The 72089-nt window shown below is 35.8% G+C and overlaps 1 pseudogene; it reads right to left on the reverse strand.

Annotated features, from left to right (window-relative positions):
- Positions 1 to 25424: 25424 nt before the first annotated feature.
- LOC149236985 (expansin-like A3) lies at positions 25425 to 56922 on the reverse strand (annotated as a pseudogene).
- Positions 56923 to 72089: the final 15167 nt, after the last annotated feature.

Consider the following 72089-nt stretch of genomic DNA (forward strand, 5'->3'; position numbering starts at 1 on the left):
GAAATCATGGAAAGCTTCCCACAAAGTTGGGTGATCACATTGGGCCAACTGGTCAGAGAGGGAAAAGCATGTAACTAGTCCAGCATATTGGGTCATCAAATGAAGGAGCAGGTAACAAGGGCTCGAAAGTCGCCCAAAGGTATGAAAGCAGAGATATACATGTCCCCCTACATCTTGGGTTTGAAGTGGGCGTGGACACTTGCGGAGATTACTGTGAACACTTATTGTAAGATGTTGTCCGAATGCAGCTTCATAGGATTTATCATACGATTGTCCGATCATTTTTTCACCCTGATTTACAAGATGATATTCGAACAGGATCCACCTTGCATGTAGAAGGTAGCAATGTAGGCATTGATAGACATTTCTAATTGGTATGCCTCATTGTTTGGCTCCTTCATATGGATGTACAGCGTGGAGAAGCCTCCGCATGTTCTACTGAAGTTTTCTTTGGACATTCTTGTCATGTAGGAAGTAGCATATCACATCTCGGTAGGATTGACAACCATGCTCCACCGAAAGTAGAAGACAACTTGGCTTGCTCTTTCACTGCACATGGGGTTATACGAGATCCAGAGTTTCAAGCATGTGGATGTCGAAGCAGAGTAGATGAAGAAGTATCCATTTGACCTCCGTAGTTACAATCCGTATGAACCGCATTGCCTTGTGAAAGATCACTATGCATGGGTACAGTTCAACTAGATCCACGGGGCATGTCATTGGGCAGAGGAGGATCCATGGAGATATTGTTACAAATCCTCCAGACTCAATGAACCGGTCGGCTTCATTGTGTAATAGTTAGTGAAGCAACGTGAAGTAGCATCCCATAGAGCACCAGAAGCAGTAACAACAACAGAGGTGAACATACCAGTGCGCGATAAGGGTAAGAGGAAGATTGTCGATCGCATGGAGGAAGAGAAAAGTTGCAAGTTCCGAGTAGATCCACTTGTGGAGAAAACAGATATGGCTATAGAGGCGAAGAGTCAACAACGTGGTAAGTAAAATTCGCAAAGGAAGAGAGAGAAATGGAGAATGGAGGAAATAGAGAAGGAGTTGCATGAGTTGAAGGAGCAATGCTGGAAGGGAAAGGAGTTGTGTAGACAAGAGAAGGAAGTGCAACAAGAACAGGTTCAACATGGGGCACATATTTTGCAGAAAGATGAAACAATGCCCATACAGGTAGTGGACTCATCATAACAGTTGGCATTAGGCAAACAGGGTGAGCCATCGCAAGAGCAGGACTTCGCTCAGGAGATAGAATGAGTAGTTGAACAAATGGATATGGATATGGAGGGACATGAATTAGAGAAAGACACTGACCTCATGCCTCACCACCACGAGGTCGACCCACTAGCTTCCTCGCATCCGGAAGATGAGCAAGTCGTAAGTGACGAAGGAGACACTAAGATCCTTGGAGATCAACCAGAAGGAGAGGTGCACAACATCTCATTCGACGAGTCTCAACATAGCGTTATGCAATCTCACAAAGTGTAAACTCTGGAAGATCACACAACTCCTGTGAAGTATGAGGAATGAGTGATCGTGTCCGATGCGCGAAAACATCCAATAGCATTGACTGATGCTACCAGAGCTTATGCCAAAGCCACTAGCTCGAGTGTTCTCTTTCTGATAGCTGAGAATGACTGAATGGTGAAGAAACTACAAACAACCAAGAAAGGAGGAGATTTGTTTACAACATCCTCCTGAGCAGAATTGAAGAAGGAAATAATAGATAAAGTTTTGTCCCTTGACACAGTCATGTGAGCATTGTATTCCAAGTTTGGTACCGTGCATAAGGCAGTCATCCATCTCAATGGATGGCAGCAGTGATGTGCTAGAAGAGAATGTATCTTGTTGAATGTGCATGCTGTTGTTTATTACATGCAAACATGGATGATGAGATACAAGGGAGCCCCGCTTCACTTGCCTAAGATGATGAAGCCCAGAGCGGTCGAGCTAAAGGCACACATCTCGAGTCAGATTTGAAACTATGAAGAGGTCCCACAGCTCATCACTAGTCAACAGGCTTCCCATGCATTTGTATTCACGAATATGGATGTTGTGGTGCATCCACATGTGTCCCCATCTATTGGCACCCAAGTGAAGGCAAAGGCATAGGTCTGAATAGAGCTTGACTCGTACTTTGACGAGTTGATGCGCATAGCCACCAACCTAGACTTTCCAATGAATGCAGACATAATGTACAAGTATGTTGTCGGTCCAGCCGCGCTGAAGACAATGATGCACATGCTTTCAGTTGTGTTGGACAGAGGAGCCCGAGCAATGTACCTGAATGTTATGGAGGCAAGATTTAGGTTCGAGAAAGATGTCACCTTGGAGTACATGGACAACATTGCGGACTATAAATCTTGGCATCATTTCACTACTGTCGATCATCGAGAGGATTTCAAAGAGTTATACTTCCCATGGTCATCCGAGTCGTAGTGATGTTTTGCATGGCTTTCTCAAGCCATGTTGTCTCACATGGGTACATGTGCATTGTAAGTAACGTATTCTCAAGTGTAAGTTCAAGTGTCGATAGTTGGATGTAACAGTTATAAAGTAGATGAAGAGTCATGAGGGTAGATGAACTGCCACAAAAGGGAATGTCAAGGGTCACCCCACCCTTTGGTATAAATAGTCCCTCATAACTCATTGTAAAGGCTTTTGGTCATCCAAGCTTCGATAGGAGTATCTTAGAGAAAGCTTGAACAATATTAACCTGCCTTGGCTTCTCCACTATGCAGAGCTAGTATATCTCTTTGGAGGAGCAGGCGGTTGTGTCTGTAACGTTCCACTATTGGAACTAGTGGGCGTACATGGATGTATTGTATGACTAGAACTTACACTTCTTAAGATAATAGAGCCAACACTTTTGCATACATATGTTGTTATTATAGTTGGACTATTCTAGTTATTGTAGCAATTTATGATATTTAACTTACACATTTGTGTCTGAATTTTTTTTTATAAAAGTGTACGAATCTTGTTGCAGATGTGCTATTGGTATGAACATAACTTTGGATTGCTCGCTATCTTGCTTTCCAACCGGTGATGCATCTTTGCTCATGTGTTCCCTTCTAAGCCGAGTACTATTACATGTTTCCAAGGGGCGCACTCACCTCACTCCCCATGTGTGAAAACCTCTCATGCACCTTCCTTGGCTCGCCGCATTTGTCACACCCTTGCTACCAACAAGGACATCTTACTTGCCTCTGAGCGAAATTGTGGTCAAGGCATTACGATACGACCTACTACTAGGACTCCTACACCAAATGATCTAAGGTCTAATTGGGACTTCTTACTGAGGATATCCCCTGTCATGTTGGCGGGTCCAACACCATCAACAGGTACTCCTTGGGTGAGGAATTAAATTTTTCATCCAACGAGTACTCCCACTCGAAATTTGAGTAAACACTTTGGGAGATAAGTTGAAAATACTTGTTCAAAAAGTAGTTTTATTAATTTATTATTTTTTAATCTTTTTACATTTTTACTCCAAAAATGGTGAATCATCCCCAATGGTTGCCATCATCATCTGGAATCCTATTGGTTGGCATAAAGTTTATTTTGGTTGTACATTTTTCTTAGGAGGCCCATTTTAGACCTCAAAATTTCCCCTAATGGATATTTTTTATTTCTCTAGCTTCTCGAAGAGAGACTTGGTAGAATGGCATAATGTCATCAACAATTTGTTGATGGGTTAGAGGAATATCATGGAACACCTTACTTCACCATCTACCTAAGTAATTTTCCAACTGGGGTAAACATGTGAGGATAAGTTACAATAATATGATTCAACCTCCTAAGTCACCTTGAGGAAGTGGAACCGACAGAAACACACCATAAAGACCTTCCACGTCAATAAATGGACTCTTAGGAACCATCCCCACCTCTCAAGTAACCAACCCTTGGGTCCCTCTGAGTTTTGAAACCATTAAAATCTAAAACTCTCCCTTGATATGGTTAAGGGTGGGTTTGAGGACCTCTGGATGCATGCACAACATGGGTATGCTAACATCCAGGGACTTTGCTGCTCAAACCAGTGCCTACGTCCCCAAGATTTGTGCCACCTTTTCAGGCCCAGAGCTGGTGTCACTAACTATAACTCAATGACAGTTTAAGAATCCATAAATTATATGATGAAGATACTTACAAATGAAAAGATGACTCTAGAACTAGGCCTGACCATCCCCAACCAAGATGGACATTCTGTCAAACACTTGGCATCAAATAAATCTATAGGAAATCAATATAAGACAGAGCATAAATGATTGATAAGTCATATGATACTTGAGAATAAAGATCACCATCCTTTTCCTTTAACTATTTTGACATCAATTAGGACTTTCATCCATTATCCTTTCAGTTACAAGTAAATACATGAAATAACCATGCCAATAGCTAGTCATATAACGATGCTTATAAAAAAAATTAAACCATGTAAATAACAATGAGAGACCAACCATTACAACCACATATTAAAAGGTACAAAAGAAATAGAACTTAGCTTTTATTAAACATAGACAAAGTCGACTAGGTTTGGGACTTCCACGTACCACTCGACCATAGACATGGTTGAACCAAAAATTTCTTTAAGCCAGTCATCCCTGTGCAATATTCCAAGCATGAATTTGGAATATCATGGATAAACCAATCCAAAAACAATCAAGGGAATCCAAAGGTTAAACCACCTCCATCCTCACCAAACCACGATCTTACAAAAACCAACACAGAGATCACAAAACCAAACTAAGCTAGGAATTCCTCTGAACTCCATCACTATCCTCGAGGAATTTTCCGTTTCCTTGTCTCTCAGGTTTTATCGCAATCCACATCGGATCAGTGGGCCCTAAACCGAGACACCAGTATCTCAGGCTTTACTACAATCCACATCAGATCACTAGGCCCTAAATCAAGACTCCACCCTCAGGATTTACCATGTATCCTACCAAAACCGGTTAAGGGATTCCTAGGCCTTTGGGAATTTTCCTGACACCACCTCTGCCCTAGATTGTGAAACCATCTAGGAAATCTAAAGCTCAAACTAGAGAAAACAATCCCATCGCACCATGGCTATCCGCAAAAGGTAAGGCTAGCCTAAAAACCATTGTCATAACCTACCAAAACCATTCCATCAATAGCAAGAGAACTGTATACCAACCTGCAAAGCCATGCATGTCAAAACTAGCTAGGAAATCACACATGAAATATGTTACCTGTAAGTATTCATGCTGAAGTTGCTTGATACAACTCCTCCTTGCTTGATCTTTTCTTTCCCTTACTTTCCTTATGCTTCCTTTGCCTTATTTTCCCTTCCTTGCTCCAAAGCTAAGCAAAAGCTTAACAATGAAAAAATATTCTCCACTGATCCTAAGAGGCCTTTTTATCAATGGGGCCTCTATTTTCTTCATTTTCCATAAAATCTTTCAATTTATTTCTCACATGCAACATGTGGCCTTTCACCTTCCTTTTCTCCTATTTTCCTTTATTTTCATAAATAAATTTATCAAAAATTACATTTTGACTTTCCAAAGTTTCTTCCTTTTCCAATTTCATTAACCAAATGAACATCCACCAGGATGTTTTTCCCAACATTCATCTTGGAATATGTGTCCCTTAAATGTGGTCTTATTTTGTATTTATTAACTTTTATTACATTAACTTTTAACCAGTGGCTATTACAAATTCCTCCCTCTCGGGGAACATTATCCCCGGTGTTAAACCACACTAGGACGTCAACAAAACCACTGAAAAGCAAACATACTTCCCATGCATCTTTATGAACACAACTTGTTGGAGTATTTACAATGACCATTATTGAAACATGAAAGACATACCATTTACTATAGCTTTATAACACAACTCATTACAATATTTACAATAATAACCACATATACACACATACACATTTGCTTCACCTGACCAATCATCATATTGTGTATGGAGCTTTATAAACCATCTCGATACAATATTTACTATAATACACACATATACACATATGCACATTTTCTCAACCAACAGATAAAAGGGTATGATGCCTGCATCTGAAACAAGGGAATCCATAGGCTCACATCTCCACCCTCAAAAGTAATACCAAGATTCACCTCCTTCCCAGGAAGTCCAAAATCCACTGCCATAGTCAAAACTGCATCCACTCTCCAATGCTACAATCATGCACAACTTATCCTCTCAATGAATAGTTATCGAATCATTGTTCCAAGGTGCACTCTCAATGTGCATTTGATTCCATCTGGAAATTCTCATGACCAAAATAAATATATCCTCGAACTTCCCTTCTCTGCTACACAGTCCCTCGGGCAATCAAGTCACCCCCTTCCGAGCAGTCACTCACCTTCCAAGTTCCCCGACATCCCCTATCTGAGGTGCTCCATCTCTTGGCAAGGCTTCCTCACAATGGAAGGTCAACAACCAAGGCATATACCTGACTCAAAACCATCACACCAGTCATAGCATGGTCATGGAAATCAATGGACATGTTAGGTCCCTATAATACTAGTTTATTCACTCATTGTTATTGTCAGTGTAGCCCACTTATTGTTATTATTTTACCCATGTAGTCTCCATATTGTTATTATTGTGCCCCATAGAATCCCACTATTCTTATTGTTGTCCCCTTACATTATTATTTTTATGTCGACTCTGATTATATTGTGACCCCTTAGAATCCTATATATAGAAAGGAGGTTGTGTTATTTGAATCATCCAAGAATTGTTCATTTGTGTAATGTAAAGGAGTTTTCCCCCTCAAAGAGGCTAATTTTGATGTCGTTTATCTATCTCTTCTTCTATTTTGTGATATGGTTGCATAACATTTGGTATCAGAGCTTTGGATTCTAGGGTTTCGTTGCTTCAAACAGGTCATCGTGGAATTTTCACTATAATTTTTTTTATACAAATCTTAATAACATAAAATTTCAACCACGTGAAGCCAAAATCGTGGTGAACCTTTTTTTATGAATTTCGGATCTTGTCTCGCTATATTTTTGGAGATATGATCCTAGGAAGTTAGGGTTTTTGCAGGCTCCAGAATTCCATCGCAAAAAAATGACCTTGGAAAAATAGTCATAACTTTCCCTCTAAGCATCAGATTTAAATTTCATAAAACATGAAAAGAAGAGGAAATACTTTAGTTTGTTTTCTATCATGATCAGGGCCGAAGATTGAAAACGTGACATGTGGCACTCTGTACAAGTTCTCTCTATAGAACTAGTCTATAATCATGTCAACGTGGGATATTGGGCATAAATCTTTCTTGAAGAATACAATCTCGATTAGACTTATGTGGTTGGAAATAGAACTCATAGGGCTACTACAAGACACAATTTCAAACCCTGGAGATCCGATATTGGAGAGATACAATAGATTCAATATCAAACACCTATTAAGTGGAAAAAAAAATGTTGTGTAGTTTTTAAAAATTTGCATAAGTTTTGTTTGAAAAAATAGTTTGAAGTGATTCAAGGGGCATAGTGAGGCATAATTATCATTAATTGATGCCCCAAATAAATAAAATGGAAACATATAGTAAGCAACCAAAAATATCTACCATGACACATGAAGAAGAGGAAGAAATGCAACATGATATATCTAAATTATGAGACCAAGTGCAACAAAGTTCGCTCTCACAAAAAGTAACAGAAGCTAAGATGGATGGCTTGAAGAATTGAATTGAAGCTAAGATAAATGGTTTTAAGAATGGCGTAGAAGAAAAATTGAAAGGAAACATGGAAGGTTTAAAGAAAGACATGGAAGGTTTGACAAAGTTGCTACAAGAAAGGATTCCCAATTTTGAAAAGGTAGTAGAGGAAACTCAATGTGAGAACAAAAGAAATGTTGATCATGATTTCATAGAATCTAACATTTGATTGAAGATCCACCATATTCCAAATATCGATATGAGGAAGCTTGATGGAAAGGATCATGTAAAATGGATACTACATATGGAGCAATATTTTGATCTCCATAATGTGCAAAACACATAAAAGGTATGTATTGCAACTTTATATTTAGAACCCAATCAGTTTGTATGGTATCGATGGCTTTTCTCTTGTAAAAAAATTGTCACTTGATCAATTTTTACGAAGGGAATGATAGCGCATTATGAGGATACAAAGAGCAACACCTTATTTATCCAATTGATAAATCACAAACAAAAAGGTTCAAAGGCAGAGCACATTGGGGACTTACAAGAATTGAATATAAGGGTAAGTGATATTCCAAAGGAGCACAAGATTGATGTATTCATAGGGACTTTAAAGGACAACATCCAACATGAGGTTTGTCTTTGGCAACCTAATTCATTGGAGAAGGCATTCAGGTTGGCAAGAAACATTGAAAGCAAAATTATGGAAACAAGGATGCCTACCACTCAAACTATAAAGATGGAAGTGTTGCTACTCCTATACTTCCACAACCTACAAGGTTGACACCACAAAATTTGGAAGAAAAGATAACAAAAGGGCTTTGTTACAATTGTGATAGAAAATACAATAAAGGTCATAAGAGTATTGAGAATAAATTAATTTACATAGATTGGGAAGAAGAGGAAGAAAAGGAACAAGAAATGCCAAAAGAAGAGGATATACATCATGAACCAACCCTAGAGAAACAATAAATGAATCTAACCATATCTTGTAATGCATTGATAGGAATTACCACTCCTCAAACTCTTAATATAGAAGGACATATCAAGAAGAAAAAGGTAATAGTGTTGATTGATTCAGGTAGTACCCATAATTTTATTCATTGTAAGATAGCCAAGGAATTGAATTGCTTTCTATATCTAGCACTGGATTCAAGTAATGGTTGCAAATGGAGGAACAATAAATTGCTCTAGAAAGTACCATAATATCAAGCTATCCATGGGAGAATATGTATTGAATAGTCCAATGATTTCCATTCCAATGGGTGGTGTTGATGTTTTACTAGTAGTCCAATGGTTACAATATTTGGTTACGATAACTTTTAATTTTCAAGAACTTTTCTTGATTTTTTTTTGGAAGGAAAGGAATTTTAATTAAGGGGTATCACAGGGAAACTAGGAAAGATAGTAAGCTCTAATGCAATGAAAAAGATTCTAAAGAAAGAATAACAGGCGAAATTGCATAATTATTTTCAATAGCAGTTCAAACATCAAAATCATCTATTTCTTCAGATCTCTAAAAAGTGTTGGACAATCATTCTAAGGTTCAAGCAGTGGAAGATCACATCGAGCATCAACAACAAGTTCTCCAAATCTTAAAGGATAACCTTACTTTGGTGCATAATAGAATGAAACAACAGGAAGCTCACCATCACAACGAAATAAGTTTTGATGTAGGTGACTGGGTATTTTTATGGCTACAATCATACAAATAAATGTCCCTCAAGCAAGCTAAGAAGGATAATAAATTATCACTAAAGTATTATGGTCCTTACAAGGTGTTGAAAAATATTGGTACTATGAAATACAAATTGGAGCTTCTTGCATGTTCCCGAGTGCACCCATTTCTCCGTGTTTCATTCTTGAAGAAGGTTATAGGTGATAAGCTCCTAGCTCAAACAATATTGCCAGGACTTGATGAAGAAGAAAAAATCATATTGGAACTTGAGGTAGTCACTGAAACAAGAACTCGACAGCTGGGAAATCAATCAATTTCATAGTATCTCATCAAGTGGAAGGACTTATCCATGGAGGATTACACGTGGGAGGATGAGAATTTTATACAGAATCATCCAAAATTACTCAAGCATTGAGGACAACAATTTTTTGAAGGAGAGTGGAATGTTAGGTCCTTATAATACTAGTGTATTCCCTCATTGTTATTGTCAGTGTAGCCCCCTTATTGTTATTTTTCTGCCCATGTAGTCCCCATATTGTTATTATTGTGACCGATAGAAGCCCACTATTGTTATTGTTGTGCCCTTACATTATTATTGTTATGATGGATCTGATTATATTATGACCCCTTAGACTCCTATATATAGAAAGGAGGTTTCACCCTTGAAGAGGCTAATTTTGAAGTCGTTGATCTATCTCTTCTTCTATTTTGTGAGATAGTATAGACTCCTATATATGAAAAGGAGATTTTGTCATTTGAATGATCCAAGAATTTTCATTTGTGTAATGTAAATGAGGTTTCCCCCTCGAAGAGGCTAATTTTGAAGTCGTTGATCTATCTCTTCTTCTATTTTGTTAGCTTGTTGCATAACATGACACTATTGGGTACTAGTGTCCAACAATGGTCCTACTCTCGAAGTGATTTACCAACAGACTATTGCCTGTTTTAATTTCTTTTGTTGTTGCTGCTAATGCTTGCAATCGATTTAAACCACCCAATAAGGAATTTCATGCTTTCCTGTAGCAAGCACATAAATTCCATTAGATTCAAAATAAATTGAAATATCTTCAAATCATACCTCATTGGTGGCCCGTCAAAAAGGTACACTTGAAAGCTTCTTTACTTCCTGTCAGAACAAGTCAAACTAGCATCTTTGATCAAATCATTATGTATAAACATATCACATCAGGCTAGCTCAAAATATAACCATCATAGATCAAAATCATAAATCACATGTAACCATCATAAACCAAAATCATAGATCTCATGTGATCATCATAAACTAGAACTATAAATCATATGCATAATAAAACTGAAATAGAATACTGATACTTATCCTGTAATCAATCCTTAGCTTCTACGTTTTTCCTTATTCCATACCTACACCACATTCATTTCCACACTCGACAAACACCCAGTTCCTTCTTCTCAACCATGTACACATACACATAGTGTAAATCATACACATATAACCATACATGACATACAATGCCATGCAATACTTTCACCTACACTTGACATATGACACATGCACATACACCCATTGTACAACACAACACAATACATACGCTTACATCTAGTGTACACCAAAACACAATTCATACACCTACACCTGATGTACAACACAATACATATACATACACATAGTACAACACAAAGAATCCACATGTCACAATACCATGACTGCACAATGCACATACATAGTACTGCATACCTGCAACACAGCATATACAACATGCACATAATATCATATGTACACCACTACCATATGTACAACATGGACACAGTACCACCTATACACCACGCCACCTACACAATGTGTGCACATCATCACATGTACATGACACCACCTGCACAACGTGTACACAATGCCATATGTACACCATGCAACCTGTACAACGTGTCCATAGTACCACATGTACACCACACCACATGCACAACATGTACATCACACCACATGTACAAAGCACCACATGCACAAAATGAACAACACACCACATGCACAACATGTACACGACACCACATGTACAAAGTGCCACATGCACGACATGCACAATAGACCACCTACACATAACACCACTTGTACAATCATCCACACGACACCATATGTACAACATGCACATAACACGATGTGTCCATAACACTGCATATACATCACGTACATAGTTTCATATGTACATAACATCGCATATCGAACATGAACACAACACCATATGCACACAACACTGTATATCCAACATGCCCACATTATGGAATGTACATAACACCACATATCCAATATGTACATAACACCATCTATACCCAACACTGCATATGAAATATTCACATAACACTCTCTGTACCACCTTGTACATAACATTGCGTAAACAACATGTACACACACTATATACACATCACCACATACACACAACATGACAGATGCAACATGTACAACATATACACAACAATAGTACCACACATCCAAAACCACAATGTCTCTACCAAGAAACCTTGCTTCCAATGTCTTATCCATACTTGTCCCAACATGATGTAGACAACACTACTCTCATTTCGCTGATGTACCCCTTGGTATAGCCTATCCATAACATAGACATAATATAATCACATAATATCAACTCATAACCACATGATATTGACCTCGTAGATTTTTTAAGATTATGCTTTCCACTTGATTCCTCATAAACTAGGAACCTCTTCATGCCATTCACCTACATAAGCAATCATTCCTCTAGAAGAATGATACCTAGTGACCCTATCAGACAACGACATACATACGTACATGTATATATATCAACATCAACATAAGACAATCATGATCCTTGATGGTCCTGTCAGATAACAATGCACATACATACATATATGCATATAAACATTAGCATAAAGCAATCATGATCATGACATAATTACTAGATATCATAAGGCCAAGGTTAAGAGAATTTCCCTTATTCATGCACAATATTGAGAACAATAGTTCCTAACATAACAAAGGCATCTAAAACCTCAAATCCATTTACTTTACCCTTTATGTTACCTTTCTCACGATTTTCTTATCGCCATCAATTTATCTCAATGGACCAACCCAATCCAACTAGCTATCATATGCTTGACTTTAGTTGCCCTTATACATGCACTAAGCTTCATCGAGGACTTACATCACCTGTTGGGTACCGCACAACTCTCCTCAAACTCCATTAACTTTCTTATTTCCCAAACCAATTCCCAAGGATCAAAACATAAAAGGCAAGCCACGAAACAAATGAGAAGAAAATCACGAAAACCAATAGAAATATGAAATCACAAACAAAGTGGCATAGCTATGCACCAGACATAAACAAGTCGCAGTCAAACAAAACAAATCACAAAATACCAAAGCACAAGACTAGAAACAAACACCATGACTCAATTCCCACGGTTCCCAATACCTCCAAGTGAAATCTCAACCCGAGCCTTCTTTAATATTTCATGGGAATCTCTTTTTCCATGCAATTCCTTGCATCATACTGTCATAAACACATAACTGTCAGTGCATAAGTAAACATAACAGCATACTAGTTATCTTACCTTGTCATAATAATGCCAAGCATGTTACCTTGCAACTGGTCACATATGTCAACCATGTTCCAAATATAAAGGCAATCATATCTATCAATTTTAAATCAATCTTTACCAAGACTAAGAATCATGTCATAATCCATAGTCAACTCATAGTCATTAAACATAATGCTACAAGTATCACCCATTGCACTCATGTACATTTAAGTTATCTCAACATATATGTGTGAGTAAAACCATCTTAAAACAAGATCATTTCTTGTTGCAATCTTATAGACACATACTCATATCATGCGATTAATTAAACATTCAACAAAATGTAGACGACATAATAGACACCAACATTGAAACACCAAATAGATGACATAATCAAACATTCAAACACAAAGTAGATGACATAAGCAAGGTCATACCTTCATTTATATCAGGGGAGGGTATCTTGTTTTCATAATTAATCTAGTTAGCATGATATAACTTCACAACACATCAGCTCAAACAAAAATAAGATCATGATATCCATAACATTAACTAACTAACATGTTCACATCATAAACTCATAAACATTTGTCATTCATGCATAAAAATCGCTTATGTATGATTAGTCTAGATTAGTACAACATAATATCACAATTATATTAACTCATACCTGAATGTCATAACCCTAACCATTTGCATAGACCAATCCAAATTAGTATGATAAATATAACATCAAGATCTTAATGTAATAACCCTAATCATTAAGTTACTACCATATAACAAGAACAAGTTATCCTATAACATACTCATCAACAACATATAACATAATCATCAAGTTAACTAACATAAAACAACAACAACAATGCATTTAATAATAAGTTACTGCTATTTATGACTATCTGACACATGTTCATATGACTACACTAATCAAATATCATTTATCATATATGTAACCATAATAACAATAAATTACAAATATGTATATAACCATAATGTATATAAAAATCCATTCACTAACATGCCTGCATGCCAAACGTACAATACCTGTATGACGTTCTTCTCTTACCCCAAGGTCTAATGCTGCAACCTCATTCTAGTGATCTACATCTCCTGCGCTATCTGAACCAACACATTAGCCTCATAACACACCAATAGCACCATGATGAGCTAAAATTCATACAAGGACCTCACAATGCATGTTTGACCTACTATACATGCATAACTATAACCATGATAATGCATGCATAACAACATATAGACATCGACATGCATAAAAAATGCATATACAACCATACACTCATGATGATACATCCCACAACAACACCATCAACCTTCATATGGTGACATCACTACCACCATGATCAAAACCATGCAAATGAAACAAGCATATGGACTACAAGCATAAGAAACACATATGCAACTGACATTAATGCATGACCAACACACTGCCTATCCAGTCTGAGGGGTGAACCATGCTCTTATACCACTCTGTGGTATCATATATGAACCAAAGAGAGCGCAACCTACTCTGATACCACTCTGTAACACCCCCGTCCCACATCTACCGAAGTAACCATCCAACTGGGGTAAACATGTGAAGAGAAGTTACTATGGTATGATTCGACCTCTTAAGTCCCATTAAGGAAGTGGAATTGATGGAAACACACCATAAAAACCTTCCACATCAACAACAGGACTCCTAGAAACCATCCCCACCTCTCAGGTAACCAACACTTGGGTCCCACTAAGTTTTTAAACCATTAAACTCTTGGACACTCCCTTGATATGGGCATGAGTGTGCCTGATGACCTCGAGACACATGCACAACGTGGGTATGCCAGCGTCTAGGGAATTTCCTGCTCAAACATGTGCCTATGTCGCCAGGATTTGAGCCACTTTTTTAGGCCCAAAGCCCAAGTCACTACCCAAAACTCGGTGACACTTTTGAAATCCATAAATTACATGATGAAAATAACTAGAAATCAAAAAATGACTCCAAAACTAGGCCTAACCATCCCCAACCATAATTGACATTCTGTCAAACACTTGGCATCAATGCAATCTATAGGAAATGAATACAAGACAAAGCATAAATGACTCATAACTCATATGAGACTCGACAAGAAGGATCACCACACTGTTCCTTTAACTATTTTGACATCAATTAGGTCTTTCATCCATTTTCATTTTAGTTACAAGTAAATACATGAAATAACCATGACAATAAATAGTCATATAACCACACTTATAGCCAACTTTAAACCATGTAAGTAACAATGAGATAACAACCATTAAAGACACATATTAAAAAGTAAAAAAGAAAGAGAACTTAGCTTTTATTAAACATAGGAAAAGCCAACCAAGTTTGGGACTTCCACATACTACCCGACCGTAGACATGGCTTAACCAAATATTTCTTTTATCCATTCAGCCTTGTGCCATATCGAAGCATGAATGTGGGATCTCATGGATTAACCAATCCAAAAATAATCAAGGGAATCTAGAGGTTAAATCACCTCCACCCTCACCAAATAGTGATCTCACCAAAACTAGCACCGAGATCACAAAACCAAACCAAGCTAGGAATGCCTCCAGACTCCATCAATATTTATGTCTCCTTGTCTCTTAGGCTTTACTGCAATCCACACCCAATCACTAGGCTCTAAAAAAATACACCAGTCTCTCAGGATTTACCTCAATCGACACCAGATCACTAGGCCCTAAATCGAGTCTCCGCCCTCAGGATTTATTGTGTATCCTACCAAAATAACTCAAGGGATTCATAGGCCTTTGGGAATTTTCCTAAGACCACCTCTGCCCCAGATTCCGAAATCATCCAACAATTCCAAAGCTCAAAACCGAGAAAAAAATCCTATCACACCATGGCTATCTGGAAAAGGCAAGGTTAGGCTGAAACCCATTATCATAACCCAGCAAAACCATGCCACCTACAAGAAGAGAACCGTATACCAACATGCAAATCCATGCATGCCAAAATCATCTAGGAAATCACACATGAAATATGTTACCTATAAGTATTCCTGTTGAAGTTGCTTGATCATGCTCCTCCTTGCTTGATCTTTGATTTCCTTTCCTTTCTTTGTCCTTCCTTTGCTTACTTTTCCCTTCCTTTCTCCATAGTTGAGAAAAATCTCAACACTAACAAAATATTTCCCAGTGATCCTCAGAAGCCCTTTTATCAATGAGGCCTCTATTTTCTTCATTTTCTATTATTTTCTATCAATTTCCTCCTCACATGCACCCTGTGACCTTTCAACTTCCTTTTCTCCTATTTTCCTTTATTTTCATAAATAAATGTGCCAAAAATTCCATTTTTCCTTTCCAAAGCCTCTTCCATTGCCTTTACCATTTTCCTTAGTCATAATAAACCAAATGAACACCCAATAGGATGTTTTTCCAAACATTTAGCTTGGAATACGTGTCCCTTAACCGTGGTCATTTTTTGCCTTTATTAAATTTTATTACATGAACTTTTAACGAGGGGTTTTTACAGATCATTACCCCAAAGATGAACGCCTTCAATTGAAACTCAATGAACAAAAAACTTGATATAGCAACCCATAGCTTCCACAACTAGAATGAAGAGGAAGGGAGGGAGAGGGTCACCTTGGTGCAGACCTCTAGAGGGATTTAAGGGTCTCAAAGGGGAGTTGTTTATTAAGTTCAAATACAACGGGGAGGAAATAATGGAGGAAACCCAGGCTATCCACTGAGAATCAAAACCAAAGTCCTTCAGAACATTTAGTAAAAAGGGCCAACTGAGACAATCGTAGTATTTGGAAAGATCCATCTTCATTAACATACCCTTGGTTTTGAGATGCTTAAGGTAGTGAGCGACTTCTTAATATTTTATGATGCCATCTAGAATTTGGTGACCTTGGACAAAGCTAGTTTGTTCAGGAGATATCAAAGAAGGCAAAATGGGCTTTAGTCTCTTGACCATGATGGTGGATATGATTTTATAAATGACATTACATAAAGAAATTGGGCGAAAACCTTGAGGCTCCTCAAACTAAGCTGATTTGGGAATTAAAGCAATAAAATTGGAATTAAGTATTGGGTTTACCTTTTGATTTATGCAAGCTTCTTCCACTAACTCCACGATGCCATGGCTCATGAAGTGCTAAGTAGCTTGAAAGAACTCAGTTGTAAATCCATTTAGTCTAGGCACTTTATTCCTTGCCATCCGTTTGACCACTTTTTCGACTTCCTGCATAGTAATAGCCCACATTCAAGCCAAGTTTTGGTCCCTGCTAACTAGATGAGGGATCTGTCTAGTGATTCCCTGAATAGCTTTGGATCCGTCTAGTTAGGGCTTAGAGAGGAGATTTTGGAAATGGTCCACCAAGAGGTTTTCCATTTCATCATGTTGGACTAGACGATTCCCTATGGGATATTTTAATGAGAAGCTCCTATTGTGTTGGAGATGTTGAATTATGGCTTTGTGGAAGAAGCGAGTATTTATTTCTCCTTCTCTGAGTGATTGGATCTGGGATATTGTTTCCAAAGGATTTCCTCCTACTTTCTCCTTTCTTTTAACTGAGTTAAAATATTTCCTTCCTCTGTTTCTAGGGATCTAGAGAAGCCATCCATGATCATCCATTGTTGAATGTTTTTCATTCTCTCCTGGAGTTCATGTTGATATTTCATGATATGACCAAACTCTATTTTGTTCCACTGTTTTATTTGTTTCTTTAGCTCCTTCAAATGAAGTTCAAAGCTATGCATGCAATTTCTACCTTGCACCGAGCAAGATTTCCACCAGATCTTGAGCTTGCCTAGAAGGGAAGGATTGCGAAGCTAGAAGGACTAAAATCAGAAGGGACAGTTTCTCGGTGCCAACTTCATATCCATCTCTAACTGAATTGGCCAGTGATCTAACCCAAGGAACGAAAGGATTGATTCTTCTAAGAAGATATATTTTCTTATAACGCCTTCTAACACTAGTAATCTATCAAGATGTGAGGCGACCTAATGGTGACCCCCTCATCGGTTATTCCACATATACATGCAATTATTGGTGGGAATATCTACTAATTTTAGGTCTAAAATCAAGTCCTGAAAGGTCTCCATCTAAGGTTCTTGTCTTCTAATCTTTCCTTTTTTCTCCTAAGGCAATGGAATGAGATTAAAATCTCCCCCAGTTATCAATAAATCGTCCATGCATGTATTCCTTAGCTTTCCTATATTATGAAGGAAAGTAACATTCTCTCCTGGAGTACGAGGGTTGTAGACAGTTGAAAGTAGTGCCCAATCCCATGTACCAATATGTCTAAATCTTCTTGAAATAATTCGGGGCATACTCATCCAATGATCAAAGAGTATTTCAGATGGGTTCTAGAGGAAGATAACCCTTCCACACTTCCCCTAGAGTCCAAGGCCACCACCTCATATGAAGGTCGCATAGTGCTGATGATTTCCTTGACTCATACTTTAGATACCTTAGTCTCTTGAAGCATCACTATACTAGGCATTTCCTTCTTTAATTTTTCCTTCAATTATCTTTACTTGCCTCGACTATTGAGGCCTCTCACATTCGAGGAGAGTAAAATCATTGAGATGATTTATTAAGTTGGTGGAAAACCATTGAAAGTGACACCACTTGTCTTGAGTTCACCAGTAGATCACCCACCATCTGTATTGACTCCTGTAGATTCTTCATGCCTCATTTTTTACCTCCTTTTCTTTGCGCATCATAATCCTGATTGCTACCCATGCATTTCGGAGCTCAGTGGGTCAGGTGAATTTGGAAGTTTTTGCCTTTTTTTTCTTGATATTACTAGAATGTTCCCCAAAACAACTTCTTTTGGTCTTTCAATATGAATCTCTCATACAAATTCCTCCATTCATTCAACAACCACTTCATAACTTGTTCCTTTGTGCTCAAGTCTTCCTTTGATCCATCTATCTCCATAATGATTGTGGTCCATTACTGGTTCAGGTGCATCCTTGTTCGATGGTTTCTCTTGACAGTAGAAAACCATACAATTAATAAAAGAGAGAAACAATGATATACAACTACTCTATTGTTGTAGGCCCTGCTAAAGAGAAGGGTCCCTCATCCCTCGTAGGGGCGCAGGAATGAACATAAGATTAGTTAAGGAGTCAACTTGGAAAAAACAAAAACATCACTGCAGTGTATTTGATATTAAGAAAAATTAAAAGTTACAAGATCAAAATAACAGTACTCTCTATGTCGTCCCCCATGCCTGAGAGATTAAGTTTGTCTTATAGAAATTACATACCCAAAAATTAGGAACATATCAGTCATGAGAATCTCACGATTCTCATGCTGATCATAATATAGAAATTGTTATAATAGTTCCTAAATAAGAATCCTATTTAAATACCTCGGTTAAAATCATAACCGCTTGGATCTGTCACTTTCTAAGTAGACAATTCATAACTTCCAATGGTTGTTGCTTGGGATAGTACCCACGGCTTGACAGCTATGATGTAACAATATCATGTGGTCAAGTAACGGTTTGGGATGTAACAACAACCTGTAATGGCACTCAGGGTGTAACAATAGTAATCTGTAACGGCAACGCAGTGAAACAAAAATGTCTGTAACAACATCGTAGTGTAACAACAATGTATGTAATAACACATAGTGTAACAACAATAAGTTTCATCTTGCTCTTAGACCGATCATCGTGGATGTTCATTCCATAACCTCGTCCTTACGAGACACCTTAAAAAGAGGAGAGGATCCAAAATACTTCTCTAATGCATACCCCAGTTAGCCATAAAAAGGAATATTGCATCGCTATATCAAGTAAAAACGGAAAAATAACATGATAGAAAAATATGTTGTTGAAAATAAGGAAAAAGGCGGCTAACATGTAAATTTATGTTGGTCTGGAGGGGAAAATGGTCAAAACCGGGGAAAGAAAGTATAGGAAATAGGTACAAAAGCTACACCCAACACATTGAGAAGGCGACTTACTGAAATAAGGAAGGTTATTACGTAATTAAAATTATGTTCATTTCTTTAGGATGCTTCAATGTTTTCTTTTAATATAAGGGTAATTTGTATTATCTTACATCATCTTTATATATGTGAAAGTTTATTGTGAATTGTTATTATGATTAAAGAGGAATAAAATTTAAACGAAATTTATTCCATAGGTATAAAACAAATTTATTATTTAAAGATAGGAAATTCGTAAAGTTTTAACCCTTGATCTCTTTTCTCATTTTTTTTAATTACAATTTTCTTTTATAGATTATTGATTTTACATTTTTTTAGCTTATGAGAATGTCGCATGAAATCAAACCTAACCAAATGTCAAAGAAACTTAAAGGATGAATGCATCGAAGCAAGGAGACATGAATTTCATCCATTAGGAAAATGGCATAAAAAGTGAAGGATTTAAAGCAACCAAAATCGACATGCAAGCTCACTCTAGACCAAGCGATCATAACAACAACCAATAGGTTATGAATAAAATATCATGGTAATCATGGAGGATTCAGAAGTGTGAATGTTAGCATGCAAATAAAAGAAACCATCAATCAATAAAGTGGAAATAAAAGGAGGATTTTTTCAAAATTTTAAGTGGGGACCCTTTCATTTTGACTAAAAATGTATGGAGGGTACTCTCAGGTCAATAGGTAATTACTACTCCTCATTCAACAAGTAATTACTACTCCTCATACATCCTTTTTCTTGATGACTCATATAATAAAGATATTGATGTTCTTGAATCTATCATCTCATGATCTATATAAATTGTGAGCTACCTCAATTATGCCCTTACTTAAATTTCAACCACATTGTTAACACCCTATCTAAAAAATATGTGGAAAATTTGAAAATCTTTCCTTACATCATGTCAATAAAAAAATGAAAAAGATGTTTTTGTTTTTGATACGAAACAATGTATAATGAAATTTTAATATAAATTCTTCTTTTTTTTTTTTTTTTTCTCAGACGAAAAAAACGTTGATTTTACTATAAGATAAAACGAGTACATGTGAATTGTATCTTCATGCAATTAGTAGAAATTGGTTCAGTATGTACAAATTGCCATATATGTCAAAACTATGAAACAACAATCCCCTTCAAATATCAACCATTCTTATATTCTATCTTCTGATATGCATAATAAGTCTCTAAGATTATCTATCCATATACTTTCATTAACATATATTTATGTTGTCTGAAAAATACCAAAAAACCCAAAAAACAGAAAGGGTATATTGGTGTGACCAAAAGTGTCACGTAACGTTGAGCAGTCCCTCATCCCATGTAGTGTTGTCTTCAATGTATCTATATTTCATGATTTTGTAGGGCTCTCCAATGCCATCCTTTGACAATTTTTTTTACTCCATGTTGGCTTCTCTATAGATGTGAGCGATAGTGTATGTTGTGAGTGATCCAAATATGTGCTTGATCCTCTTTATCCAACCTGATAGTGTGGGGGAATCAAAATATGAGTGTCCCATAATTCCATCTATGAGAGATTTTGAATCACCATAGATATGTAGGCTATTTAGTTTCGTTTTCCTTGAAAACTAGAGTAATCCCCATAAAGTGATTTCATAAGATATTTTGTTGGTTCTTGTGCCTACGTAAAATATTATAATATGTGCTATTGTCTATCCGAATCACCATGCCACATCCACAGCTGCCTAGTTGTGCAACTCCATCGAAAAATATAGATGGAAAACTAATCAATGAAGGGTTCAATCTATGGGAAAGATTAGAGAGAAAACAATGTTCTGTGTGATAGCATAAATCCATGTTATTACCTTATGACAAATCTAGATGATGTTATATTTCTTCCCTTCAAACAATTGATGGTTGCATGCATTCAAAATTTCCCAAATGCTGTATAGGGGCAGTTCCTTGTAGATATTTATATCTGCGTTCTAACTCGTTATGCATCCTTCAAGGTTTTGAATTCTCCTGTATGGTATCTATAGAGAAGATGATATGATTTCTAAAATCATATTGGTGATTGGACATATAAAGAATATGTGATTTGCGGATTCAGAAGATTCCCTACGGAATAAACAATAATTTATTAAACCCAAGTGACCCATTTTTCGCAAGTTTTCCCATGTAAGGATCTTGTTTCTCAACACTATCGATGAGAATAGGATGATTTTCATGGGAATCAGGCACTTCCAGATTTTGGAGAACCATGACAGTTACCATGGATTGTAAATTTGTGCTGATAATGATTTATATGTTTCCACCACGATGGGCGTGTTCTTGACTATTCTCCCAGCCCAATTTATGCAATCACCACTTCGCCTATAACACAAACCTGCAAAGCTTAGGTTCTTTATGTATGCTTACCATTCCTCAACACTTGAACCATCCAAGTTCAGATATGTTGCATCTTTCTAAATCGGGCATCCTGCCTGCCATTCTTTGATTGTCTAGATCAAATAGATATATCCTCTACGATGTAGAAGTGCCATTGTATGTACACTAACATATGTATCAACATTTTAACCCTTTATTTGATCTATCCTTATAAGAATTTTCTGTCCATTTGTAAATTCCCATGCCATGCCCATGCACCACTAGGCAATGATTTTTATAAAAGATCTCCAGATCTTCGATCCTCTAGTTCTGTGTTGTCCGGTTTCTCTATATATGGATTCATTGTCATTTTCCTTCATACAGTTTTCTAGAAATATGTCCTGACAAATCCCTATACCATGCAACACCCTCAAGAAATATTTAATCAACAATGAAAAACCAAAAATGCTTTGATCTAGCAGACCCCATCCTCCTAGATCCTTCGGGATCGTGAGTGCACTCCATTTTCACAAATGGTATTTCGAGATAGTCTCATTCCTGGACTAGAGAAAACAAGTTGTGATTGCCTCAATCTTATCAGCAATAATGGACGGGATGATATATAAGTGTGCCCAGTACACAGTAATTTTTTGTAGGACAACTTGAGTAAGTATGTATTTGCCCCCTAAGGAGAGAAATCTATTTTTCCATGTGTTCAATTTCTTCTTATATTTGTCAACTAGCCACATCCAGTCTCTTACCCCATAGCAATTGGGCTCGAGCCTCAAGCCCAGATAGAAAAAACCCGCCTCCATTGGTGCCTTCTAAACTCCAAATATATCAGTTATGAAATCATTATCCATCCTATTTCCAGCAAAGTAGTAGAGAAAAAATTGCTTCCATTCATGATCAACCCTGTTACCACACCATATCTGATAAATATCTGATGTAGAGGGGACCATTGGGATCTGGAGATGATGCCAAAATTTAAAATATCATCAACAAAAAACCAATGTATTATATTTACTTGTCTAGAAATGGAAAACCCCAAAAAATATCCATGAGCTTGTGCATCCTTGATTCTCAAGCTAAGGCCACCCATTACTGGAATAAAAGTTAAAAATAATAAAGAAAAAACTTGTGTAACTCCTCTTCCAGCCTGAAAAAAGGAAGTGGGGGTGCTATTTGTCACAATAGTGTAGCAAACAGTAATGATGCAAGTCATGAGCCTATATTTGTACTTCTCCATATCCTTTTTAATATAACTTATCCATTCAAAACTATAGTTAAAAAGAGCATACATAAATTATATGTAAGTTTGTTGACTAAATGACCACAATTTTTGTGCCTACATGTTTTCCACTTAATATTTGTGTGCAAAAGGTTTAATTACACCGTAAGGCGTTTCCCTTTGAAATGAATTGCCCTAGCTGCCGCTGTGTCTTATTGTTCACCCTAGATTTGTGGTGTTAGACGATTGAACTAATTTTGATCGTTGATCTGAAACTGAAATAAAACTAAAATAATAAGTTATGGTGTAAGGTTGTTTGCGGTCCGCCGAGTACCTCAATCGGTCGGGAAAACTGCAAGATTTCCAGGTGGAGGAAACGCTATAATCCCCAACCGTTGTAATGCCCAAACCTCTTCTTTCATGAATCTGTGTGGCTACAACAGGCGTTGTTGATTTTGTTGGGCCGGCGGACCAGCGGACCCTTCTTCCAGATTCTTTAGAACAAACCATTAATTCTTGTTGAACGTTTCTCGCTGTGGCGAGTGAATGCAGGGGCCTGTGAATGAATAGGGTGCCTTGTTAGGGTAAATTGAAGGGATTGTGCTCTTTTGCTCTATCCTGTGGACCTGTGAATGAATAGGGTGTCTTGTTAGCGTAAATTCAATGGATCGTGCTCTGCTGCTGTATCGTGTGTCAATACCACGAAATTTGTATATCCGGGCTCATACAACAAGTCACTGGCGGACTTCCCATGACCTCAAAACTGCAGGACAGGGTTTGGCGAGTGGATTCTAGTATTATAGTTAGCTTCTGACATGAATTATTTTTGTTAGCTTTCTTTCGATAATCCGGATGTCTCAGAAATTCAAATATAGCGACCATCATAAGGTGGATCAGCCATGTGTGTTGATGTCATATCCAACAGTTTAATTCTAGATTCCTTGTTTTTTTTTAACGAGGGAATCAACCTATATCGATCATGAACTCCCATTTTCCAGCGTGTTAAAAGTGCCATTTAAGCTCGTCAGTGGACCTCCTACTGTCGCGGCTGGAATTCATGTTTATAGCAAAATCTTTGAACATCTACAAGATCGCTTTTGGTTAAGATTTCAAGATCATCATAGACCGAAAATTCCAATATTATTATAAATTGGCTATTCGAGAAATCTGAATGGTAAGTTGTGAATCTTTCTTATTAAAGTCCAAAGTATCCTTTATCCTTATCCTTTTTCCATGTCTACATAGAATTTAACCTTCCAACAGACTAAAAAAAATGGGCTTCAATTCATCCCAGGACTATTTATTTGGAAAAATGGCTAAATGGGAAAATACTCCTTGCATGTCCATACCAACTATTTTTAAGTTCTTATAACTTCTATTCTTGGAGTCTATTAGTTTTTTATTTTTGTCCAGAAGTATAAAGGTAGTTCTATAGGTTGTTTAATATCTAGAGGGTACTTCTATAGATTGTTTGTGGATATATAGGTTGTTTCATATCCAGAGAGTACAGACTTATTTTTATGTTGTGTTTTTATTTAGATAAGTTAATGATAAAACTTTGTTTTTGGATTTCTGGTTGAAAACTAGATATATAACTGTACAGATCTATCCTTTTGGTTTACTATCGGCCCTTCATAGTTGATCTTCAAATTTTGTTGTGCTCCGCTCCATGCTGAGCCTGCTCTTTATGTGTATCTTTGATTCAATAATAAACTGTTGCCAAAAAAAAGAGAGTTTGTTATTTCTTCGTTGTTATTAACAACACCCAAATAACACAGGTTCCACAGTTTTGAAGTTGGCGACTGATAACATGGATACAATACAAGAAGATAAAACGCATAATAAACAACATATATATACATATATATATATGAAAGATCTTTTATTTACTACTGCGAAGGTTTTTGAAGTAGGTGATACCATCGCCTAGCTACAATAATAAAACCGATATTTGTTTCTTCTCAAAAAAAATTAATGGCAAGCACACGAATCACAAGAATCTCATATTCTGACGCTAATTGCAAAGAGAAGCACAACGAAGCTATAAATTATCGTTCCAATCTCCAGTTGCGCACGAACTACAGTCAAATTCTTGCGCCCTCTCTGAGATCTGGAGTCCTGAGTCGTAAACAGACCCAACTTTCCAATCTGCAGGTAGCAAATTTTATCCAGGGTGCCCTACCCAACTTCTGTCGAAGCCTCCCATAACCAGTAACCGGAACAAGAAGGGACTGGGTTCGGCATGACCTGTTAATGAATAAGGGTTTGCAATACCCCACACTGCATTGTAATTGCGCAGAATCATTTCACGCCAACTCAGTGTCCTACTTGCATTGCATGCAAAATCCCTCAATTCAGATCGCATGATTGAATACAGTCATTGAAGAAAAATTTGTAAATTGTTTGTGATTTTCTCTATAGGATATTAATACTATTTTTACGAGTTGATTTCTTTTGACATTTTTGGGTTAGGATTAGTTCTATGGTTAATCTAACCGCAAGTGCTCCCTTTAAAACAATTTATATTAGAAAAATAAAATTTAATACTTATATGAACCATGGTCCATGGTTACTCCTCCTCGGTAACTTGAACTAAGGAAATGTCAGTTTCGCCTCCTTGATACAGAAACTGGACAGCAAGATAGTCGGGATAGTGACTACTTTCTTCTACTTTGATGGACATATTTTTACCTGGATAATCACATGGGATGCTGTAATCGTATTCAAGTCATAAACAATTAAACACATATCCATCATGTCACTGTCCAGAATTGAACAAAGATTCAAACTATAGAGAAACAAATAAAGATTCAAGTTGTAGACAAACTTATGGTTGTTTAAGTTATAATGTTCCTCGTACTAGCTTCACTAGGAATTTTTTTTTGGATTCTTGAATTGGTGCTCACCGTTTATGCTCCACGCCCAGGCCAGCCCCCATGTTGAGAAGTTGATCGATTTTACCGGGGCACTCCAAGCTTGTGAAGGTGTGAAAGTATAGAAGAAAATCTGTCCTATTGTCGTCTGTAAAGTCCGTAACCACAACTTTCACCCCTGATTTGGTGCAAACGGCCAAATCTGTGCATCTTATCTGATTTTATTCAAATAATAATTCAGACAAAAAATTAAAATACAATTAGAGAAAAATTATACTACAATCAAACAAAGAGCTACGCCACAGAGGAGAGAACAAAAAGATTATACTACAATTAAAAAAGAAGATTGTACTGTAATCAACTAAGAATTACACTAGAAATGTCCCGAGGACGATGTTAGAGGAATTCAATATATTGCAATGGATTAAATTTAATTACGCTAAGGGTTTCCCTTTGAAATGAATTGCCCGAGCCGCCAGACACTCTAGATTTGTGGTGTTAGACGATTGAACGAATTTTGATCGTTGATCTAAAACTGAAATAATAAGTTATCGTGTAAGTTTGTCTGCGGTCCATTCTCTATGTTACATGATAGAAATATATTCTTCCGTCGGATTGATATCTCTTAAAGAATTCGCAAAACTTCTGAGTACCTCAATCAGCCGGAAAAACTGCAAGACCGCCAGGTGCCTCCATCAAGTGCCAAATCCAGGTAGTTACTAACGGTAAGGAATGGCACTCAACAAGAATTGAAGTTGTATTAATAGAAATAACACTCAACAACAGTTGAAGTTGTATTAATAGAAAGTTGAAACACTATAATCCCCAACCTTTGTAATGTACAAACCTCTTCTTTCATTAATCTGTGTGGGTACAACATGCGTTATTGATTTTTTTGGGCCGTCGGACCAGCGGACCCTTCTTCCAGATTCTTTTGAACAAACCATTAATTCTTGTTGAACGTTTCTTGCTGTGGCGAGTGAATGCAGGGGCCTGTGAATGAATAGGGTGCCTTGTTAGCGTAAATTGAAGGGATTGTGCTCTTTTGCTCTATCCTGTGGGCCTGTGAATGAATAGGGTGACTTGTTAGCGTAAATTGAATGGATTGTGCTCTGCTGCTCTATCGTGTGTCAATACCACGAATTTGTATATCCGGGCTCATGCAGGAAAGACTGGGTTTCGCGATTGAATTCTAGTCTTATAGTTAGCTTCTAACATGAATTATTTTTGTTAGCTTTCTTTCGATAATCCGGATGTCTCATAAATTCAAATATAGCGACCATCATAAGGTGGATCAGCCATGTGTGTTGATGGCATATCCAACATTTTAATTCTAGATTCCTTGTTTTTTTTTAACGAGGGAATCAACCTATATAGATCATGAAGTCCAATTGTTCGGCATATTAAAAGAGCCATTTAAGCTTGTTAGTGGACCTCCTACTGTCGCTTCTGGAAGTCCAAGTTATCATTTTTCTATTTTCTATATTTGTGTTGCTAAGATTTTCTGGATTGTAAATTGTTTTGAACGATATGTTATTATCCTTTTTCTGCATTTTCGATTGTCGTGAACGAGATTGCTGTTAAATCATTGAAGCACTTATTGTCCATATAGAACTTCTAAAATATCAAAACACTAACAAGAACTTGAACAATACAAAGACTAGTGGTCTTAAGAAAAAGGGGAAGGATTATCGATTAATACTCCGTCATTGACTTCAGAGATCTCGATCATACCAACCTTCAGGTGCACTCCACCTTTGGATAAGGAATCTGCCTGGGAGTTGGGCTCATGGAAAATATGAGTAAAGGAGATGGAATTTAATCTGGTCTTCATTTCTAGAATGTGATCCATAACAGATTGAATTCTTTGCAAAGCAGATTTTCCATTAAGCATGTTCACAATAATATTTGAGTTTTCATAAACGTGGAGTCTTCCGAATTCGTTTTCAATTGCTATGCGAAGGAGGTTGATAGTTCTTCCTAAACAATCAGGACCCGACAAGAGTAATAGAATGCAATGATTTTAAGAAGATGCATTCCCCTATGTTGCATCTTCCAGAGTTACCTTCAAAGGCACCCATACCTCTTTTGTGTACACATGTTCTTGACACAATTGCTTTGTTCTAAGTCTTATGGACAGTGATGAACGAACTTACTAGATGAGCCCAATCATATATTATATGGAACCAAAATGTTTCTAGCCGTAGCATACAAGGAAATACATTGCACCAAACAGAAATGCATCTTCCCCTGTGTGAGTGCCTTCTGATATTGTATTGGCTGATTGTACCTAATTATTTTCCCCATCTTTTCCCAACCACATACAAGTCAAGACAATCTTCAAGGTAATTATCCATGCGAAAAGACTACAAAATCCTCACTTTCATTAACATGGACCATTCCATGGAGTGACTTTATGATCGTGACCTTGTCATTTGCTTTAAACTAAGTAGCACAGTGGGTGAATACACTTTACTTTTGACTTTGTTTGGAAAAATCATATCACGGCTCAAAGTTAACATTTATCTAGGAATATGTGTGCAATTAGGAGAGAGATCTAGATAATTGTGTCCAATAGTCTCCAAAACAAACTTTAGATAATTGTGTTCAATAGTCTCCAAACAAAACTTTTAGGAAATTTAATCCTTATGTGATATCATATGAATATTTGAGTATAAAGATTTATTTCAAGTGGAAAATATTTAATTTTACATTAATTTCTTATTTAATTTTTTAAATTATTAACAAATATATTTTTTTATTATTTTTATGGAATATTAAAAAAACATATTATATCTATAAACATTACATTTATTAATGTATTTTTAAAAATATAATTTTTATTATTTTCATGGAATATAAAAAAAAAACATATTATATTGAAGATTAAATGGGATTAATCTACAAAACCACAATTGCATGGACATAAATGGCATGAAAAAATGGGATAGGCTACGATGTTAAAAATTTGGAAGTGATTGGTGTCAACCTCCCAAGCTAAGGTGGGAATGAGATACAATTGGACCTCGAAGCTTTGCCAACACAAAATAAAAATCATAATAAGATCTACAAACAAACATTCTCATTCATGAAAAATGAATAGAACCACCCAACTGTAATAAGGTTATGCAGGATCTTCAAGCGGCCAAGATGCCATCTTTAGAATTACAATGATCACTAGCTACTACCACAAACCCATCTCACTCAAGGTGTGATATGTTACATAAATCTATTACTAAGGAACCATCATTAAAACACAAATTAGAATGACATCATATTCAACAAAAACTACCATTAAACTTTTACATATATCTATTACTAAGAAACCATCATTAAAACACAAATTAGAATGACACCTAAATAAAGCCATAATTTTCTTACAAATAGTTATAAGAAAAGCCATCAAGATGTCTGTGTATCTACATCAAATTAGGGATTACAAACTAGCAAGAAATACCATATAGGAAACCCTAGAGTGTGATTAGACTCAGACTAATATTCAAAAGTAATTGCAGATGTTCCTCTAGCAAGCAATAGTCAATGGAATCAGTCATTGTCTCTACAAGGAATAAATTTGCAATGATGTGAGATAATGCTTTCTTCTAGCAAGCAATAGTCAATGGAATCAATCATTGTCTCTACAAGGAATAAATTTGCAATGATGTGAGATAGTGCTTCTATGAGAGGTGTGTCTGGAGTAAATTGAGGAGATCAAATTTGGAATGACTCAACTTAGCTAAATTGCATTGAAGGTTGCATGGGATTAATCTACAAAACCACAATTGCATGGACATAAATGGCATGAAAAAATGGGATAGACTACGATGTTAAAAATTTGGAAGTGAGTGGTGTCGACCTCCCAAGCTAAGGTGGGAATGAGATACAATTGGACCTCGAAGCTTTGCCAACACAAAATAAAAATCATAATAAGATCTACAAACGAACATTCTCATTCATGAAAAATGAATAGAACCACCCAACTGTAATAAGGTTATGCAGGATCTTCAAAATCAACCCCACATGATGAGCACTAATCTGGTGATTGGATTTCTACACAGTCCTTATTAGCCTACAAGGATATCTACTACAAACAAAAATAATTTGGCTTCTAATCATGTGAATAATCCCACTCCCTATGACCTACCATGGTATAAATGTTTCATTTGGCTATTAGAAATATCATGAAATGGGTTGAAGTTCCACACGCTCCTTTCTACCTAGAATTTCTTTCAGGTATGGCTTTGGTTGATGTTATAGCTGGTATGATATTGTACTAACATAATAGTAATGCATTGTAAGAATCTCTTTTCCAAGAAAGGATAAAACATGTTACTTTTTTATACATATTAACTCACTCTAGAAGGATATCTTATTAGAAAAGTAATATGAATACTAAGTTCAAAATATTTAAGTGAGGCTTCCTTTTGTAACAAAAGGAACCAATAAAATAAGGAAAAATGTGACGAGATCCAATTATGCATCTGCAACATTTCTCAATTCATATCTAAAAGGTATCCTCCTTATACATAGGGTTTTAGGTCCACTCCACCTTTGGATAAGGAATCTGCCTGGGAGTTGTGCTCATGGAAAATATGAGTAAAGGAGATGGAATGTAATCTGATCTTCATTTCTAGAATGTGATCCATAATAGATTGAATTCTTCGCAAAGCAGATTTTCCATTACGCATGTTCACAGTAATATTTGATTTTTCATAAACGTGGAGTCTTCCAACTTCATTTTCAATTGCTATGCGAAGGAGGTTGATAGTTCTTCCTAAATAGTTAGGACCCGACAAGAGTAATAGAATGCAATGATTTTAAGAAGATGCATTCCCCTATGCCGCATCTTCCAGAGTTACCTTCAGAGGTGCCCATACCTCTTTTGTGTACACATGTTATTGACACAATTGCTTTGTTCTAAGTCTTCTAGGCAGTCATGAATGAACTTACTAGATGAGCTCAATCGTATATTATATGGAACCAAAACGTTTCTAGCCGTAGCATACATGGAAATACATTTCACCAAACAGAAATGCATTTTCTCCTCTGTAAGTGCCTTCTGATATTGCATTGGTTGATTGTACCTAATTATTTTCCCCATATTTTCCCAACCACATACAAGTCAAGACAATCTTCAAGGTAATTAGCCATGCGAAAAGACTACAAAATCCTCACTTTCATTAACATGGACCATTCCATGGAGTGACTTTATGATCGTGACCTTCTCATTTTCTTTAAACTAAGTAGCACGGTGGGTGAGTACACTTTACTTTTGACATTGTTTGGAAAAATCATGTCACGGCTTAAAGTTAACATTTATCCAGGAATATGTGTGCAATTAGGAGGGAGATCTAGATAATTGTGTTCAATAGTCTCCAAACCAAACTTTAGATAATTGTGTTCAATAGTATCCAAACCAAACTTTTAGAAAATTTAATCCTTATGTGATATCATATGAATATTTGAGTATAAAGATTTATTTCAAGTGGAAAAGATTTAATTTTACATTAATTTTATAAGAAATAAAACTTGTGTACTACTAAAATTTGCAAATTTAACAAATCTAGGGAACACAATACCCGATAGTTGCAATAAATGAGTCCCAAGAAATGTAGAGTAGTCATCATTGTGAGCATTGAGTTTCATCCCCCCAAAAAAGTGTACACTAGTAGTAACTAGTACAAGCAATCAATCACAAAAAAATAGGAAATGTAACATGGATCACGCATTTCAGTTAGTCCAAACAAAGGTGGGAAAATATCAATATCAGTACTTTTGCAAAAACTCGGTGTTCCTTGATATTTGTGGCTATTTCTCAATGATTCCTTTCTTTATAACATAAATATCAACAAGGATAAATGTAAACATTGGCTTTTTCTAGATTCATTCACTTAGGTGAAAAGGAAACTACCATGATGTTGTCACCTACCGACCCTACCTTATTTTTATTTCTAGAATCCAATTGTAGACTTAATTAGCATATTTTCCACTCTTGAACAGAGAAAAACTTGCAAATTTTTCCTAAAGGATCCTTCTATTAGTATAGTTTTGTGCAAGCTAATGTATACATCGGTAATCTTTATTGTATTTTCAGTAATGTTGGTTTGTGGGCTTCCTACTAAAATGATATTATGCAATCATAAAATGAGTAAATTTGTTGATGATTGATGTAGAAAAATTGTTGGTTATGCGTTTATTGTCATGGATACTTTAAATTAATATGGTATCTTTTGATGAAATGAAACCAAATACTGTGACAATTGTTCTTGAAAGCAGAGGTAGCATTGGGTTTGTTCAGGTCAACGGAAAGAATTTTAGAGTTTTAGTTACCACAAAGGGAGGTTATCTAATTGATTGAAATGGCTTGGCATGTTCCCACTTTCATATCCTGGATCGGAGTCAAGTAGCTACATATTTTTAAGAGGCACTCGAAGAGTAACCATGATGGAATCAACCCCACATGATGAGCACTAATTTGGTGATTGGATTTCTACACAGTCCTTATTAGCCTACAAGGATATCTACTACAAATAAAAATGAATTGGCTTCTAATCATGTGAATAACCCCACTCCCTATGACCTACCATGACCTACCATGGTAGAAATGTTTCATTTGGCTATCATAAATATCATGAAATGGGTTGAAGTTCCACATGCTCCTTTCTACCCAGAATTTCTTTTAGGCATGGTTTTGGTTGATGTTATAGCTGGTATGATATTGTACTGACATAATAGTAATGCATTGTAAGAATCTCTTTTCCAAGAAAGGATAAGCATGTTGCTTTTTTATACATATTAACTCACTCTAGAAGGATATCTTATTAGAAAAGTAATATGGATATTACGTTCAAAATATTTCAGTGAAGCTTCCTTTTGTAACAAAAGGAACCAATATAATAAGGAAAAATGTGACGAGATCCAATTATGAATCTACAACATTTCTCAATTCATATGTAAAAGGTCTCCTCCTTATACATAGGGTTTTAAACCATAATTTTAGGCCATGATGTATATTAAAATTCGGTTCATTTTAAGCAAGATTGAATGTGAAGATCATTGGCCCTAAGCATACGACAAGCTAATAAAATTCTCCCCAGAGGCAATTTTAATTGTTGATATCTTTTGAAGTGTGGGCAATGCCCTCGACATTTTCAAATTCTCGTTTGTCCTTTCAAATATGCAGCTACAAATATGTAAGATATTTATTTTATCATTTTAAATATGCAACTACAAAGATGTAACATATTTATTTATTTAGCACGTTTCGAGTTCTTTTCCATGTTTATTTCAAAATGATTTAATGTATCTAACATCATCTACAATATAATCTGAAAGATAACCCATCGATCATAACAAACCATAGCAGCTAGATTTTTTTAATGTCTTAAAAAAACCAATGGATGCAACTTTGCGAGAGAAAAATGGCATTGCCACAATAATATAAATCATAGCAGAGATCTTCATTCATTCATTCATATATATATATATATATATATATATATATAACGAGTATGTACTATGGAGATTTATTTATCTCAATAATAACTTGAGATTCTTCCAATTATGACAAAAGAGTAAAATATTTAAAATAGAGCATGGACTATAGAAATTTATCTAAATGATAACTTGAGATTCTTGAGATTCTTAACCCACGCTGCCTACGATTTCAATGTATGTAAATGAAAAATTAGTAGATCAATTTAATCTTAATTTTGACGGATTTGATTACCTATTCTTCCCCACTCTATGCTATTCTTCCCCATTCTATGCCTTACGGCGTTTCCTTTGCAACATAAGGTGCAAATGCTAGTTATACGTTTATTAATGAAGTGCTTTACGTAACCATCATCTTTTCGAATTGAATGAGAGGAAACCCTTTTGATTTCAAAATACATGATATGAATTGTGTATGAAATGGTATTTAAGTATGTGAAGGGTAGTTGTCATGGTACGTCGCTTGGTTATGAATGGTTGGAACTAAGTGTACATAATTTGTTACATTATGTTGGTTAATTATGATAAATGATTGTTTTTAATTATAATTAATTATCAACTAAAATTGAATCTCATTTATTTATTTATTAAGTTAATGAGTTGTAATTTTTTTCTTTAGAAAATATCTAGATAGATCCATTCGAAGGGATCACATTCCGTCAACATAGTAGCAGAGGCTAACCTCAAGGTCATTGAGGATAATTGACCTTGTGAGCTCCCATTAGCGAGGTGATTTAGCAATAGGAACTCAACCAATTGAGCTAACCCTTAGGGCTCTAATGAGTTGTGAATAATAAAACATTTAATTATGTATTTTTTATGTTATTTAAATATTTGATTATTGAAATGTTGGAATTTTATATACACATTTTGGTAAATAAATTTTCTTAATTATAATTAATTATTAGATGAAATGGCATGTCATTTATAAATTCATTGAATTAATGAAGTTGTGAATAACATACCACTTAATTGTGGATACTTCATTTTATTATTTAAATGTTTGATAGAGTGGTATTTAGTTTATAATTTTTAATCTAGCAAAGAAATGTGAATGAGATTTAGTATTATGAAATTGTGCATGATAAGGATTTCTTTATCTATGAAGGAGGGATTCGACCTTGATATCAATAAAAATTTCTTTTATTACAGAAAGAGGGTGTTAGATCCCCATGGAGGTATACGAAACTCAATACCTAGTATATGTTTGCCAAATTTAAAAATGACATGCCATTTCATCTAATAATCTTAGAATTCCTATCATATCTCTAGATTATATTTTTATTTTAAAAGCTCTCTTCGAATACCAACATTGTTAATCTTTTAAATCACCAAAAATAAAACTATAGTGATTTGGGAACATTTTTTTGAATGTTTTTTAACATATAAACAAAATTTTAAAGAAATCCAAATAATCACTTATCTTATTAATGTCAAATAAATTAAATTTGATCTTAATAGATATTAATCATCTTTTTTTGCTGAAGCAAGAGTCGTACCTTCTATTTCATTAAATCTTAAAACAACTTACATAATATACACCATTCCCAAAGGAACTGTGGGCCACAGAACAAGCATCCGCTTAAAGCCTATGGCCCCGAGCAAAAGGCTTAAACTACAAGTCCACAAAACTGCTAAGTCCACAAAAAGCAAACAAATCAAACCAAAAAATTTGGAGTCGGACCCGGTGAAGAATTAGGGAAACCCCTGAACAGATTTCAGGTCCAGAAGGGGGGATAACTCTCGAGCATGTGGAGCGCGCGAAGGCCACCAAATTCCATCAAGACAAGTAACCTGCCCAGAAGATATTTTTTCCTGATCCGCGCAATTATCCTTGACTGTCGATCCTCCATGCCAGATCCTACGGCGGAGGATAATATCGCATTGCCAAGTAGCCCATTGGTTACTCACGCGATAGCCCACTTGGACCCACAAACAAGCTCGCTTGTTCCTGACCGTAGATTTGTCCTACATGATCTGACGGCCGAGGATCATATCGCATGGGCCTAACATACCAAAGAATAGCGCACGATGAGGGCGGTATTCCTTCCCCGTACTATGCCACGTGTTGCTTGGTGAGTGGAATCGCTCCCAACTCCACAAAACCACTTCCTGCATGAAGGGCATGCGATGAACACCAAACCACCTCTCGAGCTGTATTAACGTTGTCGAAAGGAAAACAGGGGTATGGACCCACCAACAAGCACGATTAATCATGGCCATAGATTGACCACAATTGATCCAACGGTTACGAATCATATCGTACGGCCTTAACTCACCGAAGATTACAACACGATGAGGGCGGTATTTCCTCCCCACTTTGAGCCACGTGTTGCGTAGTGAGTGGAATCACTTCCAAATGAGAAAAACTGCTTCCAGCATGGAGGTGATGCAATACACCGGAAACCACTTCGAGGACAGTAAAGCTACTATAGGCAAAAAAGAGGGGTTTTGTAGCAGCCATGAAAGACTGGATTTTTGCGTCGAGGCCAAAGGAAGATGAAGATCCCTTCTTCCAGCCACCCCCCCAAAAATTCTGGTTCACTGTTGCACATCATAGACCTGCCTACCAAAAGTGACCTTACTTGTGGCTCTGATTCGGTATACCTTTCTTAGCATAACTTTGCATAAAAGTCAACCAGATCCCATCTCTATGGCTCTGTTTCGGTATACCTTATTGTCTTCTTCTGCCTGTCTAAAACACTACTCCCTTAAGCTGTTCTGAGGCATCTCTTGCCAAATCAACTTGACCCTATTTTTAGTGCAAACCACTCCTTGATTGGCCAGAATGTCCGCCAATTTATTGGCCATCCTTCGCACATGAGTAAAACTCAAAGTTCGTAAGTCTAGGAGGTGAAATTGGATTCTTCGAAAGACCTGGATTAGCCTCTAATGACTTGAGACTTTTTCTGGATCTGTGCCTTAGCATATTCTTTTAACCGAGTTAATGATCAACTCAGAATTGGCTTCAATAATAATATTCTGGAGATTATCCTGCTTCAGGAAATCTAAACACTGTTCAAGAGCCATTAATTCAGCCATGTTGTTTGTATCTCTTCCTAGATGGCAATGGAAAATAAAAAGAATACAGCCATTATCATCTGATAGCACTCCTCCAAAACCAGCAAGACCTGGGTTGCCTTTTGAGGCCCCATCAATGTTGAATTTCAGAAAACCCTGAGGGGGAGGATGCCAATAATTTGGCTTATTTGTCAGATTCATAACCTTCCTATTCATTCCCTGTGGTATAATCCCCTGCATACCCAGCTGACAAAGAATCTGCATCTCATTTTCTGAAGGTGGATTTTTTGGGGAATTTTGAACAATAGTGCCAACCATCTCCTTGAGCTGTCTTAAGATCTACTAAAGAATGTGTTGGGTGGTTCTGTGAATATTTTTGAAAATTCTATTGTTCCTTTCTTTCCAAACATTCCAAATTATGAAGCTTGGAATTAAAACCCAAGCCAAGCGAAGAAACTCATACTCAGAGAAGTTTTGTCTCCAGTTATTTAGGGTGTTGATAATGCTTTCTTTGTCCCTATCTATTTGTTGGAAAATTGTGGCAAAAGTGTCCCATAACCTAGAGGTAAAGATGCAGTCATTGAGAAGGTGCTCCATTGTCTCCTCTTGGTCTTCACAGAACTGACATCTAGAAGGTCCCAGAACACCCCTCTTCCAAATATTTTCCCAAGTTAAAATTTTCTTATGATGTACCAACCACATGAAGAGTTTAATTTTCATCCAACCTTGATGCCTCCAAAGGTTCTACCAAACCCTATCCAGTACGTAGGAATCCAGCTCAAGGAATATCTTCTTGGCTTCCTTAATATTGAAGGTACCTTCTTTATTGTTGCCCCAAAATTTTCAGTAGTGCATCTGCTTTTGCTTTCAAGGGGTTGTCATCCCCAAATTCTATATTCTTCTAGGTTCTCCATTTGTCTTCTATACTTGTTTGTTCCCAAAAATATTTAACCCTAAAACATCCTTTGGTATCCGTTTCTTTCTTGAGGTCCAGAAAGTCCTCTCTTAACAGTTTCGGCTCTTATTTCGATTTATCCTCCCAAAACAGAGCAAGGTCTCCTTCTCTGATTTCCTAGAATCTGTTTTTCTGCACTAAGCCTCTATTCTCCCAGGACTTATTCCAAATGTGGGATCCTTTTATGATTCTCGTCATCCTTATGTGATCATTATCTTTCCAAGTGCTGGCATATTTTTCTTTCCAAACAATAGCCCATTGAGCCTTTGGATCTTTTACCCAACGCCACAACAATTTTGCCCCTAAAACCTTGCTGAGTACATCTAGATCATCCAATCCAAGGCCCCCATGGGTTTTCGGTTTGCAAATCTTATTCCAAGAAACCAAGACCCATTTCTTTCTCTCCTCCCCCTTACCCCAAAGAAAGTCTCTTTGAATGGTTCTAAATTGTTGTAAAACTCCCTTTGGAGCTGGAAGTGCTGAAAGCATGAAAATGGGGATTGACTGCAAAACAACTTTTGTAAGCACCAGCCAGCCTGCCAAGTTTAAAGATATGATAGTCCATTTTCTGATTTTATCCTGCATCTTATTAATTACCAGCTCCCAGATGCTTTTGTGCAAAGGTTTATCAGTTAGAGGGACTCCGAGGTATTTGGAAGGAAGGACCTCCCATTGAAAGCCTAGAATTCTGGAGATATTTCTTTGAATAGTGATATTAGTGTTAAAGAAAAAAATATTAGATTTTGATAGATTTATCTCCATACCTATGGCCATAGCAAATTTACACAGGATTTGTTTATACGCAAGAGCTTCTTTTACCGTGGGTATTCCCTGCACCATAGTGTCATCAACAAATTGTTGATGGGACAAAGCCTATCCATTTTCAGAAAGTTGGATACCCTTGATGTTACCCCCTTCTTTTGCATGCTTGATAGACCACCCAAGTCCTTTCATCATGAGGATAAAGAGAAAAGGAGAGAGTGGGTCTCCCTGTCTTAGACCTCTTGAAGGAGTAAAGGTCTTGGAAGGAGAACCATTGACCAAAATTGAAAAGATAGAAGAGGTGACCAGTGCCATAACCCATCTTACCCAATTATGATCAAAGCCAAGGCTAGAAGGACCTTCCTGATATAGGTCCAACTCAAATTATCATAATCTTTGGCAAGGTCCAATTGCATAATCATTCCCGCCTTCCTATTTCTTAACAATGAATGCACCACTTCATGCGCTTGAATGATATTGTTGAGTATTTGTCTACCCTCCACATAGCCTGATTGCTCCATAGAAACTAGAGTAGGAAGAAGGGGTTTGAGTCTATTGGCAACAACTTTGGATATTATTTTATACACCAGATTGCACAAAGCTATGGGTCTACACCTTTCCGGAGTCTGAGCATTATCCTATATGGAGATCAAGTAGATGAAGGAAGTATTGAGCGCCTTTAAAATGGTTCTATTCAACTTGGAATCTTTCATTACATTCATAATATCTTGTTTAACAATGCTCCAATAGGCTTTAAAGAAATCCACATTGAAACCATCAGGGCCTAGCGCTTTTCCATTCTGCATCTCCTTAACTACCTCATTGACCTCCTCTTCAATCATTGGCCTGTTGAGATTGAAATTATCCTCTCTTGATACTAGCCTAGGTATATGCCTGGTTAAGTCCCTGATAAAGTGAAATTTGTTTGCAGTGGTCTGCTTCGCTCTACCTTGAAAGTGCTAGACTAACACAGTTTCAATCTCTTCATGGGAATTTCGAAGATGACCTCCCTCATCCTTGATTAAAGAGATCCTATTATGGGATCTGTTCACCATGGTGGATCTGTGGAAAAAATTGGTATTTTGCTCTCCTTCTTTTAGCCATTGAACTCTATATTTTTGTCTCCAATATATTTCCTCTTGTTTACATATGTTCTCCTAGTCTTGGTGAAGTTTGGTAACTTGTTCATCTCTGACTCTATCAAAGCCATCTGTAATAAGAGTTTGATTGAGTGTTTTCATTTTATCTTCAACCTCTTTTTTCACTGCAAAAATATTGGCAAATACATTCTTGTTCCAGTATTTGAGTCTGAGCTTGATGTATTTTAGTCTTTTGTGAAGAAGAAACATTCTTGTACCCTGAATATGCAAATCTTCTTTCCACCATCTTGCTATATTGCTGATAAAATCGGGGTGGGTAAGCCAGATATTCTCAAATCTAAAAGGTTTGTTCTTGGGGGTGCCAATGCCCTGTACCTCCATTTGTATAGGCCAATCGTTTGAGCAACCAAAGGGGAGAATTCTCACTATCATTTCCTTGTCTGTGAGCATAAGGTCCTCTGAAATAATGAATCTGTCTAACTTTGAGGCAACTTGAGACTCCCCTCCTCTCTTGTTGTTCCATGTAAAGAGGCCATTATTCATTTCTGTGTCAACTAGCTTCATATTATCTATGAAAGTTTGAAATGCTATAGAATATTTGCTTAAAATTATTGTTCCCCCTTTTTTTTCCAAAAGTGATTTGATAATGTTGAAATGCCCGCCCATTATCCATGGAACTCCAACATATCTATCTCTTAGGTCTACAAGAGAATTTAGAAATCTGAGTTTATCATCCAGTCTTTGTGGGCCATAAAAATTCGTGACCAAATAAGTCTCTCTGTCTCCCACAGGCTGAATCACCACTGATAAATAATTCCTAGATGCCTTAGCATCTATTATGCCAATCTTTTGGGGGTTCCATAGAGTGAGTATGCCTCCTGCTCTATTATCTGCTTTAACTTCTAGAAACTCAAATCTATTGAGCCATTTGCTATGAATTTCTTAGATTTTTTGAATGAAACATTTAGTTTCCTGGATAAAGATCATATCCAGAGCTTCTTGTTTCATTCTATTAATAAGTATTCTTTGTTTTCTTTTACTACCTAAACCTATGATATTCCAAGATGTGAACTTCATTATTAAATATTTGTAAAGGAGTAACTGGATAAGTCTTTCATCTTACCTAAATCTATCATTAGGTTTCCACATCCCATCAATAGCTGGTTCTGCATTTTCCTGCCTCTTTTCTTTCCTGGGTTTCTAGTAGCTAATCCTGGTGTGGTTTTCATAGTTTTCACTCCTTCGTTGCCCTGCCTTTCATTGTTTCTTTTCCTTTCCAGCCCTTTGGCCTGAGTTTTCCATAGGAACAGCTACTGTACTCTATTGAACTCATCTTGAGGTAATGAGTCTACCCCTCCCATGGTTCCCTGTTTCAAGAATCCTTCCAGATCTAGGTTTTCTCTATCCAGAATCTCCTGCAGTTTGTGATCCTCCATTTCCATCTCACTCTGAGTCATTTCTTGATCCATCTCAAGTTCTCCATCACTCAACATTGTTTCTTTCTAGTTAGTAACATCTTGTGCTTGTTCCCTATCTTCTTCTTTCTCCTTCTCCCCTGAGTTTCCTTCCATTACCTGATCTGCTTGTGGTATTCCTTCCTCTTCTTCAAGAACTTGGAACCTGTTCAGACTAGCATATTGCCTTTCTGCTTGTTGTTGCTTTGGCCCCCTTTTGCCCCCTTTTCCTCTATGTCCCACTTTTTGAAAGCTTTTAATGTCTTTAATTGTGGTTTCTTTACTTCTGTTCTCTATTTTACTGAGAGGGAAGTCTCTAAATAGGTGCCCATGCTCATGGCACCTGCAACATCTGAAAGGAATATGTTCATAATCTGCTGTTTGCACCCATTCTTCATCAAACACTTCCAAGATGACCTCATCTCGTAGGGCTCCTGATAGGTCCATCTCCACACATATTCCTACGAAGGAGGTGTATTTTCCCCTTCTGGTGGCCTTAGAGGCTTTAACAAAACGCCTTAGTTTATTTCCTATGGCAAATAACGATTTCGTTTGCTAGCAATCAAGAGGTAGGGAGTAGAGCGTTACCCAGACCGGGACTGAAGTAAAAGCTTCTCGCTCCGGGAAAAAATTCATCATCCACAGCCGCATGTAGAGGCTTGCTGTTGCATAGAAGTAGGGTCCTCCTTCAAACACTCTGTCTTTTTCCTCAATGTTTGTAAAGACCACAATGAAGAAACCCTTTGACCCAAGGTGTAGGTCTATGCTTCCTTTCGGTTTCCAATGGTATTTAATCCACGCTTGTAATGCCTTTTCAGTGGGCCATAATCCCATGAATTTTCAAATGATAGCATAGGTCCACATGTGGTCCCTGTGCGCCTACAGAGTAGGATCATTTAAAACTACTCTAGGAGTGACCTCAGCCTTGGGTTTACATGGCCCCTTCTGTGCCTTTTTTTCTGCTCCTTGTTTCTTGTCTTCTTCCTCATTTTCTTTCATGCTATTGCCCTCCATTCGTTTGGTAACATCTTGATCCTCTTACATATTCTTTTTCCTTTCTCCTGAAGGCCCTCTGACATATTCTATAGGTTTCTTAGCTCAGCTGGCCACTGCCTGCCTGTAGGAGGGAGTGGAGCTCCCCCCTTTGCACGCCTCCATGGAGTTCAAAAACCTAAAAACCTAGTTGTTTGCTGATTGTTGTTCACCGTCTTCCCAATATTATGAAAATGATTAATAGATATTAATCATCATTATTATCTTCATAATGTTTTGCAATAAATAATATTTTTTAAAATATATATTTCCTTTTAACATATTTTTTAAAATATTTCATTCTTTTTATATTTAGTTTTTTATCAATTTTAATTTTATTATACAAACATTTCAAATCATTTATTTTAAGCAATATAGTTTTTTGTGTGCATATTTTAATCCGCGAGAGTTAAACTTTGTGAATATGAATTCTTTGGATTAAGTTGGCCTCAATAATTATTTAAATGATTAAACATTTGGATTATAGTTATCGCCTTTCGAACCACACACACACACACACACACACATATATTTCTTTGATAATTTGTTCATTAGTGAATAAATGAGTTGGACTAGCAAAAGAAGTAAAAAAGGGAACACCTTCCCAACTGGGCCTCCCTTGCCAAACCAAAATATTTTGGAGGATGCGGATTCAAGAATATTATTTAGTTTGGAAAAGCATTAGACCTAAAAAAGCTCGTGGAGATGATTTTTTTATGGAGGTCTTTGGAGCCAATGGATTATGGAGAAGTATCTAAAGAAACAAATGGTAGTGGATTGGCTTAGAGGAATAATATAAAATCATGAAAATAGGTGTTCCATTGTCTCAATGACATGTATGGATTATTTTCCCTTCTATTAGGCCCCTATACTACTAGTGTAACCCCTTATTGTTATTAGTACAACCCACTTATTATATTGATGTACCCATGTAGTGCCCATATTGTTACTATTGTGCCACATAGAAGCCCAGTATTGTTATTATTTTGCCCTTACATTATTATTGTTAGGTCAGCTCTAATTATGTTATGACCCCTTAGACTCCTATATAGAGAAAGGAGGTCTTTTCATTTGTATCATCCAAGAATTGTTCATTTATGTAATGTAAAGGAGGTTGCCCCCACGAACAGGTTGAATTCTAAGGCGTTGATCTATCTATTCTATCTTTTCTTGAGCTGGTTTCATAACATTTGGTATCAGAGCTTTGGATTCTAGGGTTTCACTGCTCCAATCAGGTCATCGTGGCATTTTCGCTATAACATTTTTTATGTCACGTTTTAGAAGCTAAGAAAAAACTCATTTGAGAAGAAATCGCACTAAATCTTGGGTTCAAATTTCAGAGTTGTTCGCACTATATTTGCGGAGATATGATCTGAGGAAGTTAGTCTTTTTGCAGACTCCTGAATTACATTCCAAATAGGTGACCTAGGGAAAATCGTCATAGCTTTCTCTTTGAGCATTGGATGGAAATTTCGTAAGAAGGTGCAGAAAGAGGATGGACTGTAGTTTCTTCTATATATTTTTCAGAGCCAAAGGTCGAAACAGTGACACGTGGCACTTCATACAAGTTCGTTCTTCTGGAAAGGTCTATAATCAGGTCATCTTGGGAGATTGTGCATAACTCTTTCTTGGAGAATCCAATTTGGATCAGACTGGTGGCATTGGAAAGAGGACGCAGAGGGCTACTATAGGTCGCAATTTCAAAAATTAAAGATTCGAAAGTACAAAGTTACAGTCGTTTCAAGATTGAACTCCTAAAATCAAGAAAAAGCAAGATGAGGAAGTTTGATGGCAAGGATCCGGTAAATTGGATACTTCAGATGGAGCAATATTTTGATCTACATCGTGTACCACTGTTACAAAAGGTATGTATTGCATCTTCATTTTTAGAACCAGATCAATTTTTATGGTATGAAGGGCTTTGTTCTTGTAAACAACTTGTTATGTGGTCAATTTTCACGGAGGAAATGATAGCACATTATGAGGATACAAAGAGCAACACCTTCTTTAGAGCAACACCACAACAATTGGAAAGAGTAAAAGGGCTTTGTGACATAGTGGAAAGAAAAATTATGGAAACCAGGAAGCATACCCCTCACAAATATAAAGATGGAAGTGTTGTTTCTCCCGACCTTCCACAACCTACAAGGGTTACACCACAACAATTGGAAGAAAAAAGAGAAAAAGGGCTTTGTTACAATTGTGATAGCAAATGCACTAAAGGTCATAAGTGTGCTGAGAAGAAATTATTTTACATAGAATATGAAGAGGAGGAAGAAAAGGATCAAGAAACATCAAAAGAAGAGGATATACACCAGGACCCCACCCCAGAGAAAGAAGAAATGAATCAGACCATATCTTGTAAAGCATTGGCAAGAATTACCACTCCTCAAACTATCAAGATAGAAGGACATATCAAGAAGAAAAAGGTGCAAGAAGTGAAAGATCACATCAAGAAAGAAGAAATGAATCCAACCATATCTTGTAATTCATCGATCGAAATTACCACTCCTCAAACTATCAAGATAGAAGGACATATAAAGAAGAAAAATTTTCAGGAAGTGAAAGATCACATCGAGCATCAAGAAATGAATCCGTCCATATATTGTAAAGGATTAGAAGAAATTACCACTCCTCAAACTCTAGAGGTAGAAGGACATATCAAGAAGAAAAAGGTTCAAGTAGAGAAAGATCACATCGAGCATCAACAACTAGTTCTCCAACTTTTAAAGGATAGCACCACTTCGGTGCAAAATCAAACGAAAAAATAGGTATATCAACATCATAGTGAAAAATGTTTTGATGTAGGTGATTAGGTATTTTTACTGCTACATCTCAAGCAAGCTATTTATGAGAAGGAAATGTTGGAAATACTACATGCACTTAAAAAATGGCGACCTTACCGAATGGGAAGACTCTTCAAGGATGAGGATGTGGAAGCATTGTTTTGTGCTATTTCTATTATCCAACCAGATTGGATAAACGAAGCAAGGGATGAATGGAAGAAGGACGAAGAAGTATGGCCACTTATTCAAAAGTTGCAAAAGATCCCAATTCAAACAATATTGCCAGAAATTGAAGAGGAAGGAAAAATCATATTGGAACCTGGAGCAGTCACAGAAACAAGAACCTGACAGCTACGAAATCGATCAATTTCAGAGTATCTCATCAAGTGGAAGAACTTACCCGCTGAAGATTCCACATGGGAGGACAAGAATTTTATACAAAAGCATCAAGAACTACTCAATCGTTGAGGACAACACTTTTTGAAGGAGAGGGGTATGTTAGGCCCCTATACTACTAGTGTAACCCCTTATTGTTATTAGTACAACCCACTTATTATATTGATGTACCCATGTAGTGCCCATATCGTTACTATTGTGCCACATAGAAGCCCACTATTGTTATTATTGTGCCCTTACATTATTATTGTTAGGTCAGCTCTAATTATGTTATGACCCCTTAGAATCCTATATATAGAAAGGAGGTCTTTTCATTTGTATCATCCAAGAATTGTTCATTTATGTAATGTAAAGGAGGTTGCCCCCTCGAAGAGGCTGAATTCTAAGGCGTTGATCTATCTTTTCTATCTTTTCTTGAGTTGGTTTCATAACACCTTCTTATTCAATTGGTTAGAATGGAAGGTGGGAGATGGAAAAAAAGTGATATTGAATAAGGACCCCTTTATAGGAGGGAACTATGTCTATAAGTTTTCAACAGATTTGATTTATTATTTGACTTCCAAAGGATTTGTTTTCTTAAATGATGTTTCTTATATGATAAATGGTTTTAATATTCAAATTTAGACCCGAGATAATATTTGGCTGAAGAGTGGAACTCCTTCATCAAATAGCTAAATTTAAATGGGGTCCACTTGAATGAATCAGAGGACCAATGGTTATGGAGTTGGGACAATACGGTGGGTACAATACAGTGGGTAGGGTTAAAGAAAATTTGGTATGCAATTCTATTGCCTTCTCAATTATGGACTATGATATTAGATGGTGGAACAATAAAATTTGTAATTGGAACATACCAAATAAACTCAAATTTTTTTCCTGGATAGTGCTACAAAAAAAATTATGACCTAGGAAAACGTGCAGAAAGGAGGATTTGTGGGCCCAAACCAATGTTGTCTTTGTAGAAATAAGAATGAATCTATTGATCAGATATTTATTTCCTACCAAATTACTTAGAAAAATTGGCATATGGTGTTGAAGATACTAGGCATTATAGAACATCTTGCACAAATGTCCTTTGTGTAATTTCTTCAATTCTGGGTGGGAAAATTCATATTTAATATTTCTCTTCCTATATTTGTGGCATGGGGTATATGGATTCTAAGGAACAAGATAATCTTAAAAAACACAAACGTAAATATTCTCCATCTCTATGCTAGGATTGTCTATCATTACAATGAATCCTCTTAGTTACAATTCCGAACGAATTTGAGAAGAATAAACTTCCCTTGAATGTCCTAGGAATATCTTATTGGTTTCTTCGAGGGTGGAGCACAAGAAAACTATTATGGAGGGGGAGGCATGATCAAAATGGCAGGAGATAAATCCATACTCTTCTGAGTTGGTCTAGGAATTGGTGCAAATACTAAAGAATAATTAATTACTACTTGGGTTCTTATGTTCATAGCTTCATCAAAGAACATACAAAGTATTCAAATTTTTGGGGACTCCATGTTTGTGATCGATTAGCTAGGAGGAAAAGAAAAAACAAATGTTCATAACCTCGCAACATGGAAGTGGAAAATTGAAGAGAAGAAGAAGGATTTCTAGGTAATCAGTTTCTAGCACATTTATAGAGAGTTAAATTCAACGGTTGGAAGCTTATCAAAAAAACCTCTCCAAATGGAACCTGGAATGATATATTATGAAGAATTCAATGGAACAACCATCCATAATTCTCACACGATCCCTCTAGGTTGATGGTAACTTCCTTTCATCAATCACTTGGCAAGAAGATTTCTTCTTATATCTCTCCATTTATAAGATAGTAGAAACATGGAATATATAACTATTTATAATGTCTAATGTTACATCATCGTTTTTAGTTTTGTCCACTTCTAGATGTTTTCATTCAACATGCAATATTATCATGCGACATTTTTCACTGCAACCTTTTTAGGCATCTTTTATTTATCATATGGGATAGTTTTACTGTCTTTCGATTGTTTTTCTCCAGCAATCATAGTAGTAATTATGGTTTTTTCCATCCAGCTAAAATCTATTTTTATGATGCTTATATAATATCCAATCTGTAAATATAGAGATTATCATTTTTTGTAAGCTTAGAATGCACTTTTTTTATTTTTTTGAATAACATAAAATTATATTTTTTTGCTAAAAGTAAAAGAGAGATGGCCATATTCTTCGTACAAAAGTATGTGTGGGGTGGAGTTTGAATATAAATAATGTCAATGATGACTTAACTTCTAGAAAATATACGGATGGATGGTGGTGCATGAGGTGACCTTTTTGTTCACTTATATAAAATGTATGGATGGATGGCGATGCGCGAGGTGACTTTATTGAACAAAAATTATTGGACCCCTTTTCAAAAGGGAGGGTTATGTAATTGATATGCACTACAATTTAATATTTATTTTGTATCATGCAATCAAATTATTATCTAGGAAGAAATAAATTGGAAGAGAGTTTGAAGGGTTGATTTCAGTTAAATATTCAAAACTATCCCAAATTTGAATTTACTTAGTAAGGTATTGTTTGTTTAGAAGAATTATGTTAGAGTAAATTATCATGAGTAGGTTACATAAAAGTTATAGCCATAAATTCAGTGAGATTTATATTTATAGAAAATGATAAAAAAATATGATTTAGGAAATTATTTTAGTTGATAATTCTTTGAAATTTTAATAGTGATTTTCTTATCTACTAATGCTAAATATCTAGACAAAAGTGGAATAACTTGAGGGTCTGTTTAGTAGCAAAGGGGATTTCATTTCATTGGTTGTGAAAGCTAATGGATAAGGGAATTATAGATTGGGAATTTTTATAGGAATGGCTGTTTTTTGTGCATCTAGTAAGTGGAGTGTGAGAAAAATTAGAACGAATTGTAGGAAGAGTTGGCCTTTATGGATTCGTTGCCTTACCTTGAGGAAGGTCTGTATCAAAAAGAGAAACATTTCAACATGAAGCCTATGGTTGGGTGGAACATCCATCTTCTATATCTAGTTTATCAATAGCTCCAAAGAAGTGTTCTTGAAAATTCCTATGGTTGGGTGGAACATCCATCTTCTATACCTATTTTATCAACAGTTCCAAAGAAGTGTTCTTGAAAATCCCTATGAATTGTGTTGAATTGTGAAGCTTTATGTTATGGTTTACTTTAATTTCTAGTCTATTTAGTTCTATATGGTTATATTAGGCTACATTTATAATTTATTGTTTCATGAATAATTTAATGTTTACATTTGGTTGCATATATGAGTACTTCCCAGGCTATTTTTTATGAGTAGTTAATAATAAAACAGTGAGTTTGATTCCATAGAAAATTGGTGTGAATTTGCGTTGATAATAATACCCCATACCCTCAAGGTGCATAATGGGTATTTGATATATTACAATATGGTATTAGACCTATTATTTACAACAATGGACTACTTGGGCCAAAAGCTAGTTGTATATGAAAAAATTGCAATTTTTATGACTAGCATTTGATGAAATTTATCCATGATAATAACAAAGGGAAAATGTATTTGAAGCTTGGAATGGTGAATTCACTATAATTACTATATTTAAATGTTTCTACAATATTTGATTAACTTATGGAAGTGGAAATAAAAAAATGCCTAAATTTCATAGTTAGCTCTATGGAAATTTTGGGAAAATGTACTTAGTGCGCTAAATGTTTCACAAAATGTCCATAACGAAAAAAGGTTCTATATAGCCATAAGTGTCAATTAATAAGCCCAAATTGGGATTGGGGTAGTCATTATAAGTTCAATTTAGAGAAATATTTTTCATGGAATGGATATTCGAGAAATTCTTTAAATTTTTCAAAATTTTTAGAAGAAAGAGGCTAGTAGCCTTGATTTTATAAAATTGACATACATAACTACCACCATTTGAAAGGAAATGCTATAGACCTAGAATTGAGATGTATATAATAATTTGTGGTATTCACACTTCTTGTAGAGTCAAAACTACAACATCAAAACGTAAAGAATATAATTGTAGAGTATTATTAAAGAGGATATATGGAATATGGGAAAATACATGATATCCATGAAGAAGAACTCAGAGGTATGAATCATTAGGAGAATTTTGATGTCTAAAATGGGCCTCCTAAGAAAAATGTACAACAAAAATAAATTTTATAAGAAGCAATAGCATTCAATCATTAGGGGAATTTTGATGTCTAAAATGGGCCTCTTAAGAAAAATGTACAACAAAATAAAATTTATAAGAAGCAATAGCATTCAAGATGATGATGTCAACAATGGGGGATGATTCACCATTTTTGGAGTAAAAAACTAAAAATAATAAAAAAATAATAAAAGTACTTTCAACTCGTATTTTCAACTTATCTCCCTAGGGTCTTACTCAAATTTTGAGCGGGAGTACTCATTGGATGCAAAATTTAATTCGTCATCCAAGGATTGCCCATGTTGGATACTTTCGATTGACCCTACTACACGAAAAATGATAAATACATGAAAAAATGCGATTGCAATCATGTTTTTCACTTACTTATCCTTTTTTCTTGTAGCAAGGTCCATCAAAAGTATGAAACATAGGTATTCCTTGGATGAGGAATCAAATTATGCATCCAACGAGTGTTTCCGCTCGAAATTTGAGTAAATCCATAGGGAGATAAGTTGAAAATACAAATTGAAAAAATCGTTTTTTTCTTTTTTCCCTCTAAAATTTGATGATGTAATCTAATATTATTTTATTATTTCCAATATTATTTTATAATTTCCTTAGGAGGCCCATTTTAGACCTCAAAATTCCCCTAGTGATTAACATAGAAGACACAAATTGTAACAATCATAGAAAGAGAATGAAGTCATTAGAGATGGTAGAAATTATAAGGAGGTTGAAAAATAAGTACAAGGATGTAGAGGTGACAATGAAAGGATGTTGAAATATCAAGAATAGGAAAAAAAACTAAACAGTTAGCTACTATAGAGCTTATATCATTCGCAAAAAAATAGTGGATAATTTTTAAAGTATAAGGAAGAAGGAAGAATACATAGAAGAGAAAATATCGTGGAAGATATAACCATTCAAGAAGTGCTAACAAATCTCAAATACATCATTAGTCACCAACACAATTAATGAGGAACCCATATTCATCTAAAGAATCATAGAGTATCATAGAAGTGTCCCAGTTAAACTATTGAACGAGAAGGTACGTGTTATGAAACCAGCTCACAAAATGATAGAAAAGGTAGATCGATGACTTAGAAACCAGCCTCTTTGAGGGGGAAACCTCCTTTAAATTACACAAATGAACAATTCTTGGATGATACCAATGAACAATTCTTGGATGATATAAATGAAAAGACCTCCTTTCTATATATAGGAGTCTAAGGGATCATAATATAATCAGAGATGACATAACAATAATAATGTAAGGGCACAATAATAACAGTAGTGGGCTTCTTTGGGGCATACTAATAATATGGGGACTACATGGGCACAACATTATAATAAGGGAGTTGCACTAATAATAATAAGCAGTTACACTAGTAGTATAGGGACCTCACATACCCCTCTCCTTCAAAAGGTGTTGTCCTCAACAATTGAGTAGTTATGGATGCTTCTGTATAAAATTATTGTCCTCCCATATGGAATATTCAGCGGGTAATTTCTTCCACTTGATGAGATACTCTGAAATTGATCAATTTCATAGTTATCAGGTTCTTGTTTTTGTGACTGCTCTAGGTTTCAATATGAATTTTCCTTCCTCGTCAAGTTCTGGAAATATTGTTTGAACTTGTATATTCTCATTATGTAAGGTTGCCATTTCTTACGTGCATGTACTCTTGCCAAAATTTCCTTCTCATAAATAGCTTTGTGTAAATACTCTCCCTTGATTAGATGACTTTCAAAAGCAATGTGTCTTTCCTCTTGCGTTAAAACATCACCACTTCCATTTCCTGATGCATCATATTCCACAATAAAGGTTTTTGTGAGGTCTGACATAGCTAAGGCCGGTGCTTGGCACATTGCCTCTTTAAGATGTTCAAAGGCCTTCGTTTCTTCTAGAGTCCATGAAAATGCATCTTTCTTCAATAATGTTTTTTTCGGAATGTCTTCAATCTTCATTCTTATTTGATGATATCCTGAACAAAGATCAAACTTGGTGAAGTAAATTAATCCATGCAATTCATCCAATACTTCATCAATGACAGGAATGGGAAATTTATCTTTAATAGTGAGTTTTTTGAGCTCTCTATAATCTTTACACATGCGCCATGACTCATCCTTCTTGTGCATCAATACTACTGGAGCAAAGAAAGAACTTTGACTAGGTTGAATTATACCAGCCACTAACATTTCTGCAACCATACGTTCAATTTCACTCTTTTGGGCATAGCGATATCTGTAAGGTCTGATGTTTGGAGGAACACTTCCTAGAATAAAATGAATAGAATGATCATGATCATGAATAGGTGGGAGGCCTTTGGGAGTCTCTAATACCCTAGAATTATTATCCAAGACTTTTTGGAGATCTAGGGAAATAGATGATTTCGATGTGGGAACCTCTAGTGAACATAATTGTGCAATTACGCCTAATTTTTCTTTCTTTAGAAGCTTTGTCAGTCTATTAGAGTTGATAATATTTCCTGTTTCATTGTGATACCCCTTAATTCAACTTCCTTTCCTTCCGAAGAAAATTTCATGAGAAATTCTTGAAAATTAAAAGTTATTGTAGCCATTCGACGCCTAGTACAACGTTAGCACCACGCATTGGAATGGAAAGCACTAGGCTATTCAATACATATTCTCCCATGGATAGCTTGATATTATGGTACTTTCTAAAGAAACTTATGGTTCCTCCACTTGAAGCCATCACTTGACGTTTTGGTGCTAGATATAGGAAGAAATTCAATTCCTTGGTTATCTTACAATGAATAAAATTATGGGTACTACCGAAATCAATCAACACTATTACCTTTTTATTCTTGATATGTCCTTCTATCTTGATAGTTTGAGGAGTCTTAATTCCAGCCAATGCATTACAAGATATGGTCGGATTCATTTCTTCTTTCTCGATGTCATATTTCACTTCTTGAACCTTTTTTTCCTCCTCTTCACAATATATGTAAAATAATTTCTTCTCAGCAAGCTTATGACCTTTAATGTATTTGTTATCACAATTGTGACAAAGCCCTTTTTTTCTTTTTTCTTCCAATTGTTTTGGTGTCAACCTTGTAGGTTGGGGAAGGCTAGGAGAAACAAAACTTCCATCTTTATAGTTGTGAGGGGTAGACTTCCTTGTTGCCATAATTTTTCTTTCCACTTTTCTTGCTAACGTGAATGCCTTCTCTAATGAATCAAGTTCCCAAAGATGAACCTCATGTTGAATGTTATCCTTCAAAGTCCCTATGGAGACATCAATCCTTTGCTTCTATGGAATATGATTTTCCCTTATATTCAATTTCTGAAAGTCCTTATTGTGCTCTGCCATTGAACACTTTTGTTTGAGATTTACCAATTAGCTAAAGAAGGTGTTGTTCTTTTTATCCTCATAATGTGTTATCATTTCCTCCATGAAAATTGACCACGTAACAAGTGGTTTATGAGAAAAAATCTCTTTATACCATAAAATTGATCCAGTTCTAAATATGAAGATGCAATACGTACCTTTTGTAACAGTTGCACCTCATGTAGATCAAAATATTACTCCATCTGTAGTATCCAATTTACCAGATCCTTGCCATCAAACTTCCTCATATCGCCTTTTCTTGATTTTAGGAGCTTGATCTTGAAACTACTATAACTCTGTAATTTTAGATCTCCAAGTTCTGAAATTGCGTCCTGTAGTAGCCCTTTGAGTTCTCTTTCTAACCTTGAAAGTTCGATCAAGATTGGATTATGCAAGGAATAGTTATATCAAATCTCCCACGATGACCTGATTATAGATTGGTTCAGTGGAGCACACTTGTACGAAGTTCCATGGGTCACCGTTTCAACTTTAGGACCTTAAACTGATACAAAGAAAACTACCATCTTTCCTATTTCTGCAACTTCTTACGAAATTTAAATCTGATGCTCAAAGATAAAGTTATGACGATTTTCCCAATGTCACCTGTTTAGGATGTAATTTGGGAGCTTGTAGAAAACATAAATGTCTTGGATTGTATCTCCGAAAATATAGCGAAACAAGATCTGAAATTTGGATCTGAGATTCACCAAAATTACGGCTCAAATGGGTTTTAATTTTAGTGTCTTAACCTTCATAGCAAAACAATTATAGTGAAACTTCCATGATGACCTGTTTGAGATGGAATTCTGAAGTTTTCAAACATCCTAACTTCCTCAAATCATATCTCCTAAATATAGAGAGAAGATCGGAAATTTTGACTCGAGGTGCAGAATGATTTTGGCTCAAATGGGTTTTTGTTTTAGCTACTGAAACTTCGTAGCAAAAACGCTATAGAAAAAATTCCACGATGACCTTTTTGGAGCAGTGAAACCCTAGAATCCAAAGCTCTGATACCAAATGTTATGAAACAAGCTCACAAAAAGATAGAAAAGATAGATCAACGACCTAGAAACTAGCCTCTTCAAGGGGGCAACCTCCTTTACATTACACAAATGAACAATTCTTGGATGATACAAATGACAAGACCTCCTTTCTATATATAGGAGTCTAAGGCATCACGATGGCAGAGTTACCCCCGCTTACACCCACAATATGCATATAAAATGCATCCACACATTTGTCCTAGGTATTTAACTCTCAAAGGAGTTAAATCTTCAACCATCAATGGTAAAGGCCCTATTAATCAATTTCTTTATATTGGAACTCAATCACCCCACTTAAATCTCTTATCAGTTCTTTAAACCTCCTCATACCCTTCATTATACCTTTATTAAAGCCTTCCTCAATCTCTCTTATCGGGACTGTTAAAACCCTTCATAACCATTATACAACCCTTTAAGCTTGCAGATATATATATATATATATAACTTTTCCCTTTCCCTCACCTTGGTTAATATATAATTATTGTATAAAAGCTTCTATCAGTGCTCTTTTCCTTTACAAACCATTTACAAAGGAAAAACCCATTTACAAAGGAAAACCCCGCAAACATACCTTTTGCCTTTGTACGACCTGTACACACTTTTCGAGATTATCTTTATTGCAATTGGGGTATCACTTCTCCTCAGCACACAGCATACTCCTTCTACTTCCCTCATATGCGGTTATATCATTTTCCGGAATACACCGGAAAACAAAGGAAAACCCGCTTCGAACCCTTGAGCCGGGCTTCAAAAGTTATAAGCCCGCGTTCACAAATATCGTCTGGTCCACTCCTTTCGATCCTTCTATTGCGCTACTCCGATCTTTTCCTTCTCCAATCACTGAAACCTTTTACCTCTGATCTTCGCTTATCGGCTATCGGCACATTTCTTCATCGCAATATCGCAAGTTGGAGGTTTTCAAGGCTCGATGTTAAAACACTTAAACGCTTCGATGCGATCAGGCTCTCAGACTCGATAGGATTATAAATTTTCCTTTATAAAATTTTGGATCTGGTTATGTCGCAATATCGGAGTTCAATAGTTCAATAGGCCCAGTTCCTCTCCACTGAAATGATGCAATGTGATAGTCTTTCGTTGATGCGACTTAATCCTAGCCATTGATATTAAAGATCCAACGGCTGCTGTGCAACCATACTTCACTTCTCCATTTGACTTGTTTACTTAGATTTTATGCTGTTTTTAGTGGTTGCGATGGTTCCTAGGTTTCTTCAAAAGGTTTTGGACCTTCGCTATTCCGCTGCGCACTATCTCTTCTGAGCTTAAACTCTACACTCTCCTTTGATCTCTGTTTTTGCAGAGCTCTACCTTGGCTTCTAATGGATTCAATGATCCATCGTGATCCTCTGTATCATTTTCTCCCTCTGCGTGTTCTGCAGAACTCTACCTGCAACCCCCTATTACAGAACCTACGAATTCACATATAAATCAACACTCGAAACATGCTTTCCAACTCAGAATTGAGTTGATTATATTAATAAATATAAAAAATGATTACAGAATGAGATCTTTGTGTCTCACATAGGCCTGATCTTCAACTACCAGTGGCCTCCACCTCTACCTTGCTCATAGGCTTACATTTATACTAGAAAGCTTTATTTAACTAATTCTGGTTCCATTCCTAAACCTATTGAGTTGACCCCTAAATCCTCTCTGTCCTCTATGTCCACTCTAATCTCCATTTAATTCCTAAGAGCTCTCCTTATTTCCTCGAATCATGGAACTATTTTAAGAGTCCTAATTGACTTTTAACTCTTTTGTCATTAATAACCACTCATGTTCTCATTTATTCGAGAGCATTTACAAACATCTCATGTTATCTAATTAAATCACTTAAAAGCCTAAATATTACATTACCTTGAGACTTAGGAAACTAATTTCCCTAAAACACATTACCCCACTATGTCTACTTAATTACAATGATTTTCTCTTGTGTTGAATGCTCTTGCATCAGACTCCCAAAGTAGAAAATATTCATGATCTCCTAATCATGTGTCTTCTGGTCTTTGTCTTCCTAGATCCCATACTTTGTTTTGTAACTATCCAAATGTCTTGTTCCTTTGCTGTTGCTATACTTCTGCTGTCTTATATTCCTTCTTCTTCTCTTTGTCAATCAGGTTCAAAATCTGATTGATTTTTCTTCTCGCTGCTACCATTTCCCTCCATATGGACTGATTCATCATTAACTGCCATAACTCTTCGATCTCCATCTCTAGTATATCTTTGGGCTGGTCCATATTCTGCCATTCATTGTTACCTCTTTCTCTCTGCTTCAGGTTGTTGCTGTTGTCTACTAACTCTTCAAATTGCTGTTTATTTTCTTCTATCTTTGCTCTTGCTATCATTGTAGACATTGCTCTTGCTCTGGCTATCATTGTAGACATTGCCTCCACCCAAACTTCCTGAATATCTTTAAGGATATCTCCCTCTACAACATCTAATTTCTGCATTGAATTATGAATTTCCAGCATTCTCTCCAGTAATTGAACATTTTGGTTCCATGGATTAAATACTTCCACAGAATCTCCTTCTTTCATTTTTCTTTGTCTGCTCACTTGTAACCAGTTTCCTCCAGCATCTGAAACTAAACCTGCACTCACAAAACATTTGTTAAAATAAAAAACATAAGGCTTTTGTGCCTTATCTTCCTTTGGCAACAATTCAGTTTGCTGCTCTGTTTCTTTCACCTCTGTCAGCACATTAGTATGTTGTTTTGAATTCTCAACAGAATTCATGAGACTGTCAGCTAGTCTCTTCTCCATACCATCTTCTTCAATGATATCTCTCTGCTTTTGTTCACAGTAGTGAACTTCTTCTTCCTTAGCCTGCTGCTGGTTAACTCTTCTTTGAAATTGTTTGATTCTTACTACCTCCCTTTCATCCTTACCCTCTTGTTCTTTAAGAACCTCCATATCATCTTCAAAAAATATGTGTCCTTCCCTAGTGACATTCATTGGGTCATTTCTTTGGGGCAACATTTCTTCAGTCTTCATTGGAATAAGACTGCCATATTCTTCCTCTATGACAGCTCTAACATGTTGTTTCCTACTCCCAGGTGACTCTTTTGTCTCCTTCTGGTTCTGAGATATTTCCATCTCAATCTTGATCTGAACAGATTTCAGATTCTACTCCTTCTCTCTGACAAACTCTAAAGTTTGTTCATCTTCCTGTGATGTACCTACAATCATCCATAAATTATTAATTTTAAAATCATAAGACCTGGCGGTCTTACTCGACTCTTCAGTCATCACATTTCCTTGTTGCTCTGAATGTTCTACGTGATTCAGCTCCTCGGGCTCAACTTCATCTCCTTCCTTCACAAGGAATGGTTCTTATCTTGTAAGAGCTCCAATGATTAATTTGTCAATGAGTTCTTTCTGCTGTAAAAACTCAATAGTTTCCTCATTTGAGAGGTCTTCTTCATCATACTCTGTTGTTGTAGAGTACCTTTTATCCCCCAAAACACATTGCTCCTTATGCTTCAGTTCAACAGCTCTATTCAGATTCACTTCAGAGTCTTCATCTTCTGTAAGATACTCCTCCATGCTTTCGATAGCTTCACAAGACTGTCCATCCTCTCTTATGCATCCCGCAAGCACACAAAAACTATTAGGTTCAAAAAAAAAAGGCTTGATGGCCTTATACATCAGCTCTTAATCTTCAGTCAGCATCTCCTCATGTTGTTTTGAACTATCCCAATAGTCCCAATAAACAAAACCACAAAGAAACTTTTATTTAAAATAGTAATGTTTGATAAACCAGCTAGGGTGATGGTAGCTTATCTCTGAGAAGAGATGTGGTGGCTACATGCCTCTAAACTGTAAAGGCTACATTGTGGCGGACCATCTGTCCTTTTACAAAATGTGACTTGTTACTTATAGTATTTTTTAGTTACAATACCACGGGTCAATTCCATGGGTGAATGAATACCATGGGTGGATTTTACAATACCACGGGCGGATGCCATTTACAATACCATGGGTAAATTCCATGGGTCGATGAATAATATGGGTGGATGAGTACCATAGGTTGATGCCATTTTCCATTCGGATTAGTGTAACAGGGAAGATTTTCAATTTTTGAGCATCTGTTATATAATCATACCTCTGACACACAATGTCAAATTCAAAAAGGAACATGTCAAGATCTTCCGAAGTAAGCCCATGAAAACTAGGTAAAGTTGTTAAAGGAATGGGCTTTGTTGGTGCGCCACTCCCAAGATCCCTAATTGGAAAGTCAATAGTGGAGGTTGTAGGTGCCATGAATATCCTCCAACACTCACAATTTCAAATTCAAACGGGAACATGTCGGGATCTTCTAAGGTAAGCCCATGAAAACTGGGTAAATCTATTAAAGGAATGGGCTTTGTTGGTGCGCAAGTCCCAAGATCCCCAATCGGGAAGTCAATAGTGGAGGTTGTAGGTGCCATGAATATCCTCCAATACTCACTAGGGATTTCAGCAGGTTCTATAGGAAATGATGGAAGGACTCTTATCACAGGGGTTTGAGTTTCTTTAACAACACTCCCTCTATCCCTTTGTGATAGAAGTGCCCCTACAACTTCTTTCTCTCTGTCACAGTGGCTTGACCCTTCAGGCCCCTTCTCTGCAACTTCTTCTTCCCTACTAGTATGGGTTGGTCCCTTGGATCTTCTGCTTGCAACTTCTTCTCCTTTTGTTACCAGCAACTGTACCCATTCATCAGGTATACGGTTGCTTGTCTCTTTAGCTGCTAGAAGGGTTTGATGTATCAAATAAACAAGGGATGCTGTGGACAGCACTTGCTGATCTACAAATTTTCCTTCAGATCTCATCCACGCACCCGGCCTCACAACAGCACGAGAAGATGCCTCTGATTCAGCTTTTGCAATGATTTTCTAGATATAATTATTCTTTCCCAAATCCCGTCCTCCCTTCTTTGGGGCTCTTCCTTTGCCCCTTTTATTCGAATCTATGTTCATGCAAATTGGTGTAGTGAAAATGTCGATATTCGGTCACAATGCTCAGGACCTGGAGTAGGGTGTCAAAAGACCATTCCCTCCTAAGGACGAGAGATCAAAAATATTTTTTAAACAATAGAAAAGAAAACAACTAAAGAAAAAGGAACCTAGGGTTCAGGGTCTGGAGCAGGGTGTCAAAAGACCCTTCGCTCCCCAGGACAAGAAACCAAACAAGAAAAGAATAAGCATACAAGAAAATATAAATCTTGGGACCTGGAGCAGGGTGTCAAAGGACCATTCCCGCCCTAAGATGAGAGATTTGGTTCTGATAATTCAGGAAAATCCAAAACAACTAATAGAACAAACCTCACAGCCCAAAAACAATAAAAGAAAGAAAAATCAAAATACTATGCTCAAAACTTAGACTAGGGTAGCACTTCCCTCCCTAAGACGAGAGGTTGACCCTTTGGTCAATACAGATCATGTCTTGCACCTTGTTAGCCTTCCCAAGCAATGACACCAAAATGTTGGTGTCCAAGTATGAACAAATTATTCAACCCCGTTTCCTACATTAATTCACCAATCTGGGTGTGTACACTTTTCAAGGTAATGCGGAAGGTCTATGCAGGAGCAAGGTTACAATCTTGCATCAACCAAGGGTTCATGACTAAGAGATTAAAGCATCGATATAACAGTAATAGAAATTAAATTGCAGAACTTAAAAAGACATTCACAACAATCTATGGAAATATGTAACAACAATAAGAAAATAAATGCAGCAATTAAACAACATACATAAAACGAAGACATACAACACTTGATCAGAAGAGCAGGCCCAGCTCTCTAATCAGGGTTGCGTTAACTCACAACGAAATATAAAACATTAAGGTACTTATACTTTATTAATCTGTAGAAGAGTTGTTACAATACATATCTCTGCGCAGCTAACCCTTCACACAGGAATGAAACCTCTTTTATACAATACAGGGGTAATAACATCTTCCCCAAAACTTGGCAACTAAATGCGCCAAAATATACAACAGTTCAGAACAACATTAGTGCCGAGAAAGCGAGAATAGAAATGATCCAAAATGGATTAAAACAACTGTGAGTTGGTTATGCTGTTTCAGCATTGCTGAACAACTATTGTGAGTCACGAAATTGCTACTACACGCGGTGAGATCAACACCTATTCCTTGGAATCTGTGGACATAACAAGTTTTAGTTGTTCGCATCGGAAAAACCTTCATGACTGTACCTCATTCATTAAATATTCCAAGAGATAGAGAAAGGGGTTTACCTCATAGGTTTATCATAATAAATGTATGTTAATGAGTGTAAAAAGGATAAAAGGATGGGTAGAAATGTAAGGAAAAGTTAAGCAGATTTGGTGCCCCACAGATGCCACTTGGCATGTGATTTGGTAGCCACATGGGTGCCACATGGTAGGTTGGATGACATGGCATACTCTGATTGGTAAAGACATTAATCGACCACATATTTTGATTCAGAAGCTAGATTGGAGCAAAATTTATAACATTATAAAGGTCTCAATGAGATGGATGTAGTGGTGTTATCCATTTTAAGTTTTGAGGAAGTCGAAAAAGGTTGAAATTGTTTAACCCCATTTCCATTACTAGACCTTGGAGATTAAGTTAGCATAGTAATTGGATCTTTCTAATCTTAATTAGGGTAGGGGTTAACAAGAGAATTGTTACAAAAGTATATATAGTTTGTATACTAGAGAAGAAGGCCATGCATTTAAGAATAGAGTCACAAGGTAGTTAAAGGTCCAATGCACCCACTCAACTGATGAAGAATTAACATCAAGATAGAGGATATAATGAGGAAGGCATTCACATCTAATTTTAAATATTTTTATGCAAATAATAATAGTAATACAAATAATGATAATCTGCATTGAAAATGATACAAAATATAGGTGGATGGGAATGTAAAATCCTAGTTTTGATCCTTGGTCCAATATTGAATATGTACTGAATGAATGGAATTTACATTGTAGTCTAACATTGATTAATAATAAAAGACATCACCAACTACAAAAGAGAGTGAGAAAAATAATGAGGGATATGAATCCACAAGAGGGTAAAGGCAAGGGGGATTAAGTAGGCTAAGAAAATGGTCTTCGTAAGTGATTTAACACAAGTTGTTTGTAACCTTATTGACGTATCTTTATTATTAGAATTTTTTTTTCTTAATTGATATTTGTGAAGGTTAGTTCAAAAGGTAGGCACATGGGTTCTTATAAGGATACATGACGCTTTCATGTGATGCTACTTAAGATTTTCCTTTTTTCAAGAAAAAAACATTATGTAGAAAAGAATTGGAAGAGAGTTCAAAGGTTGGGTTACACTGAAGTTGGTGTAGGTCACAATCTCATAAGAGTACGTATATAGGCTTTATAATATTATAAACCTGTCACAACCACATTAGTAAATGTGGTTGATATATGTCAATAAGAATATATTAACCACATTTATAATTATGAGATGTATGGTAGGGATTTAACAATATTATTAAACCCAATATTATAAACCCTAACATTATAAACCCTATATATTAAATCGTAATATATATAAACCTTAATATATTAAACCCTAATATTTTTAAACCCTATATATTAAACACTATATATTATAAACCAAATATTATAAACAATAATATTAAGCCCAATATTATAAACCTTAATATTAAAAATCCTATATTATAAACTCAATATTAAACCCAATATTATAAACTCTAATACTAAATTGAGTATTATAAACCATATATATTATAAGTTGTATATTATAAACCCAGAATATATATAAACCCTAAAATTAAACCCAATACTAACAACTCCAATATTAAAATTCATTTATATAATATTTATTGTTTATATAACGTTTGGTTTGTGATATTATAATATATAATATTTGATTTATATATTATAATATAAATCATATATAATGTTTGGTTTATATATTATAGTGTTATATAATATAGAATAGTTGACCAGAATCAAACCTGGTCAGTGCTATGTTTACCATATTTATCAATAGTCAATGTGGTGACATAGTCAAACAAAGTCAATATTTCTAGAGTGAACATGGACAACCATAGTCAACCATGTTCAATTATAATAAAAAAATCATTAACCATATTGAAAACGTAATCAATGATTTTTAATAATGGTCTCACTTTGTCAACCATATTCTAACCATGGTCAATCATCATTAACTATGGTCACCATGGTTGACTATGATTGACCATAGTTCACTATGGTCACCATCAACAACCATTGTCAACCATATTTAACTCTATTAAGAATGGTTGACCTACAACAACCATGGTCATTCATGTTGAACCATGGGAAATTTAGGTCAACCAAGGTTAATCGTGGTCATATTTGGTTAACTATAGTCACCATAATCAACCTTTAAAAACCATGGTAACCCATCCTCAACATGGCCAACCATTGTTAATATGGTAAACTATGGAAAACCTAGTCCACCATGGTAAAACATGGTCAATCGTAGCCTACCATTATCAATATAGAAAACCATAACCTATGATAGAAAACTATGGTCAACCATGTTTAAATTAGTCAAACCATATTCACCCATGGTGAACTTGGTCACCCCATGTGAAAAATGTTGCAATGTGACAAACATTGTCGCATTGTGATAAGCATTGTTGCAATGTCACAGTATCCCATTGTGACATAAATTTATTGAATGTCATAATGTGACAAACAATCTCCCAATGTTACATTACATTTTAATTTATCCAGCATCACAATGTGACATTACAAAATTAGTAACCATATTTACTAATGTGGTTGACTATGTTTAATAATGATTGACTATGCTTGATGCTCAATGCTCTTCAACTTCGGTCAAACATAATTTTCTATTAATATTATTGATCAATATTAATAGTCAAACATAGTCAAACAAAATTAACCTTTATAGACTATGTTTAAATATTTGACCATGATCATACTTGGTCAACCCTATGTTTACCATTTAACGAAAGTCAAAAGTCACTCACAGTTGTCCTTTGTCAATATAACTTGACAATATTCAATTATAGTCAACCAAGGTCACCAAAGTCAAACATTGTCAATATTAGTCAACTAAGGTCATCCTTGGTCAATCACAATCAAGATTAAAATATGTTTAATAATATTAATATCAATAAATTTGACTAATAATATTAATAATAATATTAATATTAAGGTTGTGTATTTATTATTATTATTATTATAAGATTGAATATAATATTTAATAGTTGACAATAATCAAATTTGATCAATGATGCAATGAAGCATTATGAAATTAGTTAACCATATTTACTAATGTGATTGACTATGTTCGACTCTAGTTTAGAGTCAACAATATTAAAATTTGGTCAAACCTAATCGCCTATGAATATTATTTATTAGTATTAATAATCAAACATATTGTGATGTTGGAATGATACATAAATCTATTTGACGTTGCAATGTGATAAACATTGTGGCAATGTTACACAACATTGTAGTTTTTCCAACATTGCAATTCGATATTATAAATTTATTCAAACACATTTACTAATGTGGTTGTGCATGTCGTTGGTATACCTGGATCAATGTATATCAACCACATTTACTAATGTCATTGTGCTAGGGTTTATAACATTGCAGTTTATAACATTGGATTTTATAATATTAGGTTTATAATAGTAGGGTTTTTAATATCAGGGTTTATAATATAGGGTTATATTTTGGGTTTATAATATATACGATTTTTAATATATTAGGTTTATAATATAGGGTTTTTATTATTAGCATTTAGTGTATAGGGTTTATAATATTGAGTTTAATATCAAGGTGTAGAATATTGGGTTTATAACATAGTGTTTTAATATTAGGGTTAAATTCCTACCATACACCTAATAATTATTATCGTGTTTTCCAACTTTGTGTAGTTATGGTTAGAACATTATGACATGGTGAAACAATAAAGGGGAATGTTTGGAGTGACATCATGCATGATCAGTTGAAGGTTGGTTGGAATGGCATAACACGATAAATGCATCCATCTAAACAACTAAGTTGATGAGTTCGAACAATATTTACATCATCCTAAATAAGCATTTCATGAGTTAGGACAATACAACATGTTTAATGTGATAGCATAAACAAGGAATGTACAATTAGTTAATTTTGTGTGATGCAATGGGTGTGTCAAATCAAGTGGAGAAGGGAGATAACTAAAGAGATGTTAGGGATGTATCTTAAAGAACAGAATGCAGTGCAGGAGGTTGGAACATTCGATCAAGATACAAAGTTGTGGTCATGCCTACCTATTGATGTCTGTAGCTATGGTCGGTATTCATATTATATATTTATAATTGATGTACATGGAAAGCATGATCTTCATGCTCAAAATTACTTTTATTGATTAAAGATCATATTTAAATTTATTTGAATCCCTAAGTCTCCAAGTTGGCCCTCCTATGATCAAATCGTCCGACCCAAGGGTTGTGTCCCCTAACATAGACAAAAAACAATAAATTGGCATGTTCGCTCACCTCCAAAGTAAATTATATGACACACAAAGATAAAAAAATAGTCCCTGCATACATAAAAGAAATTTTTAGGATACGAATTGGTGAAGGAGTTCATTGGATTACAAAAATATTTATGTGAAGGACAAGAACGCTCAAATTGTGACATTTTCTCTGACAGAGATCCGAGTTATGTGTTAGACCCGTGGTAGAAATATGAAACTGTGACATTGTTTATGGCAGATATTCAAGTTCTTTATTGGGCTTGTGGTGTCCTAGAAGGATGAAACTATGTTATTACACAGTGTAAAGAGGTATGTTGTGACTATGTTGACCTAGAGCCTAGATCCTATATCTGATGTCTCTTGTGTATTGTGCATTATGATCTTGGTTTTCATGTTTATGTTATGATTTGATTTTTTGAAGTGTAATTATTTGATGAATAAGAAAGATTAAAATAAGAACTAATAACTTGTAAATAGTTATCAGAAGTTTTGAAATAGTAATGTTACACATTGTACTTGGTTTCTCAACATGGTATTAGAGCTAAAGTGGAGGAAGGAAGATCACGACCTATTTGGAGACATCTCTCTCACTATCAACGCTAATGAAGGAAGCTTGAAGATCACTCTCTTGAATATCTCTTGAAGACATCATTATAATAAATCTCATTCCATTAAATATGTCCTTGAATATATTTTTGTAGAAAGTTTATCTCTCTCTCAAGTAAGTACTCTTTTATTCTCTATATATAATACTAAAATGACATCTATTTGCAAGGAAGGAAACAAACTTGATGGAGGATCTAACTTCAAAGCATGGAAAAAGAGAATTGACCTTGTCCTAGAAGAACATGAAGTGTTTCCATATGTCCAAGGAAAAATTTCTAAACTAGATGATGATGATGATGACAATGTGAAAGCAAGGTTTAGAAAGGGTGAAATAAAGGATCAAAGAATCTTATTTGAATCTATTAAGGATCATTTGATTCCATTTGTTTCAAAATTAGCTTCATCAAAAGTAGTATATGATACTCTTGTGAAATTGTTCTCAATCAACAACATTGGTCAAATGATATCTTTCAGAAATCAACATCCTGATGCAAAAATGTCAATAAATCATCCTGGGGCCTCCTACTTCATGAGAATTACTCACATTAGAGATAAATTGCAAAGTATGGGTGAATTCATTTCTAAATCTAAATTAATCACTACTGCTCTAAATGGCATACCATATTTATAGGATTCATTTGCAGTTGGCATGTGTGCTAAAAAGCATACTCTGAGCTTTGAAGAATTATTGACTAATCACACCAAAGAAGAATCTATACGTTTGCTAAAGGAAAGCTCCAAACACAAGATGAAGGAGATTCTCAGTCTTTTGTTGCAATATATAGAAGGAATAATTTTAAGAAGAAGTTTAGTTCTCAAAATAAGAATGTAGGTAGAAGATCCCATTTGTGAGGAAAGAAAGACTTGTACAAAATCCAATGTTATGGATGTCACAAATTTGGACATTACACAAATAATTATCCTAAAGCATCAAACTATATGAAGAGAAAGGATAATGATGAAGATGGGCATCCTAATGAGAAGAAGAAATTCAAGATTGATGCTTCAAAGGTTTTAACATATGACATTAAAGACTTATATTACGAGGATTACTTCATGTAGCCTAGTAGCAAGAAGTAGATGAATGGGTCCCTCACATTAAAATTATAAGTTTTTTAGAACCCTTCTAAAAAATATTTAATAGTCCTTAGAAAAATGGATTTCTTGATAAGAAAGCTCTATGGTCTATGGATAAAAACCTTAGAATTTAGACCTAGTTCAATCTTTCCACTGAAGAAAATAAACCATAGTCGCTTGGAAGAAAGAGATGACATGATGATGATGACGTGGATAAAGTCAATGAAGTTTTTGATGAATGAAAGAAGATCAAGATTCTCAAAATATAAGTATTTAATATCTCTTGTTTGATTCTTTGTATTAGTGTTATTTTAGTAGTAGATAGTCTCTCGGATTTTAGACATCTGTGGTTTATATATTTTGAGTTAGTTTCCAGAGAACACACAATAATAACCATATTCGACAATGTTTTAAATCCCAACAGGGATTCATCATCAGGACTATTTTTGAATGATGATAGTATAAGAGCTAAATGAGAGGTTTAAATAGTTATGAGGTGAGTTGATTTAAGGAATATATGAAGGTTGGTTGTTTCAATAATATTTATTATTATCCACATTTTAAATCTTTTACTATAATTATTAAGTTTTTTATTGTAGTTTTTAATAATTATTATAATTTTTGAAGAGTCAATAATTTATAAGTTAATTAATTAATTAAAAATATTAAAAAACTATATATTATAAAATCTAATTATTAAGAGAATTAGTGAGTTGATTGATTAATATAACTTCACAATTCAATACTAATCCTTAATCTTAATCTAAATATAAATATAAATAACTCTTAATATAAATTAATAATACTACTAATAATTAATAGTAATAATTAATAATAATAATCATTATTATAAATATTTACTACCAAATGCTAATTCTTATTAATAGTTTAATTGATTAATAGACCTTGTAATTAAGTACTAGTTATTTATAAATAATAATTGTTTATTAGTACTTAATTACAAGGTCTATTAATCAATTAAATTGTTAATAAGAATTAGCATTTGGTAGTAAATATTTATAATAATGATTACTATTATTAATTATTAATATTAATTATTAGTATTATTATTAATTTATATTAAGAGTTATTTATATTTAGATTAAGATTAAGGATTAGTATTTAATTGTGAAGTTCTATTAATCAACTGACTAATTCTCTTAATAATTAGATTTAATAATAAATAGTTTTTTAATATTTTTAATTAATTAATTAACTTCTAAATTATTAACTCTTCAAAAATTATTAAAAATTACAATAAAAAACTTAATAATTACAATATAAACTTTAAAATGTGGATAATAATAAATATTATTAAAACAGACAACCTTCATCTCTTCCTTAAATCAACTCACCTCATAACTATTTAAACCTCTCATTTAGCTCTTCTACTACCAGCATTCAAAAATAGTCCTGATGATGGATCCCTGTTGGGATTTGAAACATTGAGGAATATGGTTATCACTTTGGGTTCTTCGAAAACCAACTCAAAAGATAGTCTCTTGCTTATATTTTGTGTTTAGTAATAATTATTCTTCCACAACCTCCTAGTGAGGACTGTAGGCATATAGTGAAATCTATGGTTAGAGGAATTGAAAGAATGAAGTAAAGGATTTTTTTTCCATAATTTCTATATTGTACGAGATAAAACCCTAGTTCAAAGGGAGCAAATTGTTTGAAGTATGCCAAAAAAAATTCAAGATCCAAGCATGTAGGAGATAGTTGATATGTTGATGAAGCCTCTTTCTAAAGAGAATTTTGATATACCTCTGTTACGGAAATAAGTCCCTGAGGGCTTTGGGTCAGAACCCCAACAGAGCAAGAGTAATCTATAGAAAGAAACACACATACAACTCAGGCAACATGCTTAAATAAACAAACTATGTGAGGATGAACATACTTGGATGTCCTTCATTTGGGTAGTTCCAGTTAGGGTTCAAACCCTCTACAATACCTGATGATCTTCGAATATGAAAATCAACCAATTCGAATACACATAACACCATATAGATAAAGCATCTTAATGAAATCAACTTTATATCATATAAGTAAATGGTTAGTTATACATCAAAATAATCATTCATACATGAACCATAACAATGACATCTGATGCATAAACAAAGTCAATCTCAGGAACAAGACATTGTTTCTTTTTACTGTAGAAAACTATAATAAACTTGGAAAGAGTTCACTTGTGTCTTCCTCTTCCAGATCCAAGCGGAACCATCCTCCAGGTCCGTCCAGTCCCAATCTTCAACAGCCTCCTTCCATAACCAATACCATGATATTGCAAGCAAGTGGGAGAATATCAACACTCAAGGAAACTAGGGTTTCCTGAACTTGGGGAAGTTCTTGAAGCACAGGGATAATTCAGACTTGACCAGTGGATAATCTCAGTATAGTAATTCTATCTCTTCTCTCCTCCTTAAGGCCTTCCCATAGAAGTCTTTTTATACTTCTCCCAAATTAGTTTTTTAGTTGGGAAATAGTTGGGAACAGTTGGGCCATGGGCACTAGGAGGTAATCAATAGGTAAAACCTGTGAACTCCGCCCATAGTTAAGGAAATTTAATTTTTTTAAGTGTTTTAACACATATACACGAGTTGGGTATTGACTAACCCACATGTACACGCTTTTATCACAGGGAAAAGTAGCGTACAGGGAGTAAAACATTGTTTTTAAAATATTTGGACCAAGTATGGAAGGAGGGGTTGCCCTAGGCCATAAACCAAGCATCGCAAATACCAAGGGTGATATTTGGAGCTATAACAGACGCCCCCTAATACATGAGGTCAGAAGGGGTACATGATGGTTGAAATGTATTAATTATATGAAAAGAAAACATGTCGAAAACTAAGAAGGACTTCACCAGATTTCGGCCTGCCAAGCCATCAAAAAGAAGATCAGAAAGAAACAGGTGTATGAGGCAGGCATACCCATGCTCAGAGAAAGTAAAGCATGTCAGCATATCAAATACAAGCGGATCCACTATGTATACAAGTATAAAAGACTGAAAGTACATAATGGATCATATGATCGTGATCGAACAAGTACATGTCTGAACATCACATATATAAGAAGATGATCAATGAAGCTGAAGGATGAAGCTGATCACTGATGTCAAAAACTGATCCCGATAGTACCAAATGAACATGATGGAATAAGATGATACTACATTACAACTCGGATGCCAGCATATAAGATGTCGCCGTGAATCACTACAACATATAATGTGGATGGTGTCAACTAGAAGCAACAGGAGCAACTGACAAGTGAACCAAATAGTTCTGATGCAACCTTAGGTCTTCACCAACCGCCGTGGTACATTTCTACACAATGGGAATAAATGATCTAATGTCGACCATGTGATAAATCCTTTGATTACCGGTCATTGATGTATACCATTAACAAACGCGAGACTACTCACTGATAATGATAATGAGAGTCAAGGCACCTAGTACAATCTAACAAGTGCAAATGAATGAGTTGAGGTTGAACACTTGGAAGAATCTATCAATCAGGGGACAAGGATGGTTTCCCACTGTCGATAGCAAAGGATCTACCACTGATGACTGCAAACCCCAAGGTACTACCAAATGGATTCTAGATCTTTGCCCCAGAGCAATGAGTCATAGTCAATAGGAAACGATCCACTAGAAGGAAGGCATTAAGGCATCCTTCATCAATCTAGTGCGATTGTAACCCGTAGGCCAATAATGTGGAAGGAATCAGACGAAAAAAGATGTAGTAAGCCAACCAAAGCACGTTTTCAGCGTACACAAGATATAGCTAGTGCACGATAGAAACCCTTTGAACCAACCAATAATGAAAGCTGACACAAAGGTGAGGAATCCACCAATAGGGTCAAACGGAAACCAATGCACTGCACGAATCCCAATGTGTGATAATGAAAGCTGATGTTGAACATAAGGGAAACCACTCAATCAAAGACCCATGATACTGATCGATGCTAAGCACAAGGTGACCTATCAATAATGAAAATAGGGTAGGGTGCGGCTCTAGGCCTTCCCTCAGAGAAATATGTCATCGTCAGTAAGGAAAAGACCCGCCAGCAAGAAGTCAATGGAGGCCTTCTCAAACCGGCACGAGAAAAGGACCAATATAACTGATGTGATGACAAACAAGACATTGACAACCAGGGATGGCTGACTGAAAAATAGGTCAAGAGACACCGCAGAGAGGCTGACTCAGGCTTACTTCCCTTGAACAAAAGCACGACTCAATGATGACAATGTGGTAGCATATGATAACTCTGTATAAGTTTGTCATGCAGGAGGCATGAGTGAACTCTCCATATGATTGGAGGAGATAACCAATCAGAGAAGAATTGACTCAATTACAAGGTTAAGGTGTACCTAAGTCAAACTAAATCTCGCCCACAATGGAGGAGAGACTTTCTTTTGAGTGCTTTGTTCAAGGGCGACACAACTGACTCTAGCTTCCAACAATATATGGAAATGTTGTCCCGTTCCTGCTCTTTTTTGGAATATATAATTTTATTTTTTTTGTCTTTGTCTTTAAGTTGGAAAACGAATAAAAGAATGCTATAGTACAGTGGAAGAACGAGTGTCAGTGAAACAGATGATCTAGTTCCTGGGATGGGAACAATCCTATGCTCAATGCAGGGAGGCGAAACTAGTCAAGGACACTCAAAGGGATGTTCCTTCCACGGATCAAAGGGTGTGTCAAGTTGCAAAAGCTAAGTGATTGCAGGTTTGAGTTTGCAAAAGACATGGTCAAATAAGTGGCTTAAACACGAGTCCAAGTGAAGCTGGCTCAAGGCCAAAAGGTGCAAATAGTCAAAATGCAATGCAGCAGTACAACTCAACACAAAGGAGCCTCTAGGGTATAAGGCCAGAATGAAGCGAAGAAGCAAAGAGAAATGAGTCTTCAACGCACAAGTCATGGCGAGACTAAAGAGGACTCCCGAGCCTACTCAATATAACAGCATGGGCAACAAATGTCAGTGAGGTGCTAACTACGATGCCCATGTAAAGGATGGCTCTACCATCGTGTCATGATTTAAAAAATCGGCGAGTGAACATGGTTTACTAACCATAACATGATGGGATCGACCCTATGGCTAGTGTATCGACAAATGGAGGCTAGTATGCAAGATGCAACGGAAAAAATGGTTTCCCTAACCTATATGCCAGTGAGTAAACGATACTTGCCATGACGGATCAGCAGTCATGGAATCGAAATGAAATCTCGAAGAAGCGTCCAAAATGTCCTGAAAAAACAACCTATTCCCGACAATCGAGGCTCACAAGTTAAAAGATTCATGAGAAAAAAAAAACAAGTTTTGGAAAAATTTGACATTTTCAAAGCTATAAATTGACCTTTTGACTCACCATTTGTGCCATTTATGTTGAGAGAAAAAGTTGTGGAGAAAAAGGAGAAAACTTTCCTCCCAAAGAATTGGACGGTTCTAATTGGATCAAAATCATCAGGTAACCCCTAATTCAAGTTTGCATTACTTTATAATTGTTTTTAGAAATTTTATTAAGGTTTGACCATAGGAATTTATGTTAAACATTTCAACACAACGAATACATAGGTTGGATTTTATAGACCCGCGTACACAAAGGTCCTACATGTGACTGTGTGTGAAAGGGACCCGTGTATACGCGGTTTGAAATTTAAACACAAAAATCTAACTGTTAAAACTCAACTTTTTCAAGATGACAATCACATGGAGAGAGAAGGATCATACTACCATTGATAATGAAGTTATGAATGATCAGCAGGCCTTAGACGCATCGAGGGGATGTGGCTTGTTGAAATTTTTCAAAATGTCCAATATGAAGGCCAACACCCGTTTGCTTGAAATGCTAATCCACTATTGGAGTATTGAAGATGATGCATATATGATTGATCAAATGTCTTTGAGGATAGAGGTGGAGGTATTTACGTTATCATTGGTCTTTCTTGGAGAGGAGAGGTTATACATTCGATTGGCCGGACACTAGGTAGTCTTTCAGTGGAAGACTATGTACACATTTACTTTCCTAGGCATCCAGAAAAAATTGGAAGCCAGATTCCAATAAAACATGTGGAG

Source organism: Pinus tabuliformis, chromosome 8 (genome assembly GCF_031772625.1).
Source record: "Pinus tabuliformis cultivar Carrire ecotype Pingquan chromosome 8, CPIR1, whole genome shotgun sequence".
In the NCBI taxonomy this organism is placed as follows: Eukaryota; Viridiplantae; Streptophyta; class Pinopsida; order Pinales; family Pinaceae; genus Pinus; species Pinus tabuliformis.